Source organism: Ovis aries, chromosome 14 (assembly GCF_016772045.2).
Source record: "Ovis aries strain OAR_USU_Benz2616 breed Rambouillet chromosome 14, ARS-UI_Ramb_v3.0, whole genome shotgun sequence".
In the NCBI taxonomy this organism is placed as follows: Eukaryota; Metazoa; Chordata; class Mammalia; order Artiodactyla; family Bovidae; genus Ovis; species Ovis aries.
The window spans coordinates 14,500,777-14,571,130 of record NC_056067.1 but is presented as its reverse complement, the minus strand read 5'-3'; the positions used below and the strand labels follow the sequence as shown (position 1 = coordinate 14,571,130).

Here is a 70,354-nt window from a genome sequence, read left to right as displayed (position 1 = left end):
TTTGGAGAAATGTCTGTTTAGGTCTTTTTCCCACTTTTTGATTGGCTTATTTTTCTTGCATTGAGTTGTATGAGCTGCTTGTATATTTTGGAAATTAATCCTTTGTCAGTTGTTTCATTTGCTATTATTTTCTCCCATTCTGAGGGCTGTCATTGCACCTTGCTTAGAGTTTCCTTTGCTGTGCAAAAGCTTTTAAGTTTAATCAGGTCCCGCTTGTTTACTTTTGTTTTTATTTCCATTCCTCTAGGAGGTGGGTCATAGAGGATCTTGCCTTGATTTATGTCATTGCATGTTCTGTCTATGTTTTCCTCTAAGAGTCTTATAGTTTCTGGTCTTACATTTAGGTCTTTAATCCATTTTGAGTTTATCTTTGTGTATGGTGTTAGGAAGTGTTCTAATTTCATTCTTTTACATGTAGCTGTCCAGTTTTCCCAGCACCATTTATGAAGACACTGTCTTTGCTCTATTGTATATTCTTGCCTCCTTCATCAAAAATAAGGTACCCATACGTGGATGGGTTTATTCCTGGGCTTTCTATCTTGTTGTATTGGTCTATATTTCTGTTTTTGTGCCAGTACCATACTGTGTTGATGACTGTAGCTTTGTAGTATAATCTGAAGACAGGAAGGTGGATTCCTGCAGCTCCATTCTTCTTTCCCAAGACTACTTTGGCTATTTGGGGTCTTTTGTGTTTCCATATGAATTGTGAAATTTTTTGTTCTAGTTCTGTGAAAAATGAAATTGGTAATTTGACATGGATAGCATTGAATCTGTAGATTGCATTTGGTAGTATAGTTATTTTCACAATATTGATTCTTCCTACCTAAGAATGTGGAATATCTCTCCGTTTATGTCATCTTTGATTTCTTTCATTAGTGTCTTATGATTTTCTATGTACAGTTCTTTTTGTCTCCTTAGGTAAGTTTATTCCTAGACATTTAATTCTTTTTGTTACAATGATTAATGGGATTGATACCTTAATTTCTCTGATTTTTCATTGTCAGTATATAGAAATGCAAGTGATTTCTGTGTATTGATTTTGTATCCTGCAACTTTGCTAATTTCACTGATTAGCTCTAGTAATTTTCTGATACTATCTTTAGGGTTTTCTCTGTACAGTATCATGTCATCTGCAAACAGTGAGAGCTTTACTTCTTTCCCGACCTGGATTCCTTTTGTTTCTTTTTCTTCTCTGATTGCTGTAGCTAGGACTTCCAGAACTATAGTGGTGGAAGTGGCTGAATAATAGTGGTGAACGTGGACATCCTTGTCTTGTTCCTGATCTTAGGGGGAATGCTTTCAGTTTTTCACCACTGAGAATAAAGTTTGCTGTAGGTTTATCATATATGGCCTTTACTATGTTGAAGTAGGTTCCTTCTATGCCCTTTTTTTTTCTGAAGAGTTTTAATCATAAATGGGTGCTGGGAGTTTTGTCAAAGGCTTTTTCTACATCTATTATTACATGATTTTTGTCTTTCAATTTAACATGTATCACATTGATTGATTTATATATATTGAAGAATCCTTGCATCCTTGGAATAAACCCAACTTGATCATGGTGTATGAGCTTTTGTGTTGCTGAATTCTGTTTGCTAAAATTTCATTGAGGATTTTTGCATCTATGTTCATCAGTGATATTGGCCTGTAGTTTTCTTTTTTTGTGTTGTCTTTGTCTGGTTTTGGTATCAGGGTGATGATGGCCTTGTAGAATGAATTTGGAAGTGTCCTTCCTCTGCAATTTTTTGAAAGAGTTTTAGAAGGATAGGCATTAGCTCTTCTCTAAATGTTTGATAGAATTCTCCTGTGAAGTTATCTGGTCCTGGGCTTTTGTTTTTGGGGAGATTTTTTTTTAATCACAGCTTCAGTTTCAGTGCTTGTAACTGAGTTGTCCATAATTTCTATTTCTTCCTGATTCAGTCTTGGAAGATTGAACTTTTCTAAGAATCTGTCCATTTCTTCCAGGTTATCTATTTCATTGCCATATAGTTGTTCATAATAGTCTCTTATAATCCTTTGTATTTCTGCATTGTCTATTGTAACCTCTTCTTCATTTCTAATTTTGTTGATTTGACTCTTCTCTCTTTTTTTCTTGATGGGTCTGGCTAACAGTTTGTTAGTTTTGTTTATTTTCTCAAAGAACCAGCTTTTAGTTTTATTAATCTTTACTATTGTGTCCTTCATTTCTTTTTCATTTATTTCTGCTTGGATCTTTATGATTTCTTTCCCTCTACTAATTTTGGGGCTTTTTTGTTCTTTTTCCAGCTGTTTTAGGGGTGAAGTTAGGTTGTCTATTCAATGTTTTTCTTGTTTCTTGAGGTAGAATGGTATTGCTGTAAACTTCCCTCTTAGAACTGCTTTTGCTGCATCCCACAGGCTTTGAGTTGCTGTGTTTTCATTGTCATTCATTTCTAGAATTTTTTAAATTTCCCTTTTGATTTCTTCAGTAACCTGTTGGTTATTTAGAAACGTGTTGTTTAATCTCCATGTGTTTGTGTTTAATGCAGTTTTTTGCTTGTAATTGATATCTAGTCTCATAGCATTGTGGTTGGGGAAGATGCCTGATACAATTTCAATTTTCCTAAATTTACTGAGGTTTGATTTGTGACCCAAGATGTGGTCTCTCCTGGAGAATGTTCCATGTGCACTTGAGAAGAATGTGTACTCTTCTGCATTTGGATGGAATGTCCTGAAGATGTCAATGAGATCCAGCTCATCTAATGTATCATTTAAGACTTGTGTTTCCTTATTAATGTTCTGTTTTGATGATCTGTCCATTGGTGTGCATAGGGTGTTAAAGTCTTCTACTCTTCCTGTGTTATTGTCAGTTTCTCCATTTATGTCTGTTAGTGTTTGTCTTATGTATTGAGGTGCTCCTATGGTGGGTGCACATCAATATTTACAATTGTTATGGCTTCCTCTTGGATTGATCCCTTGATCATTATGTAGTGTCCTTCCTTATCTCTTGTAATCTTCTTTAAGGTGTATTTTGTCTGATATGAAGATTGCTCCTCCAGCTTTCTTTTGCTTCCCATTTGCATGGAATATATTTTCCATCCTCTCATTTTCAGTCTATATGTGTCTTTAGGTCTGAAGTGGGTTTCTTGTGGACAGCACATATAAATGGGTCTTGTTTCTGTATCTATTCAGCCAGCTTTCATCTTTTGGTTGAAGCATTTAATCCATTTACATTTAAAGTAATTATTGATATATATGTTCATGTTGCCATTTTCTTAATTGTTTGGGTTGCTTCTGTAGATGTTTTTTCTTCTCTTGTATTTCTTGACTATATAAGTCCCTTTAACATTTGTTGTAAAGTTGGTTTGGTTTGAATTCTCTTAACTTTTGCTTGTCTGAAAAGCTTTTTATTTCTGCATCAATTTTAAATGAGATCCTTGCCAGGTACAGTAATCTTGGTTGTAGATTTTTCCCTTTAAGTATTTTAAATATATCCTGCCATTCCCTCCTGGCCTGCAGAGTTTCTGCTAAAAGATCAGCTGTTAAGCATATAGAGTTTCCCTTGTATGTTACTCTTTGCTTCTTTCTTGCTGCTTTTAATATTCTTTCTTTGTGTTTGGTCTTTGTTTGGTCAGTAAGTGTCTTGGCGTGTTTCTCCATGGGTTTATCCTGTATGGGACTCTTTGTGCCTCTTGGACTTGATTTACTATTTTCTTTTCCACGTTGGGGAAATTTTCAACTATAATCTCTTCAAAAATTTTCTCATACCCTTTCTTTTTCTCTTCTTCTTCTGCTGCTAAGTCACTTCAGTCATGTCCGACTCTGTGCGACCCCATAGACATCAGCCCACCAGACTCCCTCTGCCCCTGGGATTCTCCAGGCAAGAACACTGGAGCGGGTTGCTATTTCCTTCTGCAATGCATGAAAGTGAAAGTGAAGTCACTCTCTTAGCGACCCCATGGACCACAGCCTACCAGGCTCCTCCATCCATGGGATTTCTGGGACCCCTATAATTCAAATGTTGGTGCCTTTGATATTGTCCCAGAGGTCTCTGAGGCTATCCTTGTTTTTCTTCATTCTTTTTACTTTATTCTGCCCTGCAGAAGTTATCTTCTTCTTTATCTTCCATTTTATCTTCCAGCTCACTGATTCATTCTTCTGCTTCAGATATTCTGCTATTGATCCCTTCTAGAGTATTTTTAATTTCAGTAATTGTGTTGCTTGTCTCTGTATGTTTATTCTTTAATTTTTCCAGGTCTTTGTTCATTGATTCTTGCATTTTCTCCATTTTTGTTTTCAAGGTTTTTCATCATCTTTACTATTTACTATTATTATTCTGAATTCTGTTTCAGGTAGTTTGCCTATTTCCTCTTCATTTATTTGGACTTCTGTGTTTATAGTTTGTTCCTGTATTTGTGTAGTATTTCTCTGCCTTTTCTTTCTTTTTTTTCAACTTACTGTGTTTGAGGTGTCCTTTTCCCAGGCTTCAAGGAAAGTTGAATTCTTTCCTTGAAGAAGGTTGAATTCTTTCTTCCTTTTGGTTTCTGCCCTCCTAAGGTTGGTCCAGTAGTTTGTGGAAGCCTGGCAGGCCACAGTCTACAGCATCACAGAGAGTTGGACACGACCGAAGCGACCCTGCGCACATAGACACAAGATTTTTTTGCCTTTGGCAGCTCTGCCCCAGTGAGAGTTGAGCATGAAGGTGGTGCAGTTGCTTGGCTTGCGGGAATCCTGGTGGCGCCAAGTGTGCAGGCACGTGGACTGCCTCCAGCATAGGAGTTATGGCCCTATCAATCAGAGTCTTTTCTTAAGCCTCTTGTAGCCGGTGATCAGAAGGCCTCTTTGCCAGTCTTTTTCCATAGCTCTATCCATTCAGGCACTTAGAAGGCTCCCTTGCCTGGGGTCTTTCTCTGTTGTTTGGCACATCAGGCACATAGAGGGGTCCCCCTGGCTGGGGTCCTACTCTGTAGTTCAGAGTGTCAGGCATTTGATGGGCCAGCCTTGCTATTGTTCAGCTACCAATGCTGGAATGTGGGGAGAGAGAGGCTATGCTGATGGCTCCACCCCCCTACGCATGGCTCAGCAGTATCACCTTGCTTCCATAGCTGCCTGGCTTTCCTCCACCGGCATTTCCCACCATGATCTCCTCCCTCACATCCCTTCAATCCGTCTCTCCAGTCAACAGTAGCCCTAGCTCTGGGATTGTGCCACAATCCATAAACTCCAGCTCCCAGCCACTGCACCTTCCAGGGGACTAGCATTCCTGTCTGGGGTATGTGTGGCTGTGGCAAGGACTATGATTCTCATTCCATTTAGGTGGCCACAGATCAACTGTTTCACTCTCAGCCTTAAATGCTTCTCTTCTGACTCAGACAATTGCCCCGATGTGGGGATTGGACCCCTGCTTTAGTTCCCCCACCTGCTGAGGGCAGGTCCAATCCTACTAACACTTCCATTTTTCCCCCTAGTCCCTTCATCCTACTGAGTTTTGCGTGGTTCTATATATTCTTTTCCGCTGGTCCACTCTCAGCTGGTGGTCTACATGCACTTCTGTGTATGAAGGTGTATTCCTGATGTATCCGTGGAGAGAGATGTACTTCATGTCCACCTACTCCTCTGCCATCTTGTTCTCAGTCTTGTTCAATTTTTGAAGTGTTGGTTGTGTGATGTGCGGTGGGGCACTGTTGTGGAGAAGAATTGGGTCCTTTCTGTTGATCAATGTCAGCTGCAAGCGTTGCAGTTTTTGGTGCATCTCATCGATCTGCTTCTCAGATGTAATGGTTTTGCTGGGATTCAAAAAGCTGTAGTGGATCAGACTGGCAGCAGACCACCAATCAGTGACCATGAGCATTTTTTGGTGCAAGTTTGGCTTTGGAAAGTACTTTGGAGCTCCTTCTTGGTCCAACCACTGAGCTGATCATCACTGGATGTCATATAAAATCCAGTTTTTGTGGCATGCCACAATCCAGTTGAGAAATGGTTCATTGTTGTTGTACAGAATGAGAGAAAACAACAGTTCAAAATGATGATTTTTTTTTATTTGTGGTTAGCTCATGAGGCACCCACTTATTGAGCTTTTTCACCTTTCCAATTTGCTGTAGATGCTAAATGACCATGGAATGGTCGATGTTGAATTCTTCAGCAACTTCCTGTGTAGTTGTAAGCAGATCAGCTTCAATGATGGCTGTCAATTGGTGACTGTCAACTTCCAATGGCCAGCCACTATGCTCTTCATATTCAAGGCTCTCGTCTCCTTTGCAAAATTTCTTGAACCACCACTGCACTATATGTTCCTTAGCAGTTCCCGGGCCAAATGCATTGTTGATGTTGCGAGTTATCTCCACTGCTTTAAAACCCATTTTGAACTCGGGTAAGAAAATTGCTCAAATTTGCTTTTTGTCTAACATCATTTCCATAATTGAAAATAAACATAAAATAAACAGCAAGTAGTGTCATTAGCAAAAAAAAAAAAAAACATAAAGCAAGAAATGTGCATTAAAATAATGTGTAACATAACCACATTTATTTAAGAATGTATTCCAATATCAAACAGCAAAATTTCAACAATGAAAAAAACCGCAATGACTTTTGCACCAACCTACTAGTTGAAAGGTGATTCATTTTGATGTATGGCAGAAACCAACACAAAATTGTAAAGCAATTATCCTCCAATTAAAAATAAATTTAAAAAAAGAAAACAAAACAAATAACCAAAACTTATTCTTGGTTTGATTATCTTATTCTACCAGATAATCAAAATAATTACCATTGTTTGCTTTTAAGGCATAAGAAAGGTCACAAATAGTACTAAGATTTATTCTCATGAAATTAACAGTGAAAAGGCAACCTTAGGAACAGAAGAAAATATTTGCAATCATTTTTTAAATAGAGGCTTAATATTTACACTATTTAAAGAAAAACTCAACAGCAACAAAAATCCGTAGAAAAAGTAGGCAAGGATTTCAACAGACATTCTCCTAAGTGGGCAATAAGCTCATGAAAAAGTGCTCACTAGTCATCAGGGGAATGCAAATCAAAACCACAGTGAGATACCACCTCATACCAATTTAGGATGGCTACTGACCAAAAAAGAAAAAAAAGCAGAAAATAAGTGTTGGCAAGGATGTGCAGAAATTGGAACTCCTGCGCACTGTTGGTGGGAATGTAATACGATGCAGTTGCCATGGAAAACAATATGGTGGTTCCTCAAAAATGTTTAAATAGAATTAGATGACCTAGCATTCTGGGTAAATGCCCAAAAGAATAGAAAGCAGGGTCTCCAAGAAACACTATATATATACACACACATCTATAGCAGCACTATTCACAACAGCCAAGAGGTGAAAGCAACCTACGTGTTCATTGACAGATAAATGGATAAACACAGTGTGGTATATCCACACGATGGAAAATTACCCAGCCTCAAAAAGGAAAGAAATTCTGACATATGCCACAATACGGATGAACCTCAAGGACAGTATGCTAAGTGAAAAAAACACACAAAAAAATACTGTATAATTCCACTTAGATGAAGATTCTAGCTGGATTAGTCAAATTCAGAGGTAGAATGGTGGTTGTCTGAGGCTGAGGGAGGGAGGAATGGGAGTTGTTAATGGGTTTCGAGAGTCGAGTCAGCTTTCTGGGGTGAAGAGTTCTGGAGATCACATAGTGTGAATGTGCTAAACACTACTGTCTTTTTGTTTAGTCACTAAATTGCATCTGACTCTTGTGTGACCCCATGGACTGTAGCCCAACATGCTCCTCTGTCCATGGGATTTCCTAGGCAAGAAAACTGGAAGGGGTTGCCATTTCCTTCTCCAGGGGATCTTCCCCACCTGGGGATCGAACCTTATCACCTGCATTGGCAGGCAGATCTTTACCACTGAGCCACCAGGGAAGCACTGCAGCATTGTTAAGATAGGAAACGACATTTGTATTTTACCACAATTTATTTCTTTAAAATGAGTGTGCTTTAATTTTGATGCAAAGCTAGAATCTAAATCTTGGCACCAAAACCAGATTACATACCTTCTTAAAATAAATGAGGAAAAGACTCACCCATTTTAGATCAAAGTAATAACAGAAGTACTATTTAGTTAATGCCTTCTAAGTATCACACACTTTACAAACATTACCTCCAATTCTCACAAGGTAGATAATATATCTATTTTTTAAACAAAGAAACTGAAGCTCAGTAAGGTTGTGAAATTCCTTAGGCTATCAGTGGCAAAGTCAGAATTTAAACATAACTGCATGTGGTTCCAAAGCTCACATTCATTCCCATCTACCACAGGGCTGTGGGATATTATACGTTTTGGGATCATTTGATCATGACCTTTAACCCCAACAGCTTGCTAAGTGTTTAGAATTAAAAGGGGCTGGGGAAAAAAAAATCACTCTTTTAGCTACTTCTGTTCTATGTAGCAGGTATTATACCTTATTTATAGGAAATAGAAAGCAACAACTATTATTACTGATACCATCCTAAATAGGTTTAAACAATTTAGATGCAATCACTTTATTGCATTCTTCATGGAAATATTTACTTAGATCATGTGTTCTTAATCTTAGTTAAAATCATGTCTGGCATGATGCCTTAGAACTGCTGGCAACTTATCTTCCCAGTCCTTTGCCATAGTTGTAAAATGAGTAGTATTTAGTAAGGTTATATTTTTCAGTATGTAGATAGCAAAGAAAATAAATCTTGGTCTCTCTTTTTTAAAGTATAATTGATTTACAACATATATACATATATATATGTTTCAGGTGTACAATATAGTGACTTGATATTTCTATACATTATGAAATGACCACCAGCCTAGTCAGTTGCCATTTGTCATCACAGTGATTACCTTATTGACCATACTCCTTATGCTGTACATTGCATCCCCATGACTTATTTATAACACATAGCTTGTACCTTTTAATCCCCCTCATCTATTTCACTCATTCTCTCAACCCTCCTTCCCCTCTGGCAACCACCGATTTGTTCTCTGTATCCAAGTCTGTTTCTGTTTGTTTTTAGATTCCACATATGAGAGCATATGGTATTTTTCTTTCTCTGACTTACTTCACTTAGTTTAACACTCTCGAGGTCCATCCATGTTGTCACACCTTGGTTTCTTAATTTTTTAATATGATGCTAATATATAATTATGTGAGACCTCTATAAGTGTTTCTTTCTATATTTTAATACTTACTAAATACTTTTACCAGGAGCTGCACTAAATGCTTTACAAGTATTGGCTCAAATACTCCTCCAATTATACTATGAGGTAGACATCTCTTTTATTCCTACTTATAGATGAAGGATGTGTGTTAGTCACTTAGCCATGACCAGCTCTTTGTGACCCCATGGACTGTAGCCTGCCAGGCTCCTCTGTCCGTGGGATTCTCCAGGCAAGAATACTGGAGTGGATTACCATTTTCTTTTCCAGGGGATCTTCCTGACCCAGGGATCGAACCTGCATTGCAGGCAGATTCTTTACTATCTGGGCTATAGGGATAACCAGATGAAGGATTAAGAAGCTAATTAACTTGTTCAAGGTTTCACAGGCGTAAGAGCTGAGCAGGGTTTTAAACCCAGAAAGCCTGATTCAAGAGTTTGTGCTCTGGGGAGCAGTATGGTTCAGTTCAGCAACCTGGCTGAGTCTTTTTTCCCATTAGAGAAGACAGCTTTTGGCATCACAAGAATTCTCCCAGACTGATAACACGTACACTTTGAATGCATATAAAAATAATATTTATTAACTTAAGATTGTACCATATATGGATTTATTCAAACCAAGAGATTTACACAAAAACTTAAGTAAAATCTTTAGACTCCATTCAGCCTGAATTTCATATTATGGATAGGGCAGACGACTACCTTTTGCTTTAAACAAAACAAAAAAGCAAAATGGCTTCAATTACATTTTGCAGAGTGCAGACCTGTGGGGAGCCCAGGCTGAGTCAACCAGGCACTGTGGTTGATCTAATGAATTTGCTGCCCATTATCAGAGCCATCCTGCTGAGCCCCAAGGCTGGCTTCTTTGCTGTTAAGAATAGGATCTTTGTTTTAAAAGTTTACAAAAATTTCCAAAGTCCTCATATTTTCCTTGAGGTGGCAGGTGCACTGCTGGTTTGCAGTACAAGTTAGTCTGGAAGCTGAAATCACTGTGTTGCAGCCTTCTGTGCTCTGGCAGCATTTTCCAAAATGTTCCTTTTCCATTCTTCATAATCTTGTGTCAGATCTTCACCTTTCTGCGGTTTATGTAGGGTCTCTACTACATTCTCTATTTCTACGAGAGAAAAAGTTTTTTTTAATGTTTCAAACTCCTTATGTTATAAATGAGTAAGAAAGAAGCGAGCTTATTTACTTTAAAATGTCTATCTTAATTAAGGTAACAGGGAATAAGATACTACAATGAAAAATGGAAACAGAAGTTAACACATCAGTTTTTCACTCTCCCTTATACTCCAAGCAGTTCAAGACTTCTTGATGATAGTTAACATTTATCAAGCCTTGAACCAAGCACGTTAATTGTATTATCTCAGTCTTCACCACAATTCTATGAAATAGGTGCTAACATTAATCATATTTTATAGATTAGGAAATTGAGGTTCACAGAGCCAGTAGGTGATAAAGCAGGATTTGAATCTAAACAGTTTGTCTTCAGATATATTATTTTTCTTCTATTTTTTTAAATTTAAATATTAAGAAAAAACTTTTTACAGTGTTGTGTTGATTTCTGCCATACAACAATGCAAATCAGTCATAATTGTACATACATTCCCTCCCTTCCCTAGCCTCCCTCCTCTCCCCCCATCCCATCCCTCCAGGTCATCACAGAACACCAGACTGAGCTTCCTGGGCTACACAGCAACTTCTTTCCAGCTATCCATCTTACATCTGATAGTGTACATATGTTGATGTTACTTTCTCCACTCGTCCTACTCTCTCCCTCCCTGACTATGTCCTCTACATCTGTGTCTCCAATCCTTCCCTGCAAGGCTCATCAATCATATTTCTAGATTCCATATATATGCTTTAAAATGACATCACCAACTCGATGGACTTGAGTTTGAGTAAGCGCCAGGAGTTGGTGATGGACAGGGAAGCCTGGTGTGCTGCAGTCCATGGGGTTGCAAAGAGTCAGACATGACTGAGTGACTGACCTGATACTATATTTGTTTTTCTCTGACTTAGTTCACTCTGTATAACAGGCTCTAGGTTCATCCACCTCACAAGTGACTCAAATGTGTACTTTTTCATGGCTGAGTAATATTCCATTGCATGTATATATGTGTGTATATATATATATACACACACACCACATCTTTATTCATCTGTCGATGGGCATCTAAGTTGCTTCCATGTCCTAGCTATTGTAAACAATGCTCCTATCAACATTGGGGTACATGTGCCTCATTCAATTATGGTTTTCTCAGAGGAGCATATGCCCAATAGTGGGGCTGCTGGGTCATATGGTAGATTTATTCATGGCTTTTTAAGGAATCACCATACTATTCTCCATAACGGCTGTATCAGTTTACAGCCCCACCAACAGTGTAGGATTCCCTTTTCTCCACACCCACGCTACCATTTATTATCTGTAGATTTTTTGATGATGGCCATTCTGACTAGTAGGAGGTGATACCTCATTGAAGTTTTGATTCCCTGGTGGCTCAGATGGTAAAGAATCTGCCTACAATGTGGGAGACCCGGCTTCATCCCTGGGTTGGGAAGATCCCCTGGAGGAGGAAATGGCCGCTCACTTCAGTACTCTTACCTGGAGAATCCCATGGACAGAGGAGACTGGTGGGCTACAGTCCAGGGGGTCAAACAGAGTTGGACACAACTGAGCAACTAACACTTTCTTTCTTCTAATAGTTAGTGATATTGAGCATCTTTTCATGTGTTTATTGGCCCATCAGATATATTCTTAATGACACAGTACTTGTGTAAACTACTGCTTGAAAAACTGGTATTATCAATGATTAACTGACAGGATTTAGCTAAAATCTGACTGTTTTTAAATGTAGTTGATTTACAATGTTGTGATAGTTTCTGGTGTACAACGAAGTGATTCAGTTACACACACACACACGTATATATATATACACTTTTCCATTATGGCTTATCACAGGACACTGAATATAGTTCCCTACTATACCTGCTATACATTAGGACCTTGTTGTTTATCCATCCTTTATATATAGTTTGCATCTGATAGTCACAAACTCCCAATCCAACCCTCTCCTGCACCCCTTTCCCCTTGGCAACCACAAGTCTGTTCTCTATGTCTGTAAGTCTGTCTGTTTCATAAATAAATTCGTTTGTGTCATATTTTAGACTCCATCTATAAAGGACATATCATTGGTATTTGTCTGACTTATTTTGTTTAGTATGATAATTTCTAGGTCCATCCATCTTGCTACAAATGTAGAATCTGACTCTTGTTAAGGCAAGCTGCTACAGCAGCAAAGGGCTATTCACTGCATTAAATCCATCGCACACTAATCCTGTTGTACAAACTTCGATTTTCGTCTAGTATTAACACGCCTCACCCTTTGCTGAAGGTTCAATCACTGTCTTCTTTTTCTTCCGGGGTGGAGCAGCTGAATCTCCAGGTTCTCCTTTGGGGGGGGGAAAAAAAAAAAAATATATATATATATATATATATATATCTATCTCATCTGAGTTCATTTTTCTCCAATTTTTAATTTCAGTTTTGGGGTATATTTTGGATCAGAAATAAAAATTAGATATCGCAAATGGCCAAATACTAGGATAAGGAGAAGGGGAATTATCTTGCTATCTTTTCTTTGGCTTTTCTTGTCAGATTTCGAAAGGGAGAATCTACTCTCTGGGCATGAATTTACGGAATTACAGCATTTATTGTTGTTTTTAGTTATTAAGCTAAATAAACAGCTATTAAGCTATTTATTTGAAAACAAACTAATTTTGCTAGTAAAATAAACAGTAATTTTCTTACTAAAAATTGATCTCACCTATAGTAAACAGAAAGGAGCTAGTCTGCAAGTTTGACACTTACTCCTTGGGAGAAAAGTTATGACCAACCTAGATAGTATATTGAAAAGCAGAGACATTACTTTGCCAACAAAGGTCCGGCTAGTCAAGGCTATGGTTTTTCCAGTGGTCATGTATGGATGTGAGAGTTGGACTATGAAGAAAGCTGAGTGACGAAGAATTGATGCTTTTGAACTGTGGTGTTGGAGAAGACTCCTGAGAGTCCCTTGGACTGCAAGGAGATCCAACCAGTCCATTCTGAAGGAGATCAGCCCTGGGTGTTCTTTGGAAGGAATGATGCTAAAGCTGAAACTCCAGTACTTTGGCCATCACATGCAAAGAGTTGACTCATTGGAAAAGACTCTGATGCTGGGAAGGATTGGGGGCAGGAGGAGAAGGGGACGACAGAGGATGAGATGGCTGGATGGCATCACTGACTCAATGGACGTGAGTCTGACTAAACTCCGGGAGTTGCTGATGGACAGGGAGGCCTGGCGTGCTGCGATTCATTGGGTCACAAAGAGTTGGACACAACTGAGCAGCTGAACTGAACTGATAGTAAATAGAAAGGAGCTAGTTTGCAGGTTTGAAAATATTTAACTTTTACCAGCAGGTTTACATTTTCAAGTGACACATTCCTGAAACATGGAATGAATTACTCACTGTCGATCTGCTGCCCAATCTTTTCTAACTGTTTACAGAGTCGATCAAATATGGCCTTTTTTACTCCAGATGTGGCTGCCATTTTATTTCTGTCCACCTTTACCTTTAGAATCCTACAAAAGAATTTGATAAATTGCTGTTCTTAAGATCAGTACTGTTATCTTTTTTGGCCAACCAGTTATCAACTTATTTCCTTTCCACTCAGGCTTTATGAAGAGCTCCCATCTGTTTAATTTTCCCTTTACTTCACACATATATCATTAGCTAAAAATCATGTAAACTTACCTTTTAAAGCTATTTATTTAGTTATTCATTGTACTGCGAGAATTACAATATATACGTTATCTGTTATGTACCAAACAGGACACATGAAAGACATCTACTGTAGCGCTTCATGCCTTATAGAACTCTTTCTAGTAAATCTCAGATATTAACTGATTTGCTGAGTGGCAATTACAGCATGTTAAAATATTTAATTCACTTTAACACAAGAGGCTTATATTTATGCTACTACAGGAATATAAACCACTCTCACCTCCAAAAACTTCCTCCCTAATAACAATTCACAACCACCACTAATGAAAAATACAAAGTGAGCTTCTTATTTCAGATAACAGACCTATTTGAATCTTTTTTTGCTCAGTGAAACTTGGTTTCAAAAGTAAATCTGTCCATATTGTTTTCTATAATAGCCATGTTCCTTCCATATAGTTGTATTGAATTAAAGGGCATTTTCTATTAAGGCCAATTAATCACTAATAGTAGCTAATGGAGCCAAACACATCAAAATTAGTGGTTAGGTAGTAAAAAACCTATTGTCTAACAGCCAACTAATTTTGTTTTCTGAGGAGTTTTCTAGCAAGATAAAACAAGACAACTTTAGATGAAGACAGCAATTACTAATATTTCTAGGGTAACATTTCAGTCAGTATACATATAGATAACCCCAAAGATTCAAATTAAGAATTTATTATTGAACTGTTTTATAAATTACTTGAAAAAGAGTTGTAATCAACAATTCAAAAATGTGACTGGAAAATCACAACTAAATGCTATTTTAATGACAGATTTCATGATTTTAAAAAGGCAGACTCCGAAATCAGATTACCCAGCTTATATATTGGCAAGCAGCCTTCAGGCAACACTAATTCCTAGCTGTCAGATCTGTTGTGGGATAAACTGAGACTCGGGTCACTTGGCCACTACTGTTATTTAGGAAAATATGCTTTGAGTTGAAATCAACTAAATTAGAAGTATTCTTTGGGAATGAGAAATTTATTTATAAATTATAGACTTTCCTGAATGGTAAAAGGAACACTTACTTGCAAGCTGAAAGCAGGGCAGCAGTGGTGAAAAGCGGCCTGGATAAGTCAAGATCCACCTGCTGTGTTTGTGGAAGACTGGACTCATAGCTGAGTAAAAGCAGTGTTCGCAGAGTTATTTGTTAGAAAATATTGTTTCAAAGGGACTGAAAATACAAATACAAACTCATAAATGTGTCACTTAAATGTAAAAGAAATACATTCTGTCACTTCAGCATGTTAATTGTTTTTTAAACTGAAAATTACCAGGACATTGGATACTTTCAATTTATGTATCAGTACTGAGTTTTAATTACATGCCTCATACCTTTGCAGTATCTCTGAAGCCAAGTTCACTGCTTCTGTGCAGCTAAACTGTACTGCTAAGTCTCTTATTCCAATATTTGAGTTCAGGCCCAATAAACACTCAAACGATTTAAGACAACTCTGATACATCTTCTTGTTCAAGCCAGAAAGTTTAATTAAGTAAGCCTTTGAAAGGAAAAAGAAATGAATCATAAAAATCTTAAGTGCTCCATATTAGTACCTTTAACACTTGTTTAATAAGTCAGCTTTTCAAGATTAATTATTTCTGTGGCAAGTCACTCTACCTAAAGGTTTAGCTTCATTTACTCAAAATCAGTAACCATGTCAGACAAGTTAACTACTGCTTGCAATAGCTCATACCTATAGAAAGGCAGTCATGTCACATGTGTGTGCAGATAATTTAAAATACAACATAACACTACCAATGCCGAGCTGTGAACTAAAAAATGCGTGTGTGTGTGCACACGCATGCATGTGTGCACACTCAGTTGTGTCTGACTCTTTGAGGTCCCATGGACTGTAGCCAGGCCCATGGACTGCCAGGTTCCTCTGCCCATGTAATTTTCCAGGCAAGAATACTGGACTAAGGTACCATTTTCTACTCCAGGGAATCTTTCCAACCCAGGGAGAGAACCCGTGTCTCTTGTGCGTCCTGCACTGGCAGGTGGATTCTTTACCACTAGTGTCACGTGAGAAGTCCATGAATTTAAAAACAGAGAAGATATATATATGGTTACTTATTTTAACAAAGGTGCCAATTTGTAATCCATTGGAAAAACGAAGGAGCGAAGTAGTGGGAGTGGCGTGAGGAGGGTGAGTGTGTGCAAAAGGGACAGGAGACGGAGACTGGGAGAGAAACAGGAGGGACAACGACTGAGGGACACCAACTCTGCCTGGGGAAGAAAAGCTTAATAAACAATGTGCCAGCAAAGTGAGGTCATTTTAAGACAAACAGGAGCTTGCTAGAAGAGCATCCCAGGTTTAAAAAAAAAAGGCAGTGCATTTACAAAGTCAGTCATTAAGGTGCATGGCCTGTTAAGTAAGTGAATACTGTAGCTTGAGGTTAGCAGGGATCAAGAGAGGCTGGAGAGTTTGATGGTAATGGGGAGCCAACCCACTGGAAGTCAATGGTGTTTACAATGCCACCATTTTATCAGCGTAGCATATATGTGTGATAGGCACTGTGTTAGGAGTGCTACATATAGTACATTGTTTCTTCCTTACAATTATCCAGTGAAATCAGTTCAGTTCAGTCGCTCAGTCATGCCTGACTCTTTGCGACCCCATGAATCACAGCACGCCAGGCCTCCCTGTCCATCACCAACTTCTGGAGTTCACTCAGATTCACGTCCATGGAGTCAGTGATGCATCCAGCCATCTCATCCTCTGTCGTCCCCTTCTCCTCCTGCCCTCAATCCCTCCCAGCATCAAAGTCTTTTCCAATGAGTCAGCTCTTCGCATGAGGTGGCCAAAGTATTGGAGTTTCAGCTTTAGCATCATTCCTTCCAAAGAAATCCCAGGGCTGATCTCCTTCAGAATGGACTGGTTGGATCTCCTTGCAGTCCAAGGGACTCAAGAGTCTTCTCCAAATGGATACCTCTTACCCCACTTGATAGATGAGGAAACAAGAGACTCACAGAACTAGTAACTGGTGGTGCTGAGATCTGGTCTCAACATGTGAGTCTTGCCATAGCTTGGCTCTCAATCACTGTGACATTGGAAGAAAAATAATACAATGGTTTTAAAGTATGTGATTTAGGAGGATGATGCTAGTGGCAGTTTGATAGATGCCTTTGTATAAGGAAAGAAGTGCTCAGGGAAAGTACGTAGTAAAGAGTAAAGATATCATTGCAAAAAAGTTTCTCCAACTTGACACAATGGTTCTAAACTTCATCTAGAGTAACATATTCTACATATTCTAGATGAAAATTCTAAAACAGAGTTTAACAGGGGCTAGTACAACCAGAGATGAAAACATATGATTAAACTTCAGTGTCACACCAGAGTATTCAGACATTCACTGGGACCTACTTACCCTGTCCAAGGGGCACTTCATGCAGGAAGCTGCAAGGTCCAGGCACATGACTGCATTGCTGGTTTCTGTGGTTCGTGCAGACAGGCCAGCACACTTCACATGGGACAGTCGCAAGTACTCCTCCGCTTTCCTGAGCAACACATTCACTAAAACTCTTTCTTTTTCAGAAGTTTGCCCAATACTTTGGTAAGCAATAAATTCAGCCAGGTGGACTTCATTCTGACCCTAACTCTTATGCATGTTTTTTGGGGCTGGGAATGAAACTCACATCCTTTGAGAGAGGACAGGGTTCTACAAGACAGAACAAACCCCCTGACTCCGAACATCACTGTGCTCCAATCCTTTCAGGAAGAATTAAGTTCTTGAAATCCTTCAAAAAAGGCCAACCCTTCTTTCAGCCTTCCATTACTGGAACAAGCATGAACTATGGCAGACAGAGGCAGGCAGGTGAAACCAGGGTTCCTCCTTCCTTTAAATCAGTAGTTCTCAAACTTAATGTCTATGACAGTCACCTTGTAGCGTGTGAAAACAAGCCCCAAGTTTCTGATCGGTAGGCCTAGAATGGGGCCCAAGAATGTGCATTTCTACCAAGTGACAAGAAAATATTGATGCTGCTGGTCCAGGGACTACACTTTCAGAACCACTGTTCTAAATGATTAAGAGTGCAGAAGGCCATACTTCCTGTCTTTTAAGAAATGCTCCTTCCCTTCCCTCAACTAATCCACAGCCCAGGCACCCGGCCTAGCCCTGCCCTCCAGAGTTAAGTCCTGCACTCCACAGTTTAAAGTATTTAGAAATACTTTATTTCTAACCCTGGATCTTGCAAAGGCCCTTGCCATCTCCGGGCTTTTGTACAGTTTTCTGTGCCAGCTTGGGCTCTCTTCCCACATCTTCCCGTGGCTGGCAGCTTCTATCAATCGAGTCTCAGCGCAAACAGCAACCCCTCCGAGGCTTTCTGGAAAGTTTTTTTGTTTGTTTGTTTAAATTAAAAGCAGACACAGGCCACGGCTCCGCACACCAATCCTATTTCGTTTACTGCATGTCGTGGCCACCAGACACTGCCCTCCTTGGGTTCTGTATCCCGTCTGCCTCTGCCGTAAACGCACTCTCAGTAAGTTTCAGGGAAACGACCCAAGTTCTCCGCCTCTCTCCCTTTCCCACCACCGTGCATCTCACAATGCTAGCTGGTCCCAGGGGCCGCTCGCCCCTCCGGCCAGCTCACAGAGCCTATTGCCGGTAGGATTTTCTTGATGTAGAGCCTAAATTCTGCCTTTGCGCGGGAAAAGCATGGGGCCCCATTTGAGGAGGGCGCAGGGCTACTGGGGCGTGCGCAGCCGGACTCACCTCAGCACCTCCGGCTCGGCGATGCCCAGCCGCGGGGCTAAACGCCTGATCAGACCAGACTCCATGGCGCGGACTAGGACGACACCCACAGCTGAGACCAGACGAAACCCGCGCACTGATGCTGCGCTAGCCAATTAAGGCTGGGCCGCCCCCCCTCGCGGCACCTGGATTGGTTAGGACTAGAAGTTCCGACTGCCCCGCAAACCAATCCTGGCCATCCTTCTGCGCGTGCGCGCTGCGAGTACACACGTCAAGGCAAAAAGTGAATGTGCTGGGGTGGCTCCACTCACTCCACTCCTCCCTTCTGGAGAGACTCTAGTATTGCCTTTCTCTCCGGCTGCCCCTTCCTGCCGCCGAGAGCTTCCCCGGTACTCCGCACTGCCCCCGCCCTCTCACACATCGTGGAGAGATTGGCTGGCGCCTAGGTCCGTCAGTCCACCGTGAAGTGACAGGGACCAATAAATACGCGGGAGTTGGGGGACCAATCGAGAAGCCGTCTGATGGGTCCGAAGGCGGAGCTAGAGGGGGCGGGGCTTGGAGGGGCCGCAGAGTCACCTGACCGCGGGAGGCTCCGCGCGGGGTGGGTGCTTCAAGCTGCAGGCTTAGGGGAGTCGCCATGGTGAGTGCTGAGGGGCGGCGGGCCCCGGGCTGACCCTTTTCCTAGCCACTGCTCGCTCCCACCGTTTGGAACCATGCAGGCGGAGTCGGGGCCCAGCAGCCGGGTCGGGGCTAATACCAGCCAGGCTTGGCCTACGGGTTGGGGGGCAGGCCGGGGAAGGCCGCAGGCGGGCCGATCCGTGATCGGGGGCGCGGCGGCGCCTGGCCGTGGCCGTTGCTCTTTGAGGGGGTGTATTCGCTCCCTAGCTCTGAGAGTCAGTAAGGGCCTGCGAGCCCTCTGAGTGGAGTTCGCCACTGCCCCGCCTTGAGGGGATCTCTAGTGCTGGGTCTGGGCGTCTGGCTAGAACGGGGGCGTACGGAGGGCCTGAGGCGCAGAGGTTGCGTTGGGACCCGCCCAAAGGCTGCTCCCTTGCTGACGGTTCCACCTTTGTGCCTGGTAGTGCTTTCGTGTCCCTGTCTTGTGCAAGAAATACCTTCTGGAGGGTCCTTAATAGTGCCCGGGCCTTTTTTAGCCTCATAGGCCTCTTAGATTGCAGTATGTGTCAGAGAATTCTAGGGACTGGCTTAGGTGAATTTCCTGGAAGGACTCATACTATCTGATCTCCATTAATTCTGAGAGACAAAAAAGAGACTGCTTGTTTCCTTTAATATTTGTTCATTGGGCGCCCTGGCTCTTTTACTGACTTCCCCATTGATAAAATCCAGGTCTTTTACTTACTGGAAGGAGGCATTCTCCTTAGCGCCTCTCCATGCTGGCAGCAAATCGTGGTGTAGCTGTTGGCTGGTGAACTTGAACTTCCTCAAAATGTGAATCCTTGTGTCTAGTTTCCACAAAGGCAAGTTGTCACTTGCATTTTATTAGCGTTTGACATAGCCTGTACTGTATAAAGAATATTTTTGCATGTTGGTGTACAGTATGTCAGTTTTAGTTATCTCACTATTCAGTTTGTGTAGACAGGCTTCTGAAAACCTGTAAGCCTGGAAACAGGCTGCACTTTAAATGCACTAATGCCAAAAGCAAAATGTTTGACATATATTGCTTTCATATAATGTGATGCTGTACGAGGTGATTCTGCTTATTTCTCTGAATTCTTATTTGGGAATTGATATAAGAATGGTGCAAAAATTAAACTAGCATTTGTCTGTTTCTCAGCATTTATGGATTGACATTTATAGTGTTTGTAATAAAAAAGCACCTACTTGAGGATCTCTTATATATCCCCGTTCTGTGCGTGAGGAACCAGTTTGGAACAGTGAAGGAGACACCCTGTATTGTCCTCACGAATTTTACTGGGAAAGAAAACTTGAGTAGTAGTCTTGTCACAACCACTGTCTCTGACTTGGGCAAATCACTCATTCTTCTTTGAGTCTCCTTTTTGCATCTGAAAACAAATGTTCCCCTTTTGGCCCTTCCCAATTCTAAAATCTAGGGTTCAGTTCAATTTATCATGCATCTTGTGTGTCTTTTATGTCATGCACTGTGCTGGACACTGAAAACATAGCCCATGCTTTCAAAGAACTGAAGAGTCTAGCAGAAGACATGCTTATGGAACTTAATGTAGTACAGTCTGAGTACTGAGGACAGTCCATCAGTTCAGTGCTGTGGGACCATGAAAGGAGAGAAGGTTCTGGGGAGTATGGGAAAGATTACAGGAAGTAACATGTGAACTGAGATTCTGAGGACTGTGAGTAGGAATTTTCTAGGTGGAGATGAACGTGTATTGCTAGTAGATAAAGCTGGGGGAAGTAAATGGTTGTGGTGTGTGCCATCATAGGATTCCTGGGGAAATTTATTGGTAAATGAAATTGGAGGTGCCGGTATTAAAATATATTTTTGGATGTTCCATTCCTTCATCGTGCTTAGTTCTCCCTACTTCAGTTGCTATTTTGTGTCTTACCGTCATTTTAAAAATAGTATTTTCATTAACATAGTGAAATTCTGTATCTTTGTGAGATGTGTTATTTTCATTTTGTAGTTGATTAACATTGCATTGTTTGATTACATCTATGTTGAAAACATCTATATGAGTGGAGAGATCGACAAGTCTCTAGGATGGTTGTAGATAATTGCTGGTATCTATGGGGAATATAATAATGATGGGAACACTTAGGTGGATTGCTTATTACTAAGTGCTAAGCAATTTTCAAGCTTTATCAGTGTCATTTCACTTTATTACTCATAACAATGATACAAGTGTTTCTATTATCCTTGTTTGCTGCAAGAGGAAATGAAAGCACATTGTTTGAATGGGAACTAGTTTTATAAGTGATATGTTCATAGTGACCGTTGTTTTCTCTGCACCTTTTAACTGTAGAGTTGTGAGGGCTATTTGGCTTGAATGTGTGGGCTAAAAGGGGCCTAATCACAAATATTAATTTGATCTTGGCTCTAGTGTTTCCATTTTTCTCTGATATATATAACTGCTATGTACAGAGTCATTTGTAAATGACTTTTATGAGTGAGGGGTCATTGGTTACCTAATTTGTGTATAGTGAAATCATGTTCATGTTAAACTGACTTGCTCAGTCCCATACTTGGCAGGAAGGGCATCTAGATGTTCCTTTAGAATAGCCAGCTGCATTGTCTTACGAGTAACATGTAAAAGTACATTTCTTTATTATAGCTTTATCTCTTTATTTTCTACATTTTGTATACATGCTTTTCTATTAATTTTAAACCCAGTTGGTACAAAATAGAAAAATTTTGCTAATTGGCCTACAGATTACTGAGTCTAGTCAGTTCTATACAAATATTTTTGAATTGTTTGTAATCTGTTTATAGGGCTTCCCAGATGGCTCAGTGATAAAGAATCCACCTGCTAATGCAGGAGACACAGTGCAGAACCTGTGTTTGGGTTTGCTCCCTGGGTTGGGAAGATCCCCTGGAGAAGGAAATGGCAACCCACTCCAGTATTCTTGCCTGGAGAATCCCATGGACAGAGGAGCCAGAGGGACTACAGTCCATGGGGTGGCAAAGAACTGGACATGATTTAGAGACTGAGCATGAACCCAGCCTTTTTATAACCACGCTTTTATTTGCCATATAATTTATACACAGTAGCCAAAATGTAGTACTTTATACCCAAATATTCACCAGCAGATGAATGGATAAATAAAATGGTATATACACACAATGGAATATTATTTAACCTCAAAAAGAAGGAAATTTTGGATCTCCCTGGTGATCTAGTGGTTAAGAATGTGGTTAAGAATTTGCCTGCCAATGCAGGGGACACAGGTTCGATTCCTGCTCTGGGAAGATTGCCACATCTTCCACATGTCCCTGGGCGGCTAAGCCGAGAGCCCTAGAACCCGTAGTCTTCAATAAGAGAGAAGCACCACAAGTAGAGAGTCGCCCCCATTTGCCAATTCCCCTTATATGAGGTCCTAGAGAAGTCAAGCACTTAGACAAAGAAAGTGGTAGTTGCCTAGGGCGGGAGTGGGGGGGGATGGGAAGTTACTGTTTATTGCTCACAGAGTTTCCTTTTGGAAAGGTGAAAAAGCTCTGGAGATAGATGGTGGCAGTGGCTGTACAACAGTGTGAACGTACTTAATGCTGCCGAACTGCACTCTTAAAAATGATGAAAATGGCAAATTTTTACCACAATAAAAATGTGTATATTTTACCACAATAAAAATTTTATAACATACACATTTCTAATGTGTATGTTTTATCACAATAAAAATTTCTGGTTATCTCAAAGCTGGCTTTCTGAACCTAGTGAAATCCGTTGATTGTAATAATTGTTAAATCTATTGCATCCAGAGATAAGGAGCCAAAAAACCCAAACTGTTGCTTGGTCTCAGAGAACTAGCCCATGATGAACAGTGAATTTCATTAAGTCAGAACCCTTAAATGCACATGCTCCTTGTCAGCATTTTACACCATTAGTTTTGTTGTGTGAGTTAGTGTTCAGCATAAAAGATATTGAACTTTTTCTTTGATATTTATTTATGCTTATGAAGAAGTATGCCCTAGGGAAACTCAGTTTCAAAACATTTTTACCACCCAAAAAGGAAACCCTGTACTCATTAAGCAGTTACTCATCCACTCTCCCTCCTGGTAACCACCAGTCTGCTTTCTGTTTCTATGGATGATTTTCCTATTCTGGATGCAAATATACCTCATTTTATTGTGCTTTGCTTTACTGGATTTTTTTTCCCCCCAGAATTGAAACTTTGTGGCAATCCTGCATCTAGCAAGTCTTTCTGGTGCCATTTTTCTAACAGCATTTGCTCACTTTGTGTTTTTCTGTCACATTTTGGTAATTCTCACAGTATTTCATACTTTTCCATTATCATGTTTGTTATGGTGATCAGTTGTGATTGTTTTAGGTGACACAATCTGTACTTACGTAAGTCTGCAAACTTACGTAAGTGTGTGTATTCTCACTGCCCCCTGACCAGCTCTTCTCCATTACTCTCCCTTTTCTTGAGCCTCCCAGTTCCCCGAGGTACAAGAGTATCTTGAAATTAAGCCAGTTAATTGCCCTACAGTAGTCTCTTAAGTCGGAGAAGGCGATGGCACCCCACTCCAGTACTCTTGTCTGGAAAATCCCATGGACGGAGGAGCCTGGTAGGCTGCAGTCCATGGGGCCTCGAAGAGTCGGACATGACTGAGCGACTTCACTTTCACTTTTCACTTTCATGCATTGGAGAAGGAAATGGCAACCCACTCCAGTGTTCTTGCCTGGAGAATTCCAGGGACGGGGGAGCCTGGTGGGCTGCCGTCTATGGGGTCGCACAGAGTCGGACACGACTGAAGCGACTTAGCAGCAGAAGCAGCAGTCTCTTAAGTGTTCAAATGAAAGGAAGAGTTGAAAGCGTTCAAGTGAAATCAAAAGCTAGAAATGATTAAACTCAGTGAGGAAGACATGTCAAAAGCTTAGCCTCTTGTACCAAACAGTTAGCCAAGTTGTAAATGTAAAGGAAAAGTTACTGAAGGGAATTAAAAGTGCTACTCCAGTGAACACATGAATGAAAGGAAGGTGAAACTGCCTTACGGTTGATAAGGAGAAAGTTTTAGTGGTCTGGGTAGATGATCAAACCAGCCATCACATTTTCTTTAGCCAAAGCCTAATTCAGAGCAAGGCCCTCTCCAGTTCCGTGAAGGCCAAGAGAGGTAAGAAAGCTGCATAAGAAAAGTTTGAAGTTAGCAGAAGTTGGTTAAGGTATATATAAAGAAGCCATCTTCATACCATAAGAATGCAAGGTGAAGCTGCAAATGCTGATGCAGATGCTGTAACAAGTTACCTAGCAGATCTGGATAAGATAATTAATAACGGTGGCTACACTAAGCAAGGATTTTCCTTGTAGACGAAACAGCCTTCTTTTGGAAGACGATACCATGTAGGACTTTCACAGCCAGAGAGAAGTCAATGTCTGTCTTCAGGAACAGGCTGACTTGTTAGGGGCCAGTGCAGCTGATGACTAAGTTGAAGCCAGTATTCATTTACTATTCCTAAAATCCTAGGGTCCTTATGAAGTATGGGCCTGTGCCCATAAATGGAAAAGCAAAGCCTGGATGACAGCACATCTGTTTACAACATCGTTTAGTGAATGTTTTAAGCTCACTGTTGAGACCTGTTGCTCAGAAAAGAAAGAATTGCTTTCAAAATATTAATAATCACTGATTACGTACCTAACACCCAAGAGTTCTGATGGAGACATACAGTGAGATGAATATTGTTTTCCTGCTAGCTAACACAACATCCATTCTGTAGCCCACAGATCAGGAGTTATTTTGAATTTCAAGTCTTATTATTTAAGAAATACATCTCAGGGATTTCTCTGGTGGTCCAGTGGCTAAGACTCGGCATTCCCAGTGAGGGGGCCCAGTTCCATCCCTGGTCAGGGAACTAAATCTCACATGCCACAGCTAAAAGTTCACATTGCCACAGCTAAAGATCCCGCATGCTGCTACAGAGATTGAAGATCCCACATGCCGCAACTAAAACCCAGTGCAGCCAAATAAAAAGACTTCAGAAGGCTGTAGCTGCTGCAGATAATAATTCCTTTGATGGATCTAGGCAAATTGAAAGCCTTCTGGAAAGGATTCACCATTCTGAAAGCTATTAAAAACGTTTGTGATTCAAGGGAAGAGGTCAAAAAAATCAATATACACAGGAGTTTGGAAGAAGTGGATTCCAGTCCTCATGGATGACCTTGGTTGGTTGAAGACTTCAGTGGAGGAAGTAACTGAAGATGTGGTGGAAGTAACAAGAGAACTAGAATCAGAAGTGGAGCCTAAAGATGTGACTGTTTAAAGATGTGAATTGCCAAATCTCCTGATCTAACTTCAACAGATGAAGAGTTGCTTTGTATGAATGAGTAAAGTGGTTTCTTGAATTGAACTCCACCCCAGTGAAGATGTTGTAAAGACTGTTGAAAATGGCAGCACAGGATTCAGAATATTACGTAAACTTAGTGAATGCAGCAGGGCAGTTTGAGGGGCTTCCCAGGTGGCACAGTGGTAAAGAATCCACCTGCCAGTGTAGGAGATGCAAGAGAGGCAGGTTTGATCCCTGGTTTGGAAAGATTCCCTAGAGGAGGAAATGGCAACCCACTCCAATATTCTTGCCTGGAAAATCTCATGGACAGAGGAGCCCGACAGGCTACAGTCCAACGAGTTGGACATGACTGAGCTACTGAGCACACAGAGTTTGAGAGAACTGACTCCAATTTGGGAAGCTCTCTTTGGAAGGAATGATGCTAAAGCTGAAACTCCAGTACTTTGGCCACCTCATGCGAAGAGTTGACTCATTGGAAAAGACTCTGATGCTGGGAGGGATTGGGGGCAGGAGGAAAAGGGGACAACAGAGGATGAGATGGCTGGATGGCATCACTGACTCGATGGATGTGAGTTTGGGTGAACTCGGAATTGGTGATGGACAGGGAGGCCTGGCATGCTGCAATTCATGGGGTCGCAAAGAGTCGGACACGACTGAACTGAACTGAACCATGGGTAAAATGGTATCAGACTATCACATGCTACAGAGAAATCATTCGTGAAAGAGCAAGCCAGTCCATGAGGCAGACTTTATTATTGTCTTATTTTAAGAAATTGCCACAGGCCTCCATGACTTTCAGCAGCCATCAACATCAAAGTGAGACCCTGCACCAGCACAAATTTGCTGAACGCTCAGATGATGGTTAGCAGTTTTTAGCAATAAGTTATTTTTAAATTAAGGCGTATATATTATTTACTTAGACATAATGCTGTTGCAGACTTAATAGACTACAGTGTAAACATATGAAACTGAAAAATTTATGTGACTCAGTTTATTGCAGTATTGCTTTTCTGCTGTGGTCTGGACCTGAACGTGCAGCATCTCTGAGCTATGCCTTAATTTCATATCAGTGGAGTCACACAATGTGTGGTCTTCCATGTCTGATTTCTTTTACTTAAATAACCTTTTTGTAGTTCACATAGCATCTATCAATACTTCACTCCCTATGATTGAGTAATATTCCTTATATGTATATAACATAATTTGTTTATCCATTCATCTGTTGATTCTTTAGTTGCTTTTTATTAAAAACATCTAAAACCAGCTTGCTTATTCAGACTGAACATTTATGAAGCATCCATTATATGTCTGGCAATGTGTTGGGTTCCAAGGATATAAAAATAGCCATCATTTATAGTTATAATGTGCTCACTGCTGTAGCAGAAGTGTAAACAGTGTTTATTCAACATAAGGAATGGAGTGGTTAATTCTGTTCACAGGTAGATCTAATTCATTTTGCAAGGAAATTTTTCTGATGGCAAAAAGAAGACTGTACAGATGTATTTTGTCCATTATAACTGTAGCTATCTGTAATTGAAATGGTACGGTAGATCCTTGAGGGAGTGTACTCTTCATGGTGTTCTACTACAAGTCACAGTCAACAGTTTTAGCTATTTTATTTCTAAGCTGTTTAGTCCCTCATTATATATTGCCTAAGAGGATAAGTGTTCTCGTAAACTAGTTCCTTGGTCTTCCTAAGAATAGACTAAGATGCAGATGAAAGGTAGTTTAGGAAAAAAGGAAGCTTTTAGAGATTTGGGTTAGACTACTTAACCACCACAGATTGGTTATGTTCTAGGTGGATTTAGAGTGTATTAGCAGAGCATAGGCTCCGGAGAAGGCAATGGCACCCCACTCCAGTACTCCTGCCTGGAAAATCCCATGGACAGAGGAGCCTGGTAGGCTGCAGTCCATGGGGTCACTAGGAGTCGGACACGACTAAGCGACTTCACTTTCACTTTTCACTTTCATGCATTGGAGAAGGAAATGGCAACCCACTCCAGTGTTCTTGCCTGGAGAATCCCAGGAACGGGGGAGCCTGGTGGGCTGCCATCTGTGGGGTCGCACAGAGTCGGACACGACTGAAGTGACTTAGCAGCAGCAGCAGAGCATAGGCAGCCATAAACCACCACCTTCTATTTCTTTGAAGACAACCTACTACAGGAATGTTGAGTCAGTTTCTGAGAAGAAATTCTCTGTATCTGTTAGTTTTCTCCTTCAGCAGTCTATGCTATTAACTTCAGTAACGGCACAGCTCTCTGTTCAGTTGTCAAAAATTGATAAATGAGTCTTGAGATGTAGAACTGGAATGAACCTTATGTGAAAGCTTTGTAAATGTAAACTATTGCTGGACCTATAAAAAAAACAGATTTGCTTGACGAGAGTTCTAATGACACATTAATGGGAGATTTAAAAAATTTTTTTTAGCCTACAACACAGCAGTCACCGCAGGATGAGCAGGAAAAACTCCTGGATGAAGCCATACAGGCTGTGAAGGTCCAGTCATTCCAGATGAAGAGATGCCTGGTAAGAAGGACAGTGTGAGAGGCACAGTTGTAATCTGCGTGTTCCTGGGAATATTAGGCTGTGTTTTCTAAAGCCTGTCGCACTACTGCTCTGGTAACCCTAATAATATTCAGCCTCAGCTCCCTCAGGCGCTATGTGGAGCAATTTCAGTAGATAGCCCTGTTGAAATATTTTATTTACCTTTATATTTGTGGTTTGAAATTGTCTGTCTTCCCTACCAGAATTTAAGCTCCATGAGGATGGGAGACCTTGCCTTCTATTTACACATCACTGTATTATCTCCATACCCTATCTGACCTGAATTACTGGCCTCATCAGTTCTATACCTCAAACCTGAGGAGTACTTGACATATAATAGTTGCTTAATAAATACTGGTTTTAAACGCTTTCAATTTGAATTGTTCAGCCTTTCCCCTCTATCTTGAAGGCTTTTATTTCTGTCCTGAACAGATACATTTTTTTTGCAAGAACTACCTTAAAAACTATACTTAATTATCATATTCTGAAAGAGTAGATTGTGTAGAAACTATAGATTCTCTGGATAAAATTTAAGAAATGGAACCAAATAGGCTGGTACGTAAATCATAAGTTGCTGTATTGATGATGATGATGATATCTTGCCTTCGTAAAGTGTCTTAGAGTTTCTAAAGCTTAGTAATAATATGCTCTTTTAACCAGTTGTTTCTATTGTATTGTTTTTCTTGCAAACCAGTTTGTAAAAACAAAACTGGAGTGGAGAAAATGGGTGGTATGGAGCTTGCTATTGCTTGCTTTTATCTCTTTCTGTGTATGAACAGTGTTTCTGTATCTAAAGGAATTGTCTATGTTTATGTCTTAAGTGGGGCATATGGACATTGTGAGGAGAAAAGCATACTTAAAGAGTAGTCATTCCAGACGTCTCTGAAGAGTGTTTAACCTATGACCAAGCCAGTCAGAATAGTAACTTTCTTTCAAAAGAATCAGTATGCCAGTTTTCTTGCTTAAAGGTAAAAGATAAATTAATGGAGCTATAGTTTCATAGTTGCCAGGATTGTAAAGATTTGAGTTATTGCCAGGAAGCTTGTGGTCCTAGATAAATGAGATTTGCTAAGCTTTGCAGCCTGGTGAGGAATTACGTTATCTTACTCTTTTCAGGAAAGTGAAGGCAAGGTGAAATTAAACTCGATTTTTATGTGATTAAAATAATTTAGGTGCTCTGTACTTTCAGAACTGCGTAATAGATCCTTGATTAAAGTTTGTATAGCCAAGTTAAATGTTTATTTAAATTAAGCATTCTCACCAATACTCTTGGTTTTTCTGTAGGACAAAAACAAGCTTATGGATGCTCTGAAACATGCTTCTAATATGCTTGGTGAACTGCGGACTTCTATGTTATCACCAAAGAGCTACTATGAACTTTGTATCTTTTGAAAGTTGAAGAACATTTTGATCATACTATTTTCTTGATAAGGCTTATTTTGTTTGTTCCCTAGGTTTTTTGGAAGTTGTATTATTTCTCATTGTCTTGATCAAATAGTACTTCTCCCTGCAAATGTGCTGAGAAGAGTATCAGAAACCCGTTTTTTGTGCTTACACTTCTTTATGTGGCTTGTTGTTTTATCTCAGTTTTCAGACTACTCATGAAGGATATTGGAAGTATTAAGCAAATGGTTTTTAACGCTAAGATTTTGTCAAGCTGGACTCTGAAATGTAAAGGATATCAATGATTTGCCATTTCAAAACCCTGAAGTAGTTTCACAGGCAATCTTATTTTTATTGTTTTGCTTTACCAGACATCTTTAAAACCCCTTAAAGTCAGGAAAGCCCAGAATTTAAACATGCTTTCTTACATGACTAACATTTAGGAAATTTGCCTGTTATAGGAGTTCCCTGGTGGTTTAGTGGTTAGAATTCTGGGCTTTCACTGCCATGGCCCAGTTTCAATCCTTAGCTGAGGAGTTAAGATCCCACAAGCTATGGGGCATGCCCCCTGCCCCCAATAAATAAAGAAAAAACTAAGAAATTTGCGCAATTTAATGAGTCCAACAAGTTGCAGAGTCAGCGTTCTTAGGATGACTCAGCTCTAAATCCTTAATGATAATTAAAAGATATGGCTATTTCTGATGAACTGCACTACCTGGAAGTTTACCTGACAGATGAATTTGCTAAAGGAAGAAAAGTGGCAGATCTCTATGAACTTGTACAGTATGCCGGAAACATCATCCCAAGGCTGTAAGTTACTAAGATTCTGCCTGCTTTTATATCTGCATTTCCCACTTTGCGTTGCTGCTGCTAAGTCGCTTCAGTTGTGTCTGACTCTGTGCGACCCCATAGATGGTAACCCACCAGGCTCCCCCGTCCCTGGGATTCTCCAGGCAAGAACACTGGAGTGGGTTGCCATTTCCTTATTAAGATTCTGCGGGCTTTTATATCTGCATTTCACACTTTGTGTTACATCCTTTAAAATCAGTGGGCTTAAGGTTATTTAGTTTCTTAACGAATAGCGGTTAACATTTTGATAGTGATTTTTTAAGGCTGTGAAGTATAAATAACTATTTATTATAGATTATTGAGGAACTTTGAAAATAGAAAAAAATGGACATATTCTAATTTCTTGACTACTAGAAAAGTTAATACCATGACAGTTATGAGTCCTAATGTGTTTAAAGGTGATATTATAAATAAATGGAAGGGGGTCAGTAAGCAGTTATATTTTAAATTAGATGATATTTTCTTTATTGCATAGGAGAAAACCTGCTTCCTGTCTTGTTTATTTCATATTTGTATATATTGTGTTTGAATATAGTCAAATTCTTGAGTATTTTATTTCTAATCAAATGTTGCCTCATTCTTCTAGTTATCTGTTGATCACAGTTGGAGTTGTATATGTCAAGTCATTTCCTCAGTCCAGGAAAGATATTTTGAAAGATTTGGTAGAAATGTGCCGTGGTGTGCAACATCCCTTGAGAGGTCTATTTCTTCGAAATTATCTACTTCAGTGTACCAGAAACATCTTACCTGATGAAGGGGAGCCAACAGAGTAAGTGGTTTTCTTTCTTGATTTAGGTGTAGTATTTTTATTGTTGTTGTTGTAAAACGTATAAAAAGTATAGAAAAGTATATAGAAGAAAATAAATATCGGTAATTCTCCTACCCAGAGTCAGCCACTGGTAGCATTTTGTGTATAGATTTCCTTTGAGACACAGTACATGTGATGTGATATAAAATGTACTGTTATAAAAATTATGTGTAGATTATTAGAACCTTTTTAAATTTAGCATAATTGAGAGCATTTTTCCATTCCATCAGATACTCTTTGAAAGTACAACTTTTTAAATGAGTTACAGTTTGAAAATTGTATTTGTGATAAAATAACGAAGTATGTTTAACTTTTTTTATGAGCTAGCCAGTTTTCATATTGTTTCTTGAATGTCTTATCAGTTTTTGTAATTTAGGAACTTCTAGTTACCCCAGCGGAGAAGGCAATGGCACCCCACTCCAGTACTCTTGCCTGGAAAATCCCATGGATGGAGGAGCCTGGTGGGCTGCAGTCCATGGGGTCGCAAAGAGTCGGAGACGACTGAGTGACTTCACTTTCACTTTTCACTTTTATGCATTGGAGAAGGAAATGGCAACCCACTCCAGTGTTCTTGCCTGGAGAATCCCAGGGACGGGAGCCTGGTGGGCTGCCATCTCTGGGGTCGCACAGAGTTGGACACAACTGAAGCGACTTAGCAGCAGCAGCAGCAAGTACCCCAGAGTATAAGAGATTTTAATTATCTGTGCACACAGATATTAAGATATTAACTCCAGAACAGGACGGGGGACAGGGGGAAGCCATTCAGAGAGAGCTGTGTCTTATGCAACCAGTATTCTAGCATCCAAGTCTGTTGTGCTTTTATCCCACAAAGATGGCAGATGGTCTTTATCCAGTTGGGTGAACTATTCACATGACAAGTTCCCTTGATTGGGGAACTTATTTCCCTTTTTAAAAAGTTTCTTTATTCATTTATTTCTACTATGTATATTTTAGTTGTTTTTAGTATATCTGCATCATTTCCTTTTTAAAAGAAAAGCTATAATAAAACTTTAACCATGCATATGACAAAAATTTAAGTGGTGTAGAAAAGATAAAAATTTAACAGTGTGAAGATGGTGAGGGTATTTGCTGTGTTATTATTTGATTCAGTTTTGACTATTAATTTAGTAATCAGCAAAAAGTTTTGAAAATTACTAAGTTCCCCATCTTAGGAAATGTAAAAATAAGCAAGAAATACTTGGTCTTTTACCTTACAGAGCTTACAAAGTTGATAGTTCAATTGCAAACATAAAATACTCAATAATAAAATGAGTTAACAGTGACATGTGTCAATTTTTTAAGGCTTTTTGAATTAATGGAATATAATTCCAAGAACAAGTTTAGTTGGCCCAGGAAAAGGAGTGGTTAAATTGCTTCAGTTGTATCGGACTTTTCATGACTCCATGGGCTGTAGCCTGCCAGGATTCTCTGTCCGTGGGATTCTCCAGCAAAAATACTGGAATGGAATGCCATGCCCTCTTCCGGGGCATCCTCCCAACCCAGGGATCGAACCCACATCTCTTAGATTTTGGGTTCTTTATCACTAGTGCCACCTGGGAAGCCCCAAAAGGAGTGAGGGGGGCATTTTGTCCCTCTAAACTTGAGCTGTGTCCTCTGCCTGATACTCTTTTCTCTCTTCCTCTTGAAATTGAGCACTAAGACAGTGTAGTTGAAGATGTCTTTCATGAAGCGTTTGGTGTATTAAAGAGGTAAGAAGGAAATGCACAAAGAAGAGAAATAGTAGTAAATTAAATACTGTGTATAAAGATTTTTCCAACTGTTTCTTTGCAGTGAAGAAACAACTGGTGATATCAGTGATTCCATGGATTTTGTCCTACTCAACTTTGCAGAAATGAACAAGCTCTGGGTTCGAATGCAGCATCAGGGACATAGCCGAGATAGAGAAAAAAGAGAACGAGAAAGACAAGAACTGAGAATTTTAGTGGGAACAAATTTGGTGCGCCTTAGTCAGTTGGAAGGTGTAAATGTGGAACGTTACAAACAGGTTTATATCTTTTTACTTCTCATCTTTTCTTATGAGATATATAAAGTCTGATTTTTGAAATTGAAATATTTTAAAAATAATATTGCATTGAAAACTGTTGATCAAAGAAGACTTAAATAAACTAAAAGACATATTTGAGTCTGTGTTTGTGGATTGGAAGACTCAGTATTATCGTTATCAAGATACCAGTTTTCTTTACACTGAGATTTATTTTACTATAGATTTACTCTAAAGCTACAATAAAGTAATGTGATATTGGTGAAAGGGTAAATGCATGTATCAGTGGAAAATAAATCAGGAATTAGCGAACCTTTTCTTTAAAGGACCAAATAGTACTTATTTTTTGGTTTTACAAGCCATATAGTTTGCAGCTGTTAAATTCTGCCAGTGTAGTGCAAAAGCAGCCGAAGATAATGTGGAAACAATATACAAAAATGGTCATTAAACTAGATTTGCTTACCCCTAGAAGAGATGATCCAGAATAGACTCACGTGTACATAATCAATTATTGTTGATAAGGGTGCAAAGGCAAATTTTCAGCAAGTGATTCTGAAACAATTGGACATCTGTATGCAAACCAAGCCTCTGAATTGTAACCCATTCTCATAGTATGCAGAGGAACTCAAAAAAATTGATCAAAGTCATAAGTGTGAAATTTGCAACTGAAATTTCTAGAAGAAAGCACAAAGGAAGTCTTTATAACTTTGGATTAGGTAAGCTTTCTTAGGACACAAAAAGTACAAATCATAAAAAACACCAATGAAATGGACTTTGACTTTTACAAAATAGAAATCCAGAATTTTTTTATTTAAACATTCTTCTGTAAAATTTTACAGTTTAGTCTAGAAGTATGGATCAGGAAAACCTAAAATATATTTTTAAGTTAGTAGTTCAAATATGTTACTGGAGGAGTGACTTAAGATTTTGAAAATAATTCTTTAATTCTTAAAATCTTTTTCTTCTTTCAGATTGTTTTGACCGGCATATTAGAGCAAGTGGTGAATTGCAGAGATGCTTTGGCTCAGGAATATCTCATGGAGTGCATTATTCAGGTAGGTGAGAACATTTCAGGTTTTTAAAGAACTCATTTTTTATTTCATTAATTTTCTTTGTGTTTTTGGGAAGAAAATCTTGATCAAAGAGAGATTAAGCTTTCCTAAATAAATCCTTTTTTCCTGTTAATATAATAACATGGTCTTTGTATTAATGGGTTTTTCCTCCCAAAATGTAGGAAAGAGTAACCTCCAAGTTGTTTAGGTGTCATTAGTTTTAGTTTAATTGTAGATGTACTTTGGTTAACAGAATATTTCTTTCTGGGGTTATGTTTAGAGAGGCTTGAAAGTGATGTATTTGCACTTGCTTGTATAATGTTAAAATGGTCTTTTTTCCCCCCACAAATATGAGCTTTAAATATTAAGTCCAGAATATAGTAGAAAATGCTTTTACTAATTGATTTTTGCTAGTTGATTTTAGTAATAATTGATTATCATTTGATTTTCAGGTTTTCCCTGATGAATTCCACCTTCAAACTTTGAATCCTTTTCTTCGGGCCTGTGCTGAGTTACACCAAAATGTAAATGTGAAAAACATAATCATTGCTTTAATTGATAGGTAAGAGTTTCCCGTAATGAAGGGCAGATGTTCTGACTTTTGAATAGTGAATTTAAAACTTTTTTGTGAATTCTTTTTTACATTTTTATTAATGATTTTGATTTAGTTACATTAGTTCTGTAAGTCTGAGTATCTACTAAATACTTGTCTGGCTTACTCATGAGAGAAGTTTAGCTCTTAATTGAACAGAAGGCATGGAGATAATATTTTTTTAATCTATGCATTTAATTGGTGTTTAAAGACATTATACAGTCCCAACATTTAAGTTTTATAAATCCAATTATCACCAAAGAGCAAACCTCGTGTTTTACAATGATGAAAGTTATCTTTCAGAGGGAAACAATTTGATCTGGAGTCTTTATCAAGTAGACGTAAATATAGATGATTAAGAGTGTTCAAGTAATCACTCTGTTCCTGCATTTTTTTAAAGAAGAGTTTTCAAGTACTAAAAATATTAGTAAATCCCCAATATGTTTAAATAATATTTCTTTAGCCTTTGGTCTTGGTTAAATGTATAAAACTTGGCCTTTGATATAGCTTTAATGAGTGCCTGCTGGGTACCAGTACATAGTATGTGTCCTGCTTGTGAGCATACACTCATTGACATTATGAAACCAGAAACCCAAGTGAAGATTTATTTCTGCAAATATTTTTATTGTGTTTTAAATATCTAAGTTATTAGTTTTAAAGTCAATTTATATAGCTGAATTCTCCAAATTATCAGGTCAATCCTTGGTTTTAAGAATTATAAGTCAATTGGGGATACTCTTAATGGAAGGTAATAACTAAGTTTTCTTACGTTAGGCATAACACCACTTAACCATTTCTGTCAGTAGTGATTCTTCTATGCATAACAAAATGTGGGACCAGTTGTAATCAGGATAAACAGTAATGATAATGGAATGAACATTGTTTTCAGTAGTTTCAGTTCAGTCGCTAGTCGTGTCCGACTCTTTGCAACCCCATAAATCGCAGCACGCCAGTCCTCCCTGTCCATCACCGACTCCCAGAGTTCACTCAGACTCATGTCCATCGGGTCAGTGATGCCATCCAGCCATCTCATCCTCGGTCATCCCCTTCTCCTCCTGCCCCCAATCTCTCCCAGCATCAGAGTCCTTTCCAGTGAGTCAACTCTTCCCATCAGGTGGCCAAAGTACGGGAGTTCAGCTTTAGCATCATTCCTTCCAAAGAAATCCCAGGGCTGATCTCCTTCAGAATGGACTGGTTGGATCTCCTTGCAGTCCAAGGGACTCTCAAGAGTCCTCTCCAACACCACAGTTCAAAAGCATCAATTCTTCGGCACTCAGCCTTCTTCACAGTCTAACTCTCACATCCACACATGACTACTGGAAAAACCATAGCCTTGACTAGACGGACCTTAGTCGGCAAAGTAATGTCTCTGCTTTTCAATATGCTATCCAGGTTGGTCATAACTTTCCTTCCAAGGAGTAAGCGTCTTTTAATTTCATGGCTGCAATCACCATCTGCAGTGATTTTGGAGCCCAAAAAAATAAAGTCTGACACTGTTTGCACTGTTTGCCCATCTATTTCCCATGAAGTGATGGGGCTAGATGCCATGATCTTCGTTTTCTGAATGTTGAGCTTTAGGCCGACTTTTTCACTCTCCACTTTCACTTTCATCAAGAGGCTTTTAGTTCCTCTTCCCTTTCTGCCATAAGGGTGGTGTCATCTGCATATCTGAGGTTATTGATGTTTCTCCCAGCAGTCTTGATTCCAGCTTGTGTTTCTTCCAGTCCAGCGTTTCTCATGATGTACTCTGCATAAAAGTTAAATAAGCAGGGTGACAATATACAGCCTTGACGTATTCCTTTTCCTATTTGGAACCAGTCTGTTGTTCCATGTCCAGTTCTAACTGTTGCTTCCTGACCTACATATGGATTTCTCAAGAGGCAGGTCAGGTGGTCTGGTATTCCCATCTCTCTCAGAATTTTCCACAGTTTATTGTGATCCACACAGTCAAAGGCTTTGGCACAGTCAATAAAGCAGAAATAGATGTTTTTCTGGAACTCTCTTGCTTTTTCCATGATCCAGCGGATGTTGGCAATTTGATCTCTGGTTCCTCTGCCTTTTCTAAAATCAGCTTGACCATCAGGAAGTTCATGGTTCACATATTGCTGAAGCCTGGCTTGGAGAAGTTTGAGCATTACTTTAACTAGCATGTGAGATGAATGCAATTGTGTGGTAGTTTGAACATTCTTTGGCATTGCCTTTCTTTGGGACTGGAATGAAAACTGACCTTTTCCAGTCCTGTGGCCACTGCTGAGTTTTCCCAATTTGCTGGCATATTGAGTGCAGCACTTTCACAGCATCATCTTTCAGGATTTGAAATAGCTCAACTGGAATTCCATCACCTCCACTAGCTTTGTTCGTAGTGATGCTTTCTAAGGCCCACTTGACTTCACATTCCAGGATGTCTGGCTCTAGGTGAGTGATCACACATCGTGATTATCTGAGTCGTGAAGATCTTTTTTGTACAGTTCTTCTGTGTATTCTTTGAGTAGTTTAAGATGTGGTAAATAAAAGTTAACTTGACTGCTTTTGGAATTAGTTGTGTTTTAAACTTTACAGCAGTAAAAATGCAGTGCTGTAAAATTATCTATGTACTTTTTACGTTTTAGAGATTATTTTTTATAATCATAGCTGTTGAATACATTTTGTCATGTTAATACAGTTCTATCCCTGACTACTTAATTAGGCTTCAAAGAATTTGACAGAACTGACCTGTTAAAAATCTGGTACATATGGTATAAAGTAAGAATATAGTGAGAAAGGCATCATGGGTAAAACTGTTCCATTAAAAATGAATTGAGAGAAAAGCTGAAAGGGTAAAATGTCGTCCATGATCCCACTACCCAGATCCCTATATCTTTTCAAATAAAGAGTATTTTCTTTTTTAGATTAGCTTTATTTGCTCACCGTGAAGATGGACCTGGGATCCCAACAGATATTAAACTTTTTGACATATTTTCACAGCAGGTGGCTACGGTAATACAGGTTTGTATGACTTTCTTCCTAAGTTCTAAAAACTTTCATAATTCTCAGCTGATAGTCTTTTGGTAATTCTTAAAAATAAATTCCATGGTTTTCTGAACATTCCAGTCTAGACAAGACATGCCTTCGGAGGATGTTGTATCTTTACAAGTCTCTCTCATTAATCTCGCTATGAAGTGTTATCCTGATCGTGTGGACTATGTTGATAAAGTTCTAGAAACAACAGTGGAGATATTTAATAAGCTCAACCTTGAACAGTAAGTTAAACATTTTTATAAAAACCTTTGTAAATTTTTTTTGTCCCAGATTTGTTTTTCTTCCGCAGTAATTTTTTAAAATGTTAGAGTTCATCTTGTTTTCTAAGCATCTGTTAGATTGACATGCTTGGTACTAAACAGCGCAGAAAGCGGCAGCTGATTGCTTGGTTGTGTACAGTGATCAAGTAGTGACACTCATAGGCCATAGGCATCTTTAGAGAACGTGTCTCCATTCAGACCCCTTTGTATATAAGGGTGAGTTAGTATTTCCATAAGTAGTTTCCCACAGATGAGTAAATTATGAAAAAATTAGGGATGCATGTATGTATTTTTGTGTGTGTTTTTTTTGCAATCCTATGGACTGTAGCCTACTAGGTTCCTCAGTCCATGGAATTTTCCAGGCAAGAGTACTGGAGTGGGTTGCCATTTCCTTCTCCAATGTACGTGTTTAAGATGTGAGAATTACATTGGTTTAAATTTTTTTCTATTTTCAGCTTTGATTGTGATACCAGGCATAGTACGAATACTCTGTTGTGTGCTTGCATCTTCCTCGGCTATGCTGTCTTAGTCCTGTTGCATCCTCTAGGGACCACTTGCACAGCTGTGATCTTATTCTCTTTTCCCAGTAGTCCCTTTACTGTCCCATCCTCCCCTGCTTCTGAACATGACTCAAGCTAGGCCCCTCCTCGCCCTATATTATCACTTCATCTCACATAATCTTTCTGTTTTCCATCTCTCTTCCAGTGGTTTAGTTGCATCTGGAAGATTTTTTTTTTCTTTTACCTCTTTTTCTTTTGTCACTCATTTTTTGTGTGAATCAAAAAACATTCCAGATCTTAAATAAATTTTGTATCTTTATCTTCCCCACTAAGTGAATTTTAAAGTAAAATTAGAGTAAAGAATTTGAAGTCCCAACCTCTAAAGGTCTTATAAATGCTTGGATATTCCTCAGTCACCCTGGAATGTTCCTAATTTTATCCTGCTTTTCCTTATTCACCAACACCTGATGCAGAAGAAATAATTTATGTATTATGTTCTTGAATTGCTAGTTTTGTGTGGATTTTTCATCCTGAATATACAGTACTTATTGACTGCTCTAGAAACCTAACTACCACTTAAAATACTTCCCTTAGAAATACCACATTTTAGACAGTCTTTTTTAACTCCAGGTATACAGCCTGTTCTGGAGAAGGCAATGGCACCCCACTCCAGGACTCTTGCCTGGAGAATCCCAGGGACGGGGGAGCCTGGTGGGCTGCAGTCTATGGGGTGGCACAGAGTTGGACACGACTGAAGTGACTTAGCACCAGCAGCAGCAGCATACAACCTGTTCATGAATTGTAGACCAGCATAACCTATTGTATCTATAGGACTTTAATAGATGAATAAATGTGTGTGTTAAGGTGGACATCTGGTAGACCTCTCTTGGAAGTCACTGGGGTATTTTGGGATGGTGTGATTCACTTCACCCATCTCCTTTAATATGTAAATGAAAATTTTCAAATTTTTATGAATCAACTGCTGTTTGTGTATATAAGAGGTTAATTTATTCACTAAAGGACTGCTGTTTTTCTTTTGACAGTATTGCTACCAGTAGTGCAGTTTCAAAGGAGCTCACCAGACTTTTGAAGATTCCTGTTGACACTTACAACAATATTTTAACAGTCTTGAAATTAAAACATTTCCACCCACTCTTTGAGTATTTTGACTATGAGTCCAGAAAGAGCATGAGTTGTTACGTGCTTAGTAATGTTCTAGATTATAATACAGAAATTGTCTCTCAAGACCAGGTAAGAGAATACTGACATGCTATATATTAAGAAAACAGAGACAATGTAGTTATGGTTTTACACAATGAGACGGACACATGAGATGGGAGGGGAAGGTCATTTACTACTAAAAAATAGTTATAAGTAGCTATTCATTATATAAATAAGAAGATTGGAGATGTATAAAGAAGAAAATTTAAAATAACTATAATCCCACAGGAAGAGAATAACTGCTCTTAATTAACATTTGGTCTGTCTCTTTCTAGACTTTTATCTGTATGTGTACCAACATACATACACTTTCATAAAGAAAAAAGGAATTAAGTTGTTGATACTGTTTTGTAACTTTACGCAACTAAAAGCACTTTTGTCAGTGGCATTACGTGCCGATTGTTTCACTCTAGTCGGTTTCCATGTCTTCCATACTACAGGTGGATTCCATAATGAATTTGGTATCTACACTGATTCAGGATCAGCCAGATCAACCTGTAGAAGAACCTGACCCAGAGGACTTTGCCGATGAGCAGAGCCTTGTGGGCAGATTCATTCATCTTCTACGGTCTGAGGACCCTGATCAACAGTACTTGGTATGAAGTAACTCTTCTTATACCCCTTCAACAGCTTCTTGTGAAATCATATGTAGATGTGTCTCAAATAGTTTAATCCAGCTTGTGGTATTAAAAGGTTTCAAAAGAATTGAAACTGAGTAAGAGATTAACTGGACTTTTACTTTATGGTTAAATGCATTAATTGTAAACTTCTGGAGCTTATGAAGAACAAGTTGGTTGCTGTAATTTCTTCTGAAGACTTCTTAGGAATTGTAGAAAAGTCTATCTTCCTTTAGTTGGGTATCATTCCATGTAATGGAATTATCGTCCAGTAATCATTCCATGTTTATTTTCCTTCTGAACTGTTGCTTTTAGAATTGTTAAGTTGTTTTTCATAATAAACTTTTAAAGTATGAGCAACAACCTTTATATTCAGTTGTGTTTATGTTTCCAAGGTTTGCAAATAGAGGTTGTGTTTGTTTGCCACATTAAAAATGTGTGAAGACTTTAAAATTGCCTTTTTCTTAACCCCCTTTTCCTGGCAAAAAACAATCAGATGAGATTCTCCCTTTCTTTGTCATTAGTCCTTAATAAACCTTTGTGAAATGAATAAAACATGTTGCCTGAGTAGGATATTGGTGACTGATACTGGATAATTTATGAAAGGAGGCACAGATAGTGGCTTAATTATTGTTTGGGCAAAGTTGTTTAACCATTATTGGATACATGGGACTATTAGTCTGTTGTAATGAAGAACACCTTAGTTTGAGGATGAGCCCTGACTTCTTGTGTTGACTCTGTCATAGTTGACACTCTTGTACTCCTTCATAACCATTGTTATGAAAAAGAAGCTGATTTCTGTCTGTAGTGCAGTAGTCTTTGACTTGGCTTAGTGTCAAGCAGTCTGTGCACTGCGTGTGATCTGACCTAGTGACTGGCCTGCTTGTTCAAATGTTTTAACTGATTGCCTTATGTTTCTGTGTCATGCACATACATAGCCTATGTGGGTTTTCATTTCTCATTGCAAACCAAAGTAGAAAGTGTGCTTTCCACCTGTGACCAGTTGTTTATGCCATGTAAAGAAACACCTTTAAGGTGAGGATCGTTACCTTTGACTTCCTCAAGGGGGAAATGCATTCTCTTCCTATCCGTCTACCATTATCAAAGAAATTTACAAAACTTGAATATGTCACACACTGTGTCTCCACACAGTAACAAGTATTTCATGAATTCTTGTGTTTTTTCGTAACAACCAGATATTTGTTTCCTAATGGCTCTTTAAAGTTTATTACCATTTTCATGACTTAATTGGTCTTAATATTTTCCTGAAGTAAGAGGCATGATATACCAGCAATATGCATATTTTTTATATTATAATAGTAGCCAGTATTTTGAGTACATGCAATGTGTTAGTACTGATAACACTTTACATCTGTTGTTTGGTCTTCCCAACAACCCTGAGAGTGAAAATTATAGTTAAGAAAAGGTAAATGGTAATTTTCCCAGGGTCACACAAATAGTAAGTGTTAGAATCTACGTTTAAATGTGTCTATCTTCAGAGCCTGTGCTCTTTATCAACACAGCATACTTTTTACATGTGTGTGTGAAAATATATTTAACTCTGTATCTGCCCCTGAGAAGCTCTGTAAGTTAGGGCAAGTTATACAACCTCGCTGAACCTCAAGCTTTCCCCCATTTGTGAGATGGGCTTCCTGGGTGGCTCAGACAGTAAAGAATCTGCCTGCAATGCAGGAAACGCGGATTTGATCCCTGGGTCACGAAAATCCCTTGGAGTAGGGAATGGCGATCCATCCAGTATTCTTGTCTGGAGGATTCCATGGGCAGAGGAGCTTGGCGAGCATCTGTCTCTTGGGCAATGGTGATGACTTGGCAAGAAAAGAAATGTAAGAGTATATCATAAAAACTGTATTCAAAAAACGGTAGCAATCATGATTAGAGCTCTCATTTAATTTTATAAATAACTAATTATAGTTTCTATAATTACACAAAAGATTAATGGGTTTTGTCTCTTTGTTTTGGTCAGATTTTAAACACAGCACGAAAACATTTTGGAGCTGGTGGAAATCAACGGATTCGCTTCACACTGCCACCTTTGGTATTTGCAGCTTACCAGCTGGCTTTTCGCTACAAAGAGAATTCTAAAGTGGTGGGTTTACTTTTAAGTATGTCACTAATTTTTTCCTCTGTGTGTATATTTTACTTTATTATGCTAGAAAATTTCAAACATGTACAAATAGAAAATGGTGTAATAAAATCCCAGTTTCAATAACTCAATTCATTACTAGTCCTGTGTTAAGTATTACTTATAGTGATGTTGATAGATTACATACTAGTTGAGGAATCACATTAAAAAAAACACTTAGAAATGAAAGATTCAAACACTTTAAATGATGCTGAAGTTTTTCCTGTGTCTAAAGATCTCTTGTGAGACATTGATAAGTTTTTCACAGTGACTGAGAATGCTTTACTTTTTCAAGAATGATTTTATTTTCTTGGAGTCTTAATAAAGTACAAGTTCTGAGGCAGTAGTCTCGTTCAGAGGTTGCAGTACATAACAAGTAAGATCTAATAATGGAGAAACAATAATTAATAGAGAAACAAGGTATATTCAGTAGACCTACCAGCATGACATAGCATGCCTTTGGCCAGTTTTTGTAAGGCCGGCCTGTCATGTAATTCCTTTTTTCCCAGTATTTTATGGATACATGTTTGTAAATGTAATAATAAAGAAACCAACTAGCACATTACTATCTGCCATACACTGTGCCAAGGGCTATAAACTTGGATTATTGCATTTATTCCTTGTAAAATTCTGTGACTCTTACCCTCTTTTAAAGATGAAAAGAATCAATTGCTTTAACATGAAATTTGTATGGTCAAACATGGATAAAATATTTAACCTCACTGGTAATTGTAATAGTGAACTTATTTAAAAATTAAACTGGTAAAGAAAAAAGAAAAATGTTCAGCAATGGCAATGGTGTGATGTGAATTCATTCTCATCTAGTAATGGTGGGAATGTGAATTACTGCAGTGTTTCTAGAAAACTCTGGCAGTATGTAACTACAGCCTTAATAAACCCCATATTTCCACTTCTAAAAATTTATACTAAGGAAAAAATTAAGGACTCAATAATCCTTTGTGTTTATAGACCATTTGTTATATTACATTTATTTCCAAAAGAAAGTAAATTATGCTGTATCCTTTTTATGGGATATTTTCTAGTGATTAAGATGATTTTAAATAATTTTAATGTCATGAGGAAAATCATGATAAAATCAGTGAAGGAAAAGAAGTTGAATACAAATTACATGCAGCACTGAGCCCAATTTAACTCTTCTCAGTAAGTACTTCAAAGCAGAAAACAAAACCATACTCAGAGGATCCCAGTTACATAATATTTGCATAGGAAAAAGAAAGGAAGACATTAACATCAGAATGCAATTAGTGATTATTGCTGGGTGGTAGATTTAGGGATAAGAATTTTTAAAAAATTCTTTTATGTATTTTACAAATTTTGTCCAATTTGGGAGTATGTTGCTTTTTCTGATAGGAAAAAAAAAAAAAATAACAAATACACAAAAATGGCAAAGCGAGTGACCTTGAATGGTTGTTTTGAGAAGGCATGCTGCTTGATTTACTTGTGGACTCCACAGAAGAGACAGGAAGATAGTAGGGAAACTGTGAACTCAACTTTTACCACGTTTCCTATTTGTTCTATAAAAGTTTTATTTAAAATGAATATTCTTAAGTTAATCTTGAATTTAAGGTAATTTAAACTATTTTTTCTTTTTTTAGGATGACAAATGGGAAAAGAAATGCCAGAAGATTTTTTCATTTGCTCACCAGACTATCAGTGCTTTGATCAAAGCAGAGCTGGCAGAATTACCCTTAAGACTTTTTCTTCAGGGGGCTCTAGCTGCTGGAGAAATTGGTTTTGAAAATCATGAAACAGTAGCATATGAATTTATGTCCCAGGTGATGATCTGCTCTCTTTCTAGGATGAATCTGTTTGCTCTGTTCAGTCACTTGTTATGTTAATGATGTTAAGTTATGCTATGTTATGTTTTATGTTAAAGATTGTGGTGCACATGGATTTACTCTTAAAATTAAGCACCCCTTTCCCACCGTCTTGATAAGAAATACTGTGCTTCTTAATACTGTAGTTTTATTGACTGGTTTGGAGCAGAAAAATTGATCAGAATTACTGGACACTGCTTCCCTGGTGGCCCACACGGTAGAGTCTGCCTGCAGTGTGGGAGACCTGGGTTTGATCCCTGGAGAAGGAAATGGCAACCCATTCCAGTGTTCTTGCCTGAAGAATCCCATGGACGGAGGAGCCTGGTGGGCTACAGTCCAACCACAAAGGGTTGGACACGACTGAGAAACTAATCCTTTCATACTTTCAGTGAGCTTGAGGATTTTCAAGTGTGTCATGGTAAAACTTTCATGAGGAAAAAAAAAAATCCCTTTGTTAATTCAGTTTGGAATCTCTGGATTAAAAGTTAAAGCAAGCTTCTTTGTTACAGCTTGTCAGCATCTTTGTTTTGAGGCTCTCCAAGCAAGGGCACATGTATATTCTAATCTGAACTACTCACAGGATGAGGCTTTGATGGAAAGTAACCTTGGAAAATGCTCTAATACACAGTCTCTAAAGGTCATTTCTGCTTTGTGTGCACCAGGCATTTTCTCTGTACGAAGATGAAATCAGTGATTCCAAAGCACAGCTGGCTGCCATCACCTTGATCATTGGTACTTTTGAGAGGATGAAGTGCTTCAGTGAAGAAAACCATGAACCCTTGAGGACTCAGTGTGCTCTTGCTGCATCCAAACTTCTGAAGAAGCCTGATCAGGGCCGAGCTGTGAGCACCTGTGCACATCTCTTCTGGTCTGGCAGAAACACAGACAAAAACGGAGAGGAGGTAAGATGGGAGGTCATTCCTGACCAGCAGTGTTACAGGAGAGAGGATCGTTGATAGGGAATGGCTGCTGTGGCGGTGTGCCTTGGAGGTGAGATAGGTAGAGTGCTTAGACACCTGACAGGGAATTTCTTTGTTTTGTTAAATGAAATGAACCGTAATGTATAGAGAGTTACATCCTGTGGTGAAGCCTCCACTTTGAGGATTTTGCAACATAACAAGTTTGTACCACTTCCTTTTAAAAATACACAAAATAAATATAAAACATTTAACATATAAATATATAAAACAATATATTTGTTTTAAAATATTGCTGTGTACTTTAAAAACTGAAGAGGATTTAAATTTGTGTCCTTTTAAAATATGAACGAGCCATATTAGTGTGTTTATTTCTTTGTGTGAAATGGGACATTGGTAATTCATTTCTCTCTTTAATGTTCTTTCTTTAATACTCTTCACTGCCTTTTCTAGCTGCATGGAGGCAAAAGGGTAATGGAATGCCTAAAGAAAGCTCTGAAAATAGCAAATCAGTGCATGGATCCCTCTCTACAAGTGCAACTTTTTATAGAAATCCTGAACAGATATATCTATTTTTATGAAAAGGAAAATGATGCGGTAAGTGAATAGTAAATTGTTAGTGAAATAATATTTTCTTTTCCTATTCTTAGGTTTGACACATACAAAAGTTTATCATTTTGATACTTTCTTTTTTTGTTTACAAGGGTCAGAGTTTGGAAAATCCACTTAGTTGGTCTCTTTCATTCTCTAAAGTTCTCTGTCTATATGGATGGCATCTAAGAGAAGAGCTCACTATGTGCAAGAAATTTCTTATCTCTTTTGCTTATGAATATTTTATAAAAATAGTTCAGTCGCTCAGTCACATTCAGCTCTTTGCGATCCCATGGACTGCAGCACGCCAGGCTTCCCTGTCCATCTCCAACTCCTGGAGTTTACTCAGAACCCATGTCCATTGAGTCGGTGATGCCATCCAACCATCTCATCCTCTGTCATCCCCTTCTCCTCCTGCCTTCAATCTTTCCCAACATCTGGGTCTTTTCTAATGAGTCAGTTCTTCGCATCAGGGGACTTTCAGGAGTCTTCTCCAACACCACAGTTCAAAAGCATCAGTTCTTTGGCACTCAGCTTTCTTTATAGTCCATCACATCCATACACAACTACTGGAAAAACCATAGCTTTGACTAGACAGACCTTTGTTGGCAAAGTAATGTCTATGCTTTTTAATGTGCTGTCTAGGTTGGTCATAACTTTTCTTCCAAGGAACAAGTGTCTTTTAATTTCATGGCTGCAGTCACCATCTGCAGTAATTTTGGAGCCCCCAAAATAAAGTCTTTCACTGTTTCCCCATCTATTTGCCATGAAGTGATGGGACCAGATGCCATGATCTTCGTTTTCTGAATGTTGAGCTTTAAGCGAACTTTTTCACTCTCCTCTTTCACTTTCATCAAGAGGCTCTTTATTTCTTCTTCCCTTCCTGCCATAAGGGTGGTGTCATCTGCATATCTGAGGTTATTGATATTTTTCCTGGCAATCTTCATTCCAGCTTGTGCTTCTTCCAGGCCAGCATTTCTCATGATGTACTCTGCATATAAGTTAAATAAGCAGGGTGACAATATACAGCCTTAAGTTACTCCTTTCCCAGTTTGGAACCAGTCACTCTCTGTTTAAAAAATAAAAAAGAGTTTACAAATGCTGAATAGTATTTATCACAAGTATAGAGTGATTCCCAAATAAAGGATTGATCAATATTTGTAGGTTAAATTAAATTTTGCTTTTGTTCTTTTATTGGTTTATGAAGTTCTTTTTTTCCATTAAGTATTTTTTGTTTGTTTGTTAATGTTTTAGATAAATAGCCAATAGTTTTTCCTGAAGCCAGGGATCATGTTCTCACATCTCTCTTTTTTTTTCATAATTATTCTGGTAACTTCTAAGGGTAACAAAAGCTCTTCAGGATGTTCGTATTAAATTACATTATCTTTTATGGTACATACTTGATTGTGAAATTATATGTATTCTTTTATAGGTCACTATTCAGGTTTTGAATCAGCTTATCCAAAAGATTCGAGAAGACCTCCCAAATCTTGAATCCAGTGAAGAAACAGAGCAGATTAACAAACATTTTCATAACACACTGGAGCATTTGCGCTTGAGGCGGGAATCACCAGAATCTGAAGGGCCAATTTATGAGGGTCTCATCCTTTAAAAAGGAGTCAGGCACACCATCCTCCTTTCCATGCACATCCAGTAAGGGTTTTATTATACTAGGCTTCCCTTTCATAGATTGTGCCTTTCAGAAATGCTGAGGTAGGTTTCCCGTTTCTTACCTGTGGTGTGTTTTACCCAGCACCTCCGGACACTCACCTTCAAGACCTTAATAAAATTATTCACTTCATAAGTGTTCAGGTCTGTCTGCTCATCCTAAGTAGCATGATTGATCTGCTATTTAAAATTCCTGTGATCTGTTTAAAAGAAACGAAAAAAAAAGCCAAAAAACCCCCACTTATCTCTGTTACTAATGAAGTGTCCCTTCCGTTTTTTCTGTTTTGTTTCACTGTTGAGTGTATAATTTCCTTCATTCCTTGGAAGTACTAACCTGAAAGTATCTTTGTTCTGAAATTAATTTAGAGGAAAGGAACACTGTATGTGAAATTCAGCTTGGGCTTCTCCCAAAATGCAAGATCAGGCCATGTGATATTTTAGGCCATATTTTCCCTAAAATTAGAGAATATTAATGCATGTTTGAGGATTTTAAAGCACCATGGTCTAAACCAGAAGCTATATTTTGCATATTTGGACTCAGCCATCCATTAAGAATTTATGTTGTGTTCTGGACATATTTATCAAAATTATTTTGTTCTAAATAGTATAAAATAGAAAATTTGTGATCTATATAATTTATGTATAACCTTCATTGTTGTAAATTTAGGGGGAAATGCATCATACAGTTATGATTTTTTTTCACCAGTGAAACAATAAAGTTGCTATTAACAATTTTGGACCTTTTTCCTTTCATACTATCTATTTTAAGTTTATTTATTTTTTAACTGAAGGAGAATTGCTTTATAGAATTTTGTTGTTTTCTGTCAAACATAGACATAAATCAGCCATAGGTGTCCCCTCCTTCTTGAACCTCCCTCCCATCTCCCTCGCCCATCCCACCCCTCTAGGTTGATACAGAGCCCCTGTTTGAGTTCCCTGAGACATACAGCAAATTCCCATTGGCTATCTATTTCGATTCATAAGAGGAACTAGTAGAGTGCGTTTGCAGTTTAATGTACATTGTTGTTAAGTTAACCAGTGAGTGGGTGCTGGGTGCGTTTTATCTCTGGCAATAGTCAACTCTTCCCCAGCTGTACTATGCCACTCCAGGTAGCCTCCTTGAAATGGGTGAAGAGCTACCCTCCTGTGAAGAAAGCTAATGGTCTGTTACTGGTATTCTTTCATGTATGAAAGCAAACATCTTGAACATCTCCCAGGACACATATACATCATACAGATAATTCACTTAACACCCATGTGTGCAACAGCACTGTGTTACACTGACCTTCCTCTTCCAGCTTTTAAGTACACACTGTAACTATGTGCTCATTCAGTATTTTGACTCTTGAGCTATTAATTCAGTCCCCACTGTAGTTCCTGTAGGTGGCACTGAGTCACAGTGGTTAAGAGCAGAGGCTTTGTCTGGAGTCAGGTGGCTTGAATTCAAGACCCAGTACCATTTAGCTAGCCTTTGTTCTGGGCAATGAACTTAACCTCTGTGGCCTCGGTTTCTTCACATGTAAACTGGGACACTTGTACCACAGAGGTGGCATGACCCTATGTATTAATACATCAAGCTCATATAAAGTTATTAGAACAGTGTCTGACTTAAGCCCTCAGTTGTTGTATATCATTATTACTGGGTATAAAAATATCTATCAAAGCATGGAATAAAATCTACTGATCTTTTGTGCCCTTGTATCTTTGACGTTTGGGAAAAGTTCTGATATGGTGAGAGATAACTAGAGAATTAAAAGTTCTCTGAAGATTTGGGAGATGGATATTTCCCCTCAGCTGGGCTGCCATTCTGTAGACCTTTTCAGAGTAAATCACCGAAAGAGAACACCCACTGTTTACATGGGTCAATGAAGAATGTTTAATACTGGTAATTTGGTGATTTTAACCATATTTGCAATGTACACAAAGCCTTAATTCAGGGTAAAGGAAACCTAATCTCCTGCTGGGAGCCACCACGGGAGATCCCACCCATGACAAAGGTCATGTGGAGAAGACCTGATAGGCAAAGGTGGATCAGGGTTTGAGGGGCTCCCAAGACCTCGAGCATCTACCCCAAAACCAGAATCTGTCTGTTTTACTATTTTGTGCCTTTCACCAACTCTTCTGACATTAATAGGGGGCTATCCCTGACCACCTTTCTCTGGAGAAAATCAAACTCAGGGCTCTAGCTAATAAGTCTCTTGGACATGAAAGGAATATTTCAATTCAAACCCCCTCTGTTGGCATTCTAGCTAGCTTGGCAGGTTTATGCAGACTCTTGCAGCTACGCATATGATTGTTCACAGCCTTCCAACTGTGAGAGGCATGGGAAGCCTAAAAATATAGACCCTTTTGAAGAGTTAAAAACTATTAGAATAGTGCTGGTGTAGGATTTCATTGTTGAGCCAATGCTTGCTGCTAAGTTCCCATATCTCTTATCCACTGTGCACCTGGGAGTGCATTAGTTAACATAGTTGGAATTTAAGAAAAACAAGCAGTAACCTTGGAATTAACCATATCAGACCTTTGAGCTAATTGATTCTTTCTTTGTTGTAATTCACTGCACCTTTGCTCCGTGAGAAATGTAACTCTTCAATACTTGAGGCTGACATAGATTAGAAATATTAAAAAAAAAAAAAAAAACCAACACTTTGAGGGAAAATAAGTTTTCTGGTTGAGCAGCCTTTATCAAAAGTGGGTCATAAAATGTCCACAGGCCTCCAAGGCCAGAAGATAATGTACACAACATTGTTTATGGGAAAGGTATGCAGAAAATATCCTGGTTTCAATAAAACAGATGTAATGTTTGGGCTGACTCTGTATGACCTTGCATCTTTCATTTCCCTCTATGTACAAGTCAAGGTATAAAAGTCCCTTTTGAAAATAAAGTGATGGACCAGGACCAGGACCCGTTCCATGAAAGCCTGGTTCCCCCGTGTCTGTCTTTCTTTTTGTCTCTTACTCTCCTTTTCAGGCTGATCCCTTGAAGCATAGAGGCTCTCTGCATTCACTTATCTGCCTGGGCTTCTAAGACCGGAACGGGAAGGCGCACTGCGTCTTCACTCCCTTGGGAGACCGGGAGGGCGCCTGCGGCCTACGTGAACAAAGTCCCTTGTCTTGGGGCTTTATTGGCTTTCTGTGTAAACCAAGGAATATCAGCCTCTTTCTCTCCTCTATTTTCTTATCTGCAACATTCTTTTTTTATCTCTCTCTAAATCATTCATTCGCCAACACCATCACACTTCAGATACCCTGGACCCAACCAGGGCAAGACCCGGGTAATCTCCAACGGAGGATCCAAGCAATATGTACTCTGAGCTTCTGGAAATTTAGAAAATGCCACTTTAGGCCATGTTGGTACTTGGGAAATGATTTTGGTTAAATATTCTGACTATAAGAAGCAGTACTAGGGATAGGAGGCAACAATGAACAGTGACAAAAGGGGTGGATCTTACCTAGCTGTACTTCAGTCACTTGAAGACATTAAAAAATAATAATAATAGATGTAAAAGACCCAGGCCACTCTCCACACCAATGAAATATAACTTTTTTTTTTTTTTTTTAAAGCTTCCCAAGTGGTTTCATACTGCAGCTGAAACTAAAACATTGTGTGGAGCTCACAGAGTCTACTTCTGAGAAGAGGCCAAACCTTGCTATTTTCTAATCAAAACTGAACATAGGTTACTTGTACAAAAGATGAATCATGATGAAAGGAATCAAAAGAAAGTTATTCTTTTCACTTCCATTTTTTTCCCCTTCTCATTTAAGATGAGTCTCTGCCCCTGCTGATTACTTTCTTTGGGTCTTATTCCCAGGTACATAATGCTGGCAAGAAACCTTAGTTTTTACATATCTTACAAGAGGGTGACAACCAAATGAACTAGTAGTTCAAAGTCCATAGGGCTTTCAACCTCCCAATTTTCTGATAAGAGAAATGACTCACAGAGGTGCTGTGATGGTCTGTGGACACTCAATGTGTGAGTGGCTAAATCAAGAGTGGAACCAGGTCTTCTGACTCCTGAGCCAGCATAAAAGGTACTCCTGTGAGTGGTCACTAGTGATTGCTCAAGAAAACTCTGTTCTGCAGCTGTCAGCCCTGGAAATGCAGAGGTAATCCCTTATTCAGAAGCAGAGACCCTTCCCACCCAGCACTGTCCTGAGGGAGGCAGCCATGAACTCTTAACTAGGGAAGGCGAGAAACCACTCGGCACCCACATCACATTTCCAGTGGGCTGGAATTTGAATCTTACCTCTAGCTGAGGTTATATTAACCAGAAAATAGATCTAGTGCTGTCCAGATCAGGCACTGGGAATACATCAAACAAGACAGGCCTCTGCCCCCTTAGAACTTGGTTTCTAAGAGGAGGCACACACACAGATCCAGAATACAGTGTCAAGTGGTGGTAAGCATGAGTATCGCAGGGAAGAGGGGCTGGAGAGGGCCAGGGCTGTTCCATGACATGGGTGACGCAAGGAAGGCCTCTGGAGGGGATGACAATTGAACAGAGGCCTGGAGAAACTCAGGGTGAGCCTATACATAGAACACTGGGTGGAGAGATAAAGGCACCTTAATAGGACTTGAGATTTGCATCCCATTCTGAACCATATCCTTCTTCATGGGTCACAGCCTTCTCATGGTGAAGGGACTTGTGGAACTCAGTGAAGCCATGCCGTACAGGGCCATCCAAGATGGACAGGTCATAGTGGATGGTTTTGACAACATGGTCCATGGGAGGAAGAAATTGTGACCCACTCCAGTATTCTTGCCTCAAGAACCCTATGAATAGAATGAAAAGGCAAATGGACATCACCAGGTGGTCAATACCAAAATCAGATTGATTATATTCTTTGCAGCTGAAAATGGAGAAGCTGTATACAGTCAGCAAAAAAAGGCCTAGAGCTGACTGTGGCTCAGATCATGAGCTCCCTATTGTAAAATTCAGACTTAAATTGAAAAAAGCAGGGAAAACCACCAGGCAATTCAGGTAAGACCTAAATCAAATCCCTTATGGTTATGCAGTGGAGATAGCAAATAGATTCAAGGGATTATATCTGGTAGACAGAATGTCTGAAGGAAGAACAATGGACAGATGTGTAATATTTTACAGGAGGCAGTGACCAAAACAACCCCAAAGAAAGAGAATTGTAAGAAGGCAAAGGGATGGTCTGTGGAGGCTTTACAAATATCTGAGAAAAAGAAGAGAACTGAAAGACAAAGGAGAAAGGAAAAGATTTACCCAACTGAATGCAGGATTCCAGAGAGTAGCAAGGAGAGATAAGAAAGCCTTCTTAAGTGAACAATGCAAAGAAAGAGAGGAGTACAATAAAATGGGAAGATAAGAGATCCCCTCAAGAAAATTGGAGAAATCAAGGGACCGTTTCATGCAAAGATGAGCACAATAAAGGACAGAAACTGCAAGGACCTAACAGAAGTAGAGAGATTAAAAATAGCAAGAATACACAGAACTATACAAAAAAGGTACTTACTTGGTGGCTCAGATGGTAAAGAATCTGCCTTCAATGCAGGAGATGTGGGTTTGATTCCTGGGTTGGGAAGATCCGCTGGAGAAGGAAATGCTACTCACTCCAGTATACTTGCCTGGAGAATTCCATGGATAGAGGAGCCTGGCATGCTGCAATCCATGGGGTTGCACAGAGTCAGATATGACTGAACAACTAATACTCAGTTCAGTTCAGTTCAGTCGCTCAGTTGTGTCCAACTCTTTGCGACCCCATGAATCACAGCACACCAGGCCTCCTTGTCCATCACCAACTCCTGGAGTTCACTCAAACCCATGTCCATCAAGTCGGTGACGCCATCCTATACAAAAAAGGTCTTAATGAACTAGATAACCATGATGGTGTGATCACTCACCTAAAACCAGACATCTTGGAGTGTGAAGTCAAATGGGCCTTAGGAAGCATTACTACAAGCAAAGCTAGTGGAGGTAATGGAATTCCAGCTGAACTACTGAAAATCCTAAAAGATGATGCTGTGAAAGTGCTGCACTCAATATGTCAGAAGATTTGGAAAACAGCAGTGGCCACAGGACTAGAAAAGGTTAGTTTTCATTCCAATCCCAAAGAAGAGCAATGCCAAAGGGTATTCAAACTATTGTACAGTTGTGCTCATTTCACATGCTAGCAAATTAATGCTCAAAATCCTTCAAGTTAGGCTTCAGCAGTACATGAGCCAAGAACTTGCAGATGTACAAGCTGGATTTTAGAAAAAGCAGAGGAACCAGAGATCAAATTGCAAACATTCATTGGATCATAGAGAAGCAAGGGAATTCAAGAAAGACATCTATTTCTGCTTCATTGACTATGCTAAAGTTTTGTGTGGATCACAACGAACTGTGGAAAATTCTTAAAGAGATGGGAATACCAGACCACCATACTCGTCTGCAGAGAAACCTGTATATAAGTCAAGAAGCAGTAGTTAAAACCTTAAATGGAACAACTAACTAGTTCAAAACTGGGAAAGGAGTATGTCAAGTCTATATTTAACTGTTTATTTAACTTATATGCAGAGTACATTATGTGAAATGCCAGGCTGGATGAATCACAGACTGGAATCAAGATTGCCGGGAGAAATATCAACAACTTTAAATATGAAGATGATACCACTCTAATGGCAGAAAGAGAAGAGGAACTAAAGAGCCTCTTGGTGTGAGAGAAGAGAGTGAAAAAAAACTGGCCTAAGACTCAACATTCTAAAAACCAAGATCATGGCATCTGGTCCCATCACTTCATGGGAAATAGAAGGGGAAAAAATGGAAGTAGTGACATTTTATTTTCCTGGGCTCCAAAATCACTGCTCATGGTGACTGCAGCCATGAAATTAAAAGAAGCTTGCTCTTTGAAGAAAAGCTATGAAAAACCTAGGCAGCACATTAAAAAGCAGTGACATTACTTTGCCAACAAAGGTCCATATAATCAAAGCTATGGTTTTTCCAGTAGTCATGTATGGATGTGAGAGTTGGACCAGGAAGAAGGCTGAGTGTCAACGAATTGACGCTTTCCAACTGTGGTGCTGGAGAAGACTCTTGAGGGTCCCTTGGACTGCAAGGAGATCCAACCAGTCCATCCTAAAGGAAATCATCCCTGGATATTCACTGGAAGGACTGATGCTGAAGCTGAAGCTCCAATACTTTGGTCATATGATGCAGAGAGCTGACTCATTAGAAAAGACCCTGATGCTGGGAAAGATTGAAGGCAAAAGGAGAAGGGGACAACAGAGGTAGTGAGATAGTTAGATAGCATCACTGACTCAATGGATATGAATGAACAGTCTCTGGGAGATAATGAAGGACAGGCATGCTGCAATCCATGGGGTTGCAAAGAGGACTTATCGACTGGACAGGACTTACTGACTGAACAACAACAATAATCCTAGGCCATCCCAGACCATCTTGTCTCCAGCTGACCTGCCTGCTGACCACAGATGCATGAGAAAGCTCATCAGCAATCAATCAGACTGAATCAGACCAGAAGAACTGTGCAGCTGACCTCTTTAGGTCACTAAGTTTTAGGATAGTTTGTTTCATAGTAATAGATATTGATACCCATCCACTCAATGAAATATCTTGGAGCAATTTGAAAGAATGAAGGGAACATATGCATATTGGTACAATGACATGGAAAGCTTGCTGACACAAATTAATATTTAAAAAAACAAAGTGTGTAATTCTACAAGCTAACCTATAGCCCTCTAACAATTTCCTCCATTTCTGCATGCTAGCCTTTGTTGATTTCTATTGTAGCCATAGATAACTCTATACGTTGATGTTCTTGTTAAAATAAGTTTTAAAACGCCCATGTTAAACAGGTTTATTTCAGGATTGTCAGTGAATCCTTCAGAACGGGTAGTGTATGCAGCTGCCTTATTGTTATTTGACGTTAATACCCCCTTCCCACGGAGAGAGTCAATTCCTAGGCAGGTTGATAAGAAGTCCAGGGGTCCCAGAGGAGATAGGGGTCTGGAATTCTCAAGGAGGAAAGGACAAATGTCTTTTTTTCCTCTACATTCCTTAGTCACATAAAATGTTTTTTCTTTAAGCCCAGAACTGATGATTACACAACAAACAATTCAGTTTTAAGGGTTATAAAACAACAACGTATCCTGCTTGAGGACAGTTTCTCCTTCCTGAAAACTTTCTGGCTAATCCTGTTATCTTAAAATGTAAATTATGGGAGTGGGTCTAGTAAGATCTTTACAACCTTGAGAGAGTCTTTTGATTTATGGTTTTTCCAGTGGTCATGTATGGATGTGAGAGTTGGACTGTGAAGAAGGCTGAGCACCGAAGAATTGATGCGTTTGAACTGTGGTGTTGGAGAAGACTCTTGAGAGTCCCTTGGACTGCAAGGAGATCCAACCAGTCCATTCTGAAGGAGATCAGCCCTGGGATTTCTTTGGAAGGAATGATGCTGAAGCTGAAACTCCAGCACTTTGGCCACCTCATGTGAAGAGTTGACTCATTGGAAGAGACTCTGATGCTGGGAGGGATTGGGGGCAGGAGGAGAAGGGGACGACAGAGGATGAGATGGCTGAATGGCGTCACCGACTCGATGGACGTGAGTTTGAGTGAACTCTGGGAGTTGGTGATGGACAGGGAGGCCTGGCGTGCTGCGATTCATGGGGTCGCAAAGAGTCAGACACGACTGAGTGACTGAACTGAACTGAACTGAATAAATATAACTCCCTTGCTAACACTAGCAAGGGGACACTTTCCACCCCCCTTCCAATGTCTATGTAGAAGCTTTCTCTGTCCCTTTGTATACTTTAATAAAACTCTGCTATACAAAAGCTCTTGAGTGATCAAGACTGGTCCCTGGTCCCGAAGTTAAATCTTCTTCAGAGATCACAGAATTTCTTTTGCACAGAATTGGACACCGTTCACCACCTTGCCTTAACATCCCTAGAGAGTAATGGTGCATACAATACACTTCGGGAAATGCTGTTCTGTTTGTTCTTGTGATAACTAGCTCTATGGATTCTGCCATGTTTCTCTGCCACTTTGCTGGAAGGCTTTCTGATTTGTGTATTGTGCTGTCATGTGTCTTATTCTTGTCAAATTCATTCCCCAAAACTCATTATAATAAAAGTAAGTAGCAAACAGTCTCTGCTTTGAAAAACATTCCCCCGGCTTCCCCCATCAGTATTAGCTTTTATATGCACACACAATTGTTACTTTGTCCAATGTGCGCATATCAGGTCAAAGTGATCTATTTCAGAAAATTGGACTTACTTAAACTATCTTGATGAAAGGATTGTACTTGGGGCATTGGAAGAGAAGTGATCCTCTCTTGGAGAGATGAGGACTCACAGCACTGGACTTAGAGGTATAAGTCCTGGGTTGAAATCCAGACTCTGAAAGAAATCAAAGATGACACAAACAACTGGAGAGTTATACCATGTTCTTGGATTGAAAGAATCAATATTGTAAAAATGACAAGAATCAATATTGTGAAAATGACAAGAATCAATATTGAGAAAATGACAAGAATCAATGTTGAGAAAATGACAAAAATCAATATTGTGAAAGCAATTTACGTATTCAATGAATCTTTGGCAAATTACCAAGGGCATTTTTCACAGAATTAAAACAAAACGTTTTACATTTTGTATGGGAACACAAAAGACTCCAAACAGCAAAAATAATCTTGAGAAAGAAAAATGGAGCTGGAGGAATCAGACTCCCCAGCCTCAGACTATACTACAAAGCTACAGTAATCAAAACAGTACATACTGGCACAAAAACAGAAATATAGATCAAAGGAAAGGGTAGCCAATCCAAGGACAAACTTATGTGCCTATGGCCACCTAAAGGAGGCAAGAATATACCACAGAGAAAAAGCAGTCTGTTCAATAAGTGGTGCTGGAAAAACTGGATCAATACATGTAAAAGAATAAAAACAGAAAAGAAAAAACTCAAAATGGATTAAAGAATTAAATGTAAGGCCAAATATGATAAAACATTTAGAGGAAAATATACGCAGAACACTGATAGATTGCTGCAAGGTTTCAACCCACCACCCAGAGTAATGAAAATAAAAACAAAAGTAAACAAACGAGACCTAATTAAACTTAAAAGCTTTTGCACAGCAACAGAAATGATAAACAAAATGTAAAGACAACCCTCAGAATGGGAAAAAATACTTGCAAATGAAGCTACAGACAAGGGATTAATCTCCAAAATGTACAAACAGCACATGCACCTGAATATCAAAAAACAAACCCACACAAAAAATGGGTGGAAGACCTAAAAAGACATTTCTCCAAAGAAGATTCGATGGCCACCAAACACATGACAAGATGCTCAACACCACTAATTATCAGAGAAATGCAAATCAAAACTACAATGAGGTATCACCTCACACTAGCCAGAATGGCCATCTTCAAAAAAAATCTACAAACAATAAATGCTAGAGTGGGTATGGAAAAAAGGGAACCCTCCTACACTATTGGTGGGAATGTAAACTGGTACAGCCACTATAGAGAACAGTATGGAGGTTTCTTTAAAAACTAAAAATAGGGCTATTGTATGATCCAGCAATCCCACTCCTAGGCATATATCCAGTTCAGTTCAGTTCAGTTCAGTCACTCAGTAGTGTCCGACTCTTTGCGAGCCCATGAACTGCATGCAGCATGCCAGGCCTCCCTATCCGTCACCAACTCCCAGAGTTCACCCAAACCCACGTCCATTGAGTCAGTGATGTCATCCAGCCATCTCATCCTCTGTCGTCCCCTTCTCCTCCTGCCTCCAATCTTTCCCAGCATCAGGGTCTTTTCAAATGAGTCAGCTCTTCACATCAGGTGGCCAAAGTATTGGAGTTTCAGCTTCAAAATCAGTCCTAGTAATGAACACCCAGGACTGATCTCCTTTAGGATGGACTGGTTGGATCTCCTTGCAGTCCAAGGGACTCTCAAGAGTCTTCTTCAACACCACAGTTCAAAAGCATCAATTCTTTGGCGCTCAGCTTTCTTCACAGTCCAACTCTCACATCCATACATGACCACTGGAAAAACCATAGCATATATCCAGAGAAAACCACAATTTGAAAGGATGCATGCACTTTGACGTTCACTGCAACACTATTTACAATAGCCAGAACATGAAAGCAACCTAAATGTCCATCAACGGAGGAACAGATAAAGACGGTGTGGTGTATATATATACAATGGAATATTACTCAGCCATAAAAAGGGATGAAATAATGCTATTTACAGGGACATGGATGGTCCTAGAGACTGTCATAAAGAGTGAAGTAAGTCAGAAAGAGAAAAACAAATATCATATAATATTGCTTACAGACAAACTTATTTGCAAAAGAGAGAGTCTCAGATGTAAAGTAAAAACTTATGGTTACCAAATGTGGAAAGGGGGCATGGGCTAAATTGGGAAATTGGGACTGACATATATACACTAGTATGTATAAAATAGATAACTAATGGAAACCTACAGTATAGCTCAGGGAACTCTATTCAGTGCTCTGTGGTGATCTAAATGCGAGGGACATCTTTTTAAAAGTGGATATATGTATTCATGTAACTGATTCACTTTGCTGCATGGCAGAAACTAATACAAAATTGTAAAGCAGCTCTATTCCAATAAAAATTAAAAATAAGAAATCCAGACATTGGTATGAAGTCACTGGATCCTGGGGGGTTGCTGAGCCCCAGTTTGTTCGGTTTATCCAAAAATGAGGATGGTGTCATAGGGAAGTTTCAGGGACATTCTGGTGCTCAGAGAAATTAACGAGGGTGAAACTGTGTGGCGAAGGACAAACAGCTGGACCTGGGGTTGTCAGCCCAGGCCCCTACATTTCTGCACACCAGGAATAGAAAAGGAGGGTATCCGTTTGCATGACTGCAATATCCATAAATATCTAGCAGAGCTGGATCCATGGACTCCAGAAATACCATTAAGAACTGCTTTTCTCCATTTTCCAACAGATTTTCTGCCTTGATTCTTATTAGAAGAGGGGACCTAAATAATAAATGCCCACCAAAATGAGGACTAAAATGAGGACCTTTTCCACAGGACTGGAAAAGGTCAGTTTTCATTCCAATCCCAAAGAAAGGCAATGCCAAAGAATGCTCAAACTACCATACAATTGCACTCATCTCACATGCTAGTAAAGAAATGCTCAAAATTCTCCAAGCCTGGCTTCAGCAATATGTAAACCATGAACTTCCAGATGTTCAAGCTGGTTTTAGAAAAGGCAGAGGAACCAGAGATCAAATTGCCAACATCTGCTGGATCATGGAAAAAGCAAGAGAGTTCCAGAAAAACATCTATTTCTGCTTATTGACTATGCCAAAGCCTTTGACTGTGTGGATCATAATAAACTGTGGAAAATTCTGAAAGAGATGGGATTACCAGAGCACCTGACCTGCCTCTTGAGAAACCTATACGCAGGTCAGGAAGCGACAGTTAGAACTGGACATGGACCAACAGACTGGTTCCAAATAGGAAAAGGAGTATGTCAAGGCTGTATATTGTCACCCTGCTTTTTTAATTTATATGCAGAATACATCATGAGAAACGCTGGGCTGGAAGAATCACAAGCTGGAATCAAGATTGCCGGGAGAAATATCAATAACCTCAGATATGCAGATGACACCACCCTTATGGCAGAAAGGGAAGAGGAACTAAAAGCCTCTTGATGAAAGTGAAAGAGGAGAGTGAAAAAGTTGACTTAAAGCTCAACATTCAGGAAACGAATATCATGGCATCTGGTCCCATCACTTTATGGGAAATAGATGGACAAACAGTGGAGACAGTACCAGACTTTAGTTTTGGGGGCTCCAAAATCACTGCAGATGGTGACTGCAGCCATGAAATTAAAAGATGCTTACTCCTTGGAAGAAAAGTTATGACCAACCTAGATAGCATATTCAAAAGCAGAGACATTACTTTGCCAACTAAGGTCCATCTAGTCAAGGCTATGGTTTTTCCTGTGGTCATGTATGGATGTGAGAGTTGGACTGTGAAGAAGGCTGAGCGCCGAAGAATTGATGCTTTTGAACTGTGGTGTTGGAGAAGACTCTTGAGAGTCCCTTGGACTGCAAGGAGATCCAACCAGTCCATTTTGAAGGAGATCAGCCCTGGGATTTCTTTGGAAGGAATGATGCTGAAGCTGAAACTCCAGTACTTTGGCCACCTCATGCAAAGAGTTGACTCATTGGAAAAGACTCTGATGCTGGGAGGGATTGGGGGCAGGAAGAAAAGGGGATGACAGAGGATGAGATGGTTGGATGGCATCACTGACTCGATGGACATGAGTTTGAGTGAACTCTGGGAGTTGGTGATGGACAGGGAGGCCTGGCATGCTGCGATTCATGGGGTCGCAAAGAGTTGCACACGACTGAGCGACTGAACTGAACTGAATTGAAAATGAGGGAAAGATCCATAGTCCTCACCACTTGTTGTTGACTTATGTCAGGCCTTGGCTCACTGATGTCACTTGTCACGACCTTGGCCTGTAACTTTAAGACCTATAATTAGTCTCAGAATCAGGAAGAAAGGGGCTATCAGCTCAACCTCTGCCTCATTTCCTGAACACTGATTTTTACCCAATTCCTTTTCTTTTTGTACCAGGAAATGCGGGTGTTGAATACTTGAAGACAAACTCCTCATTTGGGGAGGTGGATAGGAGACATAAAACTTGTCCATACTTGGAAATACAGATGGAACCGAACTGAATGCCCCTTTTCACTCACTGACTCAGGTTGGCGGTGTTCTGAATCCTCATTTGTAAATGAAAGACATTTGGCTTTTCCTTTTGGTGGAAAAGACAATCCTAGGGAGGGAAAAAGGAGAGACAGAAAGAAGAGAAAAAAGAAGAAAAAGAAGGAGGAGGAAAAGGAGGAAGAGGAGAATGGGAGGAAGAAAGAAGGGGGGGATGAAGGAAGTGAAGGAGGAGGTGAAGGAGAGAGAGGGAGGGAGGAAGGGTAAGGAGGAGGTAAAGGGGTGGGCAGCCTTAGGCAGGCCAGTGCTGGAGGAGCAGGTGGAACGTGCCCTCAACAATTCCTTTTCTCCATAGTGTATCTTACTCCAGGTTTTTGTGGGCATCAGTTTCCAGTTTTCAAACTTATTTTATGACCATTAAAGTTATAAACATAAATAACTATAAACAACAGAAGGCCCAGAAAGCTTCAAAAATGCTTGAAACTGCTCCCTGATCTCACTCCCTGTGGATCGGGGGAGATTTCCTGGAGAAAGGATATTCGAGCTGCAATATGAGAGTTTTGTAGGAGATGATTAGGTGAAGAGAGTGGGGGAGGAAGAGTTCTCATGTTTGCCCCTCAGGATTCGCTTTCCATTCTCCTCCTCTGTGCTCCAGGCACGGCCTCCAGGGACTGTCACTCCAGGTTCTCGAGTGGGTTTGGCCAATGGGAGGCACCCCCAAGAGGTGAGTACAGGGAGCAGGTGAATGGTGGTGTTTATTCCTCTGCTCCCTCCTTGTCTGAGGCGGCATTCCTCTACGGATGGCCACAGCTGTGTCAGCCTGTGTCAGTCTGTGTCAACCACAAGTCGTCTCTGACTACAGGGAACATAATTAACTGAAGGCACTGGCTGCTGTGCTCTGAAGCCCATCCCTGCATTGCTCCAAGGCCATGTCTTGCACAGGCTGCTCCCAGACATTTAGCCTGTGCAGTAGGGATACTAAGGCATTCCTGAGAGATCTGGGATTCCTCTAACTGTCAGTTTTGGCTCCTGACAATCTTGTCAAAACGTTCTTAGTCCAATCATCCTTCTTCCTCTATTCTTCACTTGGAGTCCCTTTCTGAGTCCCCTCCCATTCTCTCTTTTAAATGTTCTCCCTAATAAGATCCTAGCCTGTTTAATCTCATCTTGGCATTTGTTTCTTGGAGAACCTGCCTTTGCTGAGAGGGTGTTCATTTCCAACTGCCAGCTCACCCTTTCCCAGCAACTGCTCCCTCCTCGCCTCTTTAAGGCCTAGCTGTGATTCCAGCTCAGCTGTTGTTAGTCCCTGGGTGGTGTTTCCCTTAGGCCTGTTTGCAACTTTTTAAGAATTCCCATCATTAAACTCAGAAAAGTTACTGCTATAGATAGACTGAATGTTTATATCTCCCCAAAACTCATGTGTTAAAACCTGATCTCCAACAGACATAGAGAATAGACTTACGGACACAGGGAGACGGGAAGAGAGGGTGATATGTATGAAAAGAGTAACGTGGAAACTTACATTACCATATGTAAAATAGACAGCCAACGGGAATTTGCTGTGTGGCTCCAGAAACTCAAACAGGGGCTCTGTATCAACCTAGAGGGGTGGGAGGGAGGCTCAAAAGGGATGAGATATATGTATATCCATGGCTGATCCATGCTGAGGTTTGACAGAAAACAATAAAATTCTGTAAAGCAATTATCCTTCAATTAAAAAAAAATTAAAAAGAAAAAAAACCTGATCTCCAACATGATGATATTTGGAGGTGAGGCCTTTGGGAGGTGATTTTGTCATGAGGGCAGAGCCCCCAAGAATGGGAAGGAGATCCTGGAGAGATGATCCTTTGCCTCTCCACCATCTGAAGTCACAGCAAAAAGGCAGCTCTCTATGAATCAGGCTCTCACCAGACATGGAATCTGCTAGCACCTTAATCTTGAACTTTGCAGCTTCTAGAACTGTGAGAAATCAATATCTTTCATCTACAAGCCATCCAGTTTGTGGTATTCAATTATAGCAGCCTGAATGGACTAAGATAATTACCCTCTTTGAATGTAACACTTGTTTACCGCCAGGATTCTCTCTGATACAGTAGTCTGGCACAGAGAACAACCCGTGCAATATCCTGATGTGAGGGAAGACTTGGTGTGTGCTCTCCATGATGTTGACCCACATCGCCCACTGGACGCCGAAACTTGCTTGTCTTGCGGGCTTGGGGAAGCACATGATTGCCACACTCCTCTGAGCTTCCCTGCTGCCTTAGGCAAGGCTCCAACTTTCTATTGGCCTCAGGGTATAACCAAATGCTTTCTCTATTGAACTTCTCTTTTTTTTTTTTTAATTTTTATTTTTACTTTATTTTACTTTTACAATACTGTATTGGTTTTGCCATACATTGACATGAATCCACCACTGATGTACATGCATTCCCAAACATGAACCCCCCTCCCACCTCCTTCTCTTATTTTTGCCTGCCAAGCATCCAATCCTCTTCTGATTATTATAATTTGATTTTCCTTTTGGGAATCAATTTTTTCCTTCTCTCAAACTATGTCGGTGTACCAGATTTGCCCAACTGAATCAGAAACTAGAGTGTGATTTGTTAGGTTAGTAAGTGGAAACTGTTGGGGAAAAGGATCTCTTTTCTTCGGGATTGATGTATTTAAAGAACTTTCTGGGGCCATCTCATGGATACAAGAGCTGATATAGGAGGAAATCTGAATTGAGAGACAGAGAGAAAGAAGGAAGATGAGAAAAACTGGTGACATCATTTGAGCCCTTGGATACAGATGTGTCTGAAACCAACATGCCCTTGAAATTTTCACTTATGTAAGATAATTGACACTTGTTATTTTGACTAAACCATTTTAAGTTGGATTTTTGTCACTTTAAAAAAGAGAATTCAACTAAAACTGCTATAGGGCCCTTCTAGTTTCATTGTTTTAGGAGTTTATGTGTTCTTCACACCAGAGACATAACATTTAATGTCAGCTACAATGAGTAGAAGCTACAATGGGTACAATGTTGGAGGAGACTTTTGAGAGTCCCTTGGACTGCAAGGAGATCCAACCAGTCCATCCTAAAGGAGATCAGTCCTGAGTGTTCATTGGAAGGACTGACACTGAAGCTGAAACTCCAATACTTTGGCCACCTGATAAGAAGAACTGACTCATTTGAAAAGACCCTGATGCTGGGAAAGATTGAGGGCAGGCACAGAGGGGACAACAGAGGATGAGATGGTTGCACGGCATCACTGACTCAAAGAACATGAGTTTGGGTAGACACCGGGAGCTGGTAATGGACAGGGAGGCCTGGCGTGCTGCAGTCCATGGGGTCGCAAAGAGTCAGACACAAATGAGCAACTAAACTGAATTGAACTGACAATGGGTAGAAAGCAACTTCTTCTCTATGCCTTCTTCCCAGAAATGAGAGATGGGGTTTTTAAAAATAGCCTTTGACATATAGTTTATATACTATAAAAGTGACTCATTTTTAAGTATAAAATTCAATGATTTTTAGCAAATTTACAGAATTGTAAAATCCACTTTTAGAACATGTTTTTGTCATCCCAAAAAGATTTTTCATGTTCATTTGCATTCATTCCCTGTTCCTATCCCTAGCCAAAGGCAATCATTAATCTGCTATTTATCTCTGTTAGTTGCTCAGACATGTCCAGCTCTTTGTGACCCCATGAACTGTAGCCCACCAGGCTCCTCTGCCCATGAAATTCTTCAGGAGTGAATTGCCATTTCCTTTTCTGGCTATTTGTCTATAGATTTGTTTTTTCTGAGTATTTCATGTAAAGGGAATCACACAATATGTGGTCTTTGTGTCTGTTTTTTTTTTTTAACATAATGTTTTTGAGGATCATTGACTTGTAGCATGTATCATAACTTCCTTCTTTTTTTTATCACTGAGCATTCACTAGAATTGATGTGTGGAGTGTTTTCATTTGTTTGACTATAATAAATAAAGCTTCTATAGACATTTGGATACAGATCTTTGTGTAATCATATGTTTTCACTTCTCTTGGGTAGATACCTAGAAGTAGAATTGTTGGTTTATATGGAAGTGTTACCCCAATGTTCATTGCAGCACTGTTTATAATAGCCAGGACATGGAAACAACCTAGATGTCCATCAGCAGATGAATGGATAAGAAAGCTGTGGTACATATATACAATGGAGTATTACTCAGCCGTTAAAAAGAATTCATTTGAATCAGTTCTGATGAGATGGATGAAACTGGAGCCGATTATACAGAGTGAAGTAAGCCAGAAAGAAAAACACCAATACAGTATACTAACACATATATATGGAATTTAGGAAGATGGCAATGACGACCCTGTATGCAAGACAGGGAAAGAGACACAGATGTGTATAACGGACTTTTGGACACAGAGGGAGAGGGAGAGGGTGGGATGATTTGGGAGAATGACATTCTAACATGTATACTATCATGTGAATTGAATCGCCAGTCTATGTCTGACGCAGGATGCAGCATGCTTGGGGCTGGTGCATGGGGATGACCCAGAAAGATGTTATGGGGAGGGGAGGTGGGAGGGGGGTTCATGTTTGGGAATGCATGTAAGAATTAAAGATTTTAAAATTTAAAAAAAAAAAAAAGAAGGAAAAAAAAAAAAAGGTTTAACTTTTTAAGATAAGGTCAAACTGTTTCCCAAAGCGACTGCACCAAAAGCATTAACGCATGAGGGTTCTGTTTTCTCCACATCCTCACCAGCACTTACTATATCTGTCTTTTTGCTTGTAGACATTCTACTGGGTATGTATTAGTATATCATTGTGGTTTTTATTTGCATATCTCTAAGGATCGATGCAAAGAAATAGAGGAAAACAACAGAATGGGAAAGATTAGAGATCTCTTCAAGAAAATTAGAGATACCAAGGGAATATTTCATGCAAAGATCGGCTCAATAAAGGACAGAAATGGGATGGACCTAACAGAAGCAGAAGATATTAAGAAGAGATGGCAAGAATACACAGAAGAACTGTACAAAAAAGATCTTCATGACCCAGATAATCATGATGGTGTGATCACTCACCTAGAGCCAGACATCCTGGAATGTGAAGTCAAGTGGGCCTTAGGAAGCGTCACTACGAACAAAGCTAGTGGAGTTGATGGAATTCCAGTTGAGCTATTTCAAATCCTGAAAGATGATGCTGTGAAAGTGCTGCACTCAATATGGCAGCAAATTTGGAAAACTCAGCAGTGGTTACAGGACTGGAAATGGTCAGTTCTCATTCCAATCCCAAAGAAAGGCAATGCCAAAGAATGCTCAAACTACCACACAATTGCACTCATCTCACACGCTAGTAAAGTAATGCTCAAAATTTTCACAGTTGGACTGTGAAGAAAGCTGAGTGCCGAAGAACTGATGCTTTTGAACTGTGGTGTTGGAGAAGACTCTTGAGAGTCTCTTGGACTGCAAGGAGATCCAACCAGTCCATCCTAAAGGAGACCAGTCCTGGGTGTTTATTGGAAGGACTGATGCTGAAGCTGAAACTCCAAACTTTGGCCACCTCACGGGAAGAGTTGACTCATAGGAAAAGACCCTCATGCTGGGAGGGACTGAGGGCAGGAGGAGAAGTGGACGACAGAGGATGAGATGGCCGGATGGCATCACCAACTCGATGGACATGAGTTTGGGGAAACTCCGGGAGTTGGTGATGGACAGGGAGGCCTGGCAGGCTGCAGTTCATGGGGTCACAAAGAGTGGGACACAACTGAGCGACTGAACTGATCTGAACTGAAGGATTAATGATATTGAGCATTTTGCCATGTGTTTAATAGCCACATTTTCTTTCTTGAATTGTATATTTAAATCTTTTGCCCATTTAAAAATTGGACTCTTTTGTGTTCTTTTTATTTAGTTGTATTTGTTCCTTGTATATTCTGGATTTAAGTCTTTTGTCAGATGAATTATTTGTAAATATTTAGGCGCCAGAAATTTAAATCAAGAAGATAATGGTCCCACTTATTTCCCCATTCCCAGGGTGGGCCTTGGCATGCCTGGTTAAGATCTGCCTTTGAGCCCTCTTCTCTCATGGACTTACGTCCTACTAAGCTGTGCTCCTCTACTTCTCAGAACTAGGTCCTTACCTTAGTTTCTTTGGCTGCAAACAACAGAAACCAACTCTGGCTAAATTAAGCAAAAGGACGTTTGTTGGAAGGACTTCTGGAGCTGTTGACCAAGCCTCGCTTAGGCCACATGCCCTCTCCCAGCTGTGCCAGGCTTGGTCACTTTGCTTTCTATAGCGAGGGGTAGGATCCTTGATTTACTCTCCCACCAAGACATCACATAGTGGAGGAAAGATCATTCCCCAAAAGGAAATCAGGACATTAATTCACTAACTGTTTTTCTTGCTCTGCCTTTTTTTTTTTTTTACTATATTATGCTGCTTTTCTTTGGCATCTTTAATCAGGCAATCAGAGCTCATTTCCAAGGAAGAAGGTGGGATTACTTTAGAGAGGATATTGAGCAGATGAGTGGCGAGGGACAGACTTCTCTCTGTCTCTTCATTCTTAAGATATGTTTTCCAAGAAACACCCGATCTATCTTAAATAAACTGCCAGCTCTCCCTCTGTGTGTATCAGCATCTGCCCCTGGAGAATAGCCCGTAACCAATAGCTCTCAAAGCCCCAAACCCTCTTTCCAATGTCTCTGTGGGACCTCATGTCCTCTCTGCTTCCTTGCCTGAAAATGCACCACACTTAAAATTTGAAAGTTTGTAATTTATTGAATAACAACTAATAATTTAAAAAAGACTTAGCACTTTTGCCTTGTTGAAGCCTAGTAGAACATGGGCCACGAGCTGCTCTACTAGAGCCATGCGAGAAAATGTGGCCAGGGTTTTCACTCTTGATGGGGCTGCTCAAATTAGCACGGTCTAATTCAGAAATACAGCCTCAATATGTGCAGCCAGGGTTTACAGCAGTACTTGAAGGACATCAGCTTCATTAAGTTGGGCTAAATGAACTTCCTTGAATGGGTCATTCAAGACATCTGCCTTATGCAGAAACAATGCTATCTCTTTGTATATAAAGTGAAATTTTAAAAACTTAAAAAAAAGACTTAGCATGCGGCCTGGCACATATATGGTAGCTTATTAGTATTGTTATTATGGGATGAGAAAGGCCTAATCCAACTTGGAATCAAATATGTAAATCAAAGGCAATTATGACACAAGAATGTTGTTAAGACAAATATTTTGGAGGGTTTTTGCTGTTTTAAAAGGGCAATTGCACATATACACTTTGGCTTTTGAGGGGCATATCATCTTTTTTAATGACTATTCTAGACGTCTAGAGTGTTATTTTGAGTGGCCTCTGCCCATCACAGTGGAATGAATGGCAACTGCCTGACTGAGAATACAGAAGAAAAGCAGCATAATATAGTATAAAAGTCAGAGCAAACTGTAGTGGGGCTGAGAAGATTGCAATTTAATGGGGCTCAATTATTTGATTACAATAGACCTTTCAGTTGCCATAGAAACAAAACCACTGCTCTGAAAAAAGACACTGATGGGATCAGGCAGGCACACATCTTAAAAAAAAAAAAAAAGCTAAATTAAATGGTGCACAGAATGGCAACGAATGCTCCTGAAATTACTCTATCTGGGTGGATAAATGAGGAAAGCACAGAGATAACAGGTAGTGTAAAATGTTGACACAATGCAGGCTAATCAAAGCAGTCTCCAAATTGCAAAGCAAAATCAATATTTGAATCTTGGTCTCTTCTCTGTGACAAGACCCCAGATGCTGGTTTCCTATAGGACTGTAGATGAGTGAGCCATACTGGGGCTGGGGATAGGGGACAGTCAAAACAGGAGTCGGGATGACATAGTGGGATAGGGAGTGAAAGAGGCAGACAGAGACAGGTTGAGACCTTATTGTCAATACAGTAAGTATCTTGAACAACATAGATTTAAATTGTGCAGGTCCACATATAGGCAGACTTTTTTCTATTGTAAATAATACTGCAGAACTGACAAACTGTAGTGAGAACCTTGAAGAAGTGCATAGCCAGAAATTCTAACTTCAGGGATCTCTCTGGAATTTTCAATACAGAGCCATTTACATTTGCAAAAACTTGAAGGAAAAAATCCTCTTATGATACCAATGAAAACTTATAGGTACTTACTCTGGGTGCACGCAGCTTTTGGCAGGAAAGAGCTCTTTAACAGGAAAGAGCTATCTGCAGGAGGCTCCTTTTTGTCTTACAATAACTTTAGCAAAGCCACATTGTAATTAACCTTAAGCCAAGCGCCCTCATCTACTTATCTCAAGCCAAAGCACAATTTTGAAATCTTTTGATCACACAATGCTTAGCTTGACATGTTGGTTCTTTCCGTAGACCAAAGAAGCAAAAATGAGGAATAAGTAATTAACAGATGGCCAGATCTCTTCCTTAGCTTCCCCTTCGGTAATCTTGTGAACAAACTGTGAACAAGATAGCATCTAAAGATCAGAAGGCGTCAACAAGTGTTGACAACAAGTGTGCACACAGTAGGAGATAGTGATGAATCTAATTCTCTATCTCAATGATTAGGGGCTTCCCTTGTAGCTCAGTTGGTAAAGAATCTGCCTGCAAGGCAGGAATCCGCCTGTGATGCAGGAGACCCTGGTTCAGTTCCTGGGTCTGGAAGATCCCCTGGAGAAGGAAATGGCAACCCATTCCAGTATTCTTGCCTGGAAAATCCCATGGACAGAGGAGCCTGGTGGGCTACAGTCCATTGGGTTGCAAGAGTTGGACACAACTTAGTGACTAAACCACCACCACATCTCAATGATTAAGATTATTGAGATCAATAATTAAAGAGATTACTTCCTTCTTTCCCTTTAAGAACTTTCATGGACAAGCAGAATCTTCAGAGTTGGTTTGGGGAACATGAATCCACCTTCTCCCCAGATTGCTGGCTTTTCTGATTGAATCAACATTTCTTTCTACCAACATTTGCTTTTCTAGTGTTAATTTTCAGGCAACAATCAGCCAGACCCGAGGTCAGTAACATGGGTATCCTTGTGCCAAGAGCATTACATGTGTCCTCTTATTTAATCCTCCTGACAACCTAGGAGGAAGGTATTATTATTATC

General features: G+C 39.6%; 2 protein-coding genes and 1 pseudogene across 4 annotated transcripts; 2 read left to right on the top strand and 1 right to left on the bottom strand.

Moving 5' to 3' along the window:
* Positions 1-9,680: 9,680 nt before the first annotated feature.
* Positions 9,681-18,712, bottom strand: ORC6 (origin recognition complex subunit 6). Of its 2 annotated transcripts, none has more exons than XM_027977796.2 (7): positions 18,638-18,712; positions 17,294-17,439; positions 15,260-15,423; positions 14,953-15,042; positions 13,631-13,743; positions 12,505-12,573; positions 9,681-10,235 (listed from the first exon to the last, which is right to left on the bottom strand). In XM_027977796.2, the coding sequence occupies exons 2-7, from the start codon at positions 17,339-17,341 to the stop codon at positions 10,108-10,110; spliced, it is 612 nt and encodes a 203-aa protein (XP_027833597.1). In that variant the 5' UTR covers positions 17,342-17,439; positions 18,638-18,712; the 3' UTR covers positions 9,681-10,107. The 2 variants fall into 2 exon arrangements, with proteins under 2 accessions (XP_027833597.1, XP_004015016.2); XM_004014967.4 differs by having other exon boundaries at positions 17,294-17,423.
* Positions 18,713-19,194: 482 nt separating this feature from the next.
* Positions 19,195-48,280, top strand: VPS35 (VPS35 retromer complex component). Of its 2 annotated transcripts, none has more exons than XM_004014966.5 (17): positions 19,195-19,256; positions 27,973-28,071; positions 29,374-29,470; positions 30,159-30,282; positions 30,908-31,090; positions 32,921-33,134; positions 34,103-34,186; positions 34,636-34,745; positions 37,664-37,760; positions 37,866-38,014; positions 39,597-39,804; positions 40,215-40,370; positions 42,376-42,498; positions 44,151-44,330; positions 45,035-45,274; positions 45,743-45,886; positions 47,313-48,280. In XM_004014966.5, exons 1-17 carry the CDS (start codon positions 19,254-19,256, stop codon positions 47,490-47,492), a joined length of 2,391 nt encoding a protein of 796 aa, XP_004015015.2. In that variant the 5' UTR covers positions 19,195-19,253; the 3' UTR covers positions 47,493-48,280. The 2 variants fall into 2 exon arrangements, with proteins under 2 accessions (XP_004015015.2, XP_042087509.1); XM_042231575.1 differs by having other exon boundaries at positions 19,195-20,091.
* Positions 48,281-68,061: 19,781 nt separating this feature from the next.
* On the top strand, positions 68,062-68,232 carry LOC114117843 (small ribosomal subunit protein uS14-like; annotated as a pseudogene).
* The last annotated feature ends 2,122 nt before the right edge of the window (positions 68,233-70,354 follow it).

What these genes read in the sequence shown, in the direction of transcription:
- ORC6 (XM_004014967.4), bottom strand. Translation starts at nt 18,702, where the DNA reads ATGGAGTCTGGTCTGATCAGGCGTTTAGCCCCGCGGCTGGGCATCGCC. An exon ending in TGAAGTGCCCCTTGGACAGG is followed by an intron (nt 15,424 to 17,293) that starts GTAAGTAGGTCC and finishes TTCCTTTCAAAG; the next exon opens with GCTTACTTAATTAAACTTTC. An exon ending in GCCCTGCTTTCAGCTTGCAA is followed by an intron (nt 13,744 to 14,952) that starts GTAAGTGTTCCT and finishes ATTCTTTTGTAG; the next exon opens with GATTCTAAAGGTAAAGGTGG.
- VPS35 (XM_004014966.5), top strand. An exon ending in ACCCTGATCAACAGTACTTG is followed by an intron (nt 40,371 to 42,375) that starts GTATGAAGTAAC and finishes TGTTTTGGTCAG; the next exon opens with ATTTTAAACACAGCACGAAA. An exon ending in ACAAAGAGAATTCTAAAGTG is followed by an intron (nt 42,499 to 44,150) that starts GTGGGTTTACTT and finishes TTCTTTTTTTAG; the next exon opens with GATGACAAATGGGAAAAGAA.